Raw genomic sequence first — 72,089 nt, 5'->3', positions numbered from 1 at the left:
TCCAAGTTTGTTACGAACTACCGGGTTGATAAAAGTAAAGTTGGCAGCCCAGGAGTTGCAGCATTCTTGCTGCAATACTGGCGCTCACCACTTTTTGGTGTCGTTGCCAGGGAAGCATCAAAGTATTCTGTGATTACTGCTTTCTTCTATTTCCTATTGCAACATTCTGCTAATAGTTTATTTCGGCAAAAGTAGACTAGTCATTTCTTTTCTTTCAAGTTCTGCATTTCTTTGCTTTCCTTTCCAATTCTACAAATTCCATTTCGGAAAAACTAGACTAGTCATTTCCTTTCTTTCAGTTCTTCATTTCCTTGCTTTCCTTTTCAATGCTGCAAATTTCCATTCAGCATTTCAGCTAGTTGCAATTTGTTTTGTTCAATCACAATCTCAGTTTATGTAGGTACTATCAGTGTGGGGAAAAAGAAACACAAAACCAACCAAAAATATTTCCTTTCATGCCTCGTAGGAATAGATATAACTCAGGAAAATTTCTTCCCAACACCCCCCCACTGCTTCACACAGCCAACCTTCTCTCTTCTTCGGTGGCTGCACTCAAGAAGAACCCTTAAGTAAAAAACCAGAAATATTTGAAGAACCTATAGGGGAAAAAGAAGAAGAAGAAAACATTCCTCCTGAGCCAATGGCTGAAAACAGAAATGCTAGGGGAAATGGAGAAAGAATAGAGGGTACCTTTCCAATTTGGGAGACCAATGCGGACACCAAAATGAAGAATATAAGCCCTTCAGCCCTACCTCATTTCCATGGTCTGACTACAGAAGATCCTGACACCTTCCTATTCGAGTTTACTATCATCTATCGAACTTATGACTATGCAAAATACGAGCAAAAGTTGAAACTGTTCCCTTCTACTCTCAAGGATGCAGCACTGCACTGGTTCATGGGATTACCTGGCAATAGCATCACAACTTGGGCTCAGATGCAACAAGCCTTTAACAACAAGTATCGAGACTATTGTAGGTCAAAAGATACTAAAGAAGAAATCTTCTGAATGACCATGGGAAGTGATGAGTCCCTAGAAGACTATGAAGAGAGGTTCCAGGTTAATTACAAAAGGGTCAGGTGTACACTTGACCCTGAATCTCTGAAGTTGGTCCTGCTCAAGGGAATTCGGGAAGACCTTTTAAACACCCTCCATCTACTAGCAGAGGGAGACATCTACCAACTATCTTATGATGACATAAAGACTGTTTTTAGAAACTATTCTAGAGAAGCCCAAAAGAAAGGTAGGGGGATTCAACCCATAGCCAGTGCCTCTTCTTCCAATTCATCCATTAAAGGTGAAATTGGAAACATGATGCAAGACTTCAAGAGTGAGATGTTGCAGACTCTTGCCACGCAAATGGATACCTTACATATCAAAAGAAAACAAGAGGAAGCAGAGAGGGCTTTGGCCCTTTTTTGCCCTAGATGCACCAAGAGGCATCCTAGGAATGAATGCCCATTGAACTCTATAGAGGTTTGTTCAGTCTATGAAGAAAATCATTCTATAGACAAGTGTCCTTCCTTGCCCGGACTTAAAGCTATATACCAAGGGGCTGAAGGAGTCACTAAATAGATCTATTACATAAACCAAAGGAGGCCGTATGGACCTAGCCCATACCAGCAGGGGATGCAAGGGACATCTCAGGCATACTACAACCCCAACCAAGTCACCTCCATACCTTCTTGGGGCCCCCCTACTCATCCTTCTTGGTCCACACCTCCTCCTTGGTCCTTCACATCTCAATATCATGCCCAACCAGCCACCCATTCATTTCAATCCTATGCTTAGCCGCAACCTCAGTGGAATGCACCTCATCAGGGGTGGAGGCCCCAGTACAACTCTCCTCGTGCTCTCCTGCCTCCACCACCTACCCAACCACAACCGTTACCTTTTGCTCCACCAAAGCAACCCCAAATTCCTACCCAGCCAAATCCGAACCCGAACAACAGATAGGCTTAGCAAGTGTATAGTGGGGAACCATCATACCCAACTTATGCTGTGGAGATTCAAGAAATTAACTTGCGATCTGGGAAAGTTCTCCCAGATAGCCAACCTCCACCCAGGGAGGTTGAGGAAGATAAAGAGGAAAGAAAACCTAAAGCAAATCCACCCTTTCCTGAGAGACTATCCATGACAATCCAGCCTACCCCAGAAGAGACTGAACTCCTGGGAGAATTGAAACATTTATGTGTGAAGATACCACTTCTCTAAGCCATAAAAGATGTGCCTATCTACAATAGGTTGATCAAATAAAAGTGCTTTAGGCATCCAGGAAGGTGCAAGAGAGATACCCCAACCATCAATGTCATAGGACAACTGTCCGACCTGATGTTGGGGCAGATAATCTGTCCAAAATATCTGGACCCTAGAAGCCCAGTAGTCGATGTCCACATCAATGCAACAATGGTCCCACATACCTTGATTGATCTGGGAGCTGCCATTAATGTGATGAAAAATGACACAATGCTCAAACTTAATCTCCAGGGCTCCTTGAGGAAGACCACGACAGTGCTACAGTTAGCAGACTGCTCCACTGTGACCCCTGATGGAATTGTGAAAGATGTGATGGTCTCCATTGATTCGTGGGAGTACCATGCTGATTTCTTAGCTCTCCAGCCAAAGGAAAAGCTCATTGGGTATCCTCTCATCCTGGGAAGACCCTGGTTTGCTACAACCGATGCCTACATCAGCGGCCGAGCTGGGAACATGACCATAAAGAATGGGCACATGTCCAATAAATTAAACCTATATCCTCCTACTCAACCCTTTCTAGAACATGATCTACCTCTATGGTTGGAGGAGGGGGATGAGGATGAAGTTTATTCTGCACCGCTTTGTGCATTGGAAATTGTCATGGGAGAAAAACCGCAAGATGAGGATGATATGATTGAAAATTTAATTCAAAATCTGTCTCTCAGTGTATCACCATTAGAAGACATAGTAAGAGAAACCCAAAACAACCCCTCAACTGATCTATGTGTGGCTGACCCTACTTCTCTTCGTGTCAAAATATAGAGTTTGGCCCAGAAAGAACATTGAAAATCAATCCATCCCTATCTACTTCCCAGGAGAAGGAGCTATGCAGCCTACTAAGAAAACATTTAGATGCCTTCGCCTGGAGTTATAAGGAGATGAAGGGAGTGCACCCTTTAGTATGTACTCATCATCTATACATCAAGGAATATTGCAAGCCAGTCAGGCAGCCTCAAAGGAGGATGAATCCAACACTTAAAGATATTGTTAAGGAAGAACTACAGAAATTGTTGGATGCAGGATTCATCTATCCCATCTCTGACAGTGAATGGGTCTCTCCTTTGGTGCTAGTGCCAAAGAAAAATGGTAAGTGGAGAATCTGTGTCGACTATAGAGAATTGAACAAAGCCACTAAAAAGGACCACTTTCCTTTACCTTTCATAGATCAAGTATTAAACGGTCTTGGCAGGGAAAAAAAAATTCTCCTTCCTAGATGGGTTTAGCGGGTACAATCAGATTCAAATCAGCCCGGAAGACCAATATAAGACCACTTTAACTTGTCCTTGGGGTACCTTTGCATACCAGGTCCTTCCTTTTGGTTTGTGCAACGCTCCAGCCACTTTCCAAAGAGCGGTATTGAGTATATTTTTTGAACTGGTTCATGATGCAGTAGAGATATACATGGATGATTTTACTCCTTGTGGCTATGACTTTCAGGAAGCTTTATCTAACCTAGGAAAAGTTTTGGATAAGTGTATTGAGATGAACCTGTCCCTCAGTCTGGAAAAATGTGAGTTCTTGATGACTGAAGGGACCGTGATAGGTCATGCAATATCTCAACAAGGACTGCAGGTGGACCCCAACAAAATTGCCATCATCTAAAGGGTCCCACCTCCTCAAAAGGTGAGAGATGTCAGAAGTTTCCTAAGCTTAGCCGGATATTACAGGAGATTCATTTAAGACTTCAGCAAGATAGCCTCTCCTTTGTTTGGCCTCTTAAGCAAATATGTTGAGTTCATATGGTTAGAAAACTATCAAGAAGCCCTAGATACCTTGAAGAGCAAGCTAGTGACTGCCCCAATTCTCAGAGGCCCAAATTGGGCCCTACCCTTTCACATTCACACAGATGCCTCGAACAAAGCAATAGGAGCATCCTTAGGACAAATTTATGAAAATTTACCTTATGCCATATACTTTATAAGCAAAAACTTGTCAAAGGCAGAGTTAAACTATACAGTGACCGAGAAGGAACTCCTAGCTGTCGTGCATTCCTTAAACAAATTCAGACATTATATCATAGGCTATCAAACCTTTGTGCACACTGATCATGCTGAAATTAGATATGTAATGAACAAACCATATGTAAATGCTCGCATTATTAGATGGTTTCTTTTACTGCAGCAGTTTGATTTGACCATTATTCATAATCCTGGTAAAGAGAATGTTGTTGCTGACTTTTTGTCTAGAGTAAATTTGCCTGCGGGTGAAGAAGGAATGGTGGATGACCAAATGCCAGATGAAAACCTATTTTCTATATCAGTACTCTCTCCATGGTTTTCTGATATAGCAAACTACTTGGTTTCAGCACAGTTCCTGCCACATCTATCCTCAAAAGAGAAGTCCAAGATAGTAAGGAAAAGCGGCCCTTTCACTTAGATTGGAGGCAATCTCTTCAAACCTGCCCCAAATCAGATCTTGAGAAGATGTGTCAAGGAGGAGGAAGTCTTTGACATCCTCCTGACCTGTCATGACGGGCCTTGTGGGGGTCATTTTGCAGCAAAAAGAACTGCCTTCAAGATATTGCAAGCAAACTACTACTGACCCACTCTTCATCAGGATGTGAGGAAATACACGAGCCAGTGTGATTGGTGTCAGAGGATGGGGAAACCCACTCCAAAGGATGAAATGCCCATGCAACCTCAAGTGACCTTTGAGCCATTTGAGAAGTGGGGCATGGACTTTGTGGGGACTATCAACCCCCCTTCAACGCAAAAGCAGTACATCATTGTGTGCACCGATTACCTGACAAAGTGGGCAAAGACAAAAGCAATCAAAGCAGCAACAGAAGAAAAAGTAGCTGATTTTTTTAGAGAAAACATATTCTACAAGTTCGGGTATCCGAGAGAGTTGGTCACAGACCAAGGCAGTCAGTTCACTTCCAGCTTGATTGAAGACCTGTTCACACATCATAAGATCAAGAACAGGACTTCCACTCCTTACCATCCACAAGCCAATGGGAAAGTGGAGGTCACCAATAGAGCATTGGAATGGATCCTAACCAAGGTAGTGAGCAGCAGCAGAAAAGACTGGGCGGACAAATTAGTTGAGGCCACTTGGGTCTACAACACAACATGGAAGACCACCACCGGGTTCACACCCTATGAATTGGTCTATGGGAAGAAGGATTTGCTAGCAATAGAATTTTAATTCAATACCCTAAGGATGGCAGCTCAGTTGGACCTAGACCTCAGCCATGCATAGGAAGAGAGATTACTTCAGCTCAATGGATTGGATGAATATAGATTGCAATCCCTTCTCCATACAGAGGTAGTTCAGCTTCAGAGAAAGATATGGCATGACAGAAATATCAGGGAGAAGCAATTCCAAGAGGGGGATTGGGCACTACTCTATGATTCAAGATACAAGGATTTCAAATGCAAGCTGAGGACAAGATGGTTGGGACCCTACACTATGGAGAAATGTAATGACAATGATTTAGTTCTGATCAAAACCATTGATGATGAAGCCATCCCCATGCTTTTCAATGGACATCGGTTGAAAGTCTACAAGAAACCCCTCTCCAAGCGAGAATTTATTGAAGATTTGAATAAAACAGTGATGGTAGTGGAGCATGTCTTAGCTTCCACTTCACCCACTCATTGAAGAAAAGAAAAAAAAGTAAAAAATAATAAGAATTCAAGTGAAAACCTCCATGAGGCACTTGAGTCTCATCATTGGGTTGAAAACCTCTTCTGGGGCAGCCCAGTGATGTCAAAAAAAAGAGGAAAGGGAATAAGATCAATGGGTTAAAACCTCCCTTAGAGGCGCCCAGGGCAAGAAATTAAGGTGAAAACCTCTCTGAGGCACCCTAGTTGTTTTGAAAAAAAAAAGTGAAAAAAAAAATGAATTTTTTTATTTTATTCCAGGTTTGCTGGAGGACTACAGGGAGCAGAAGAAGGTGCCAAGGGAACCCTAAAATTCATACCAACACCCATCTCGTCTTCTCCACACCTTCCTCCATAATTTTTTACATCTCTTTCACCCCACTACACCTTTTTCTTCCAAAACTGTGTTTTCTACAGGAGGCTCTGTGTTTTCTACAGGAGGCTCCTGTAGGAATTACAGAGAGCCAAAAGTGTCTACAAAAGGCAGTTTGAGGGACCAGGAGAGCTTCATGAGGAACTTATCATCCCTCTTACCACCTTGAAGCCTCCTTGCCATCATTTCCAAGCCTGCATGACACCCCACATCATTATTTATTTTCCCTGTCCAAGAAAAAACACAGAAAAACAGTTTCTAGGTTTTGAAAAAAAACAAAAATAAAAAGAGGAAAAGGCACCAATAACCTTACCTAAAGCTTACCTATTATCCCTCCATCATTCATGACACCTCTGGAATTACTCTCGAGCTCCAAGCATAGGGAAAAGCTGAAGTTTCCAGGGGAGAAGCAGCTACAGGAGCTCCTGTAGGAATTCCTGTAGCAGCTGATCCCATAGAAGTCTAGCACCAACAGCAAGAGAGTGCACACATGAAGGTTGGAAAGGCACATGCAGCTCAGCTCTAGCAAAGAAGAACTTTCACAAGCACACAACCACACATCAGCAAGCAAAGACAGCATGCATAAAGGGAAAAGGAGGCATGCAGCAGACAAAGCCACGACACCTCATAGCAAATACACTCGGATCACAGGTAAGTAACTAAGTCACTCCTCTATTTGCATTTGTGTAATTAGAGATCATACGAAGGCAACGAAATGGTTGAGATTGAACGAAGGAAAGGTGGCCAGTTAACTTGGCCACTTTCATTTAGTTGACTCCACTCATCCGAGATGTCACCCACACGTGTGCACAGTCAACTCAAGCATAAGATGCCAAGGACAGGTGGTGGGAGGAAGTGTGAACTCCAATGCAATAATGAGGGATGATTACGAGGAAGGGCCATGATGACAAGGCAGGTGGGGACCAACAGTCTGAATATGGCCAACGTACACCTTGCCAACTCAGCACTCATAACCGAAAATAGCCATAAAAAGCAATGAGAACTCATTCCTGCACATTCTCACCACCTTTTCTCCATTTTCTCCTCGTAACTCAGCCACAACAGTCTTCTTGTACCCCCATAGCCTCGTAACCACCATCCTCCATCGATTTCCTCCCTATCTTCGCTCTCGGTGTTTTCTACAGGAAATCTACAAGAGGGACAGTGGGCTTCTACAGGAGGGGCAATGAGCCATTTTGAAGGGAGAAAACACGATTTTTAGCACGAATTTCAATCTAAAGAGGTAGGGTTCATGCATGCCCCCTGTTGAATATCAATATATGAAAGAAGTGATCTCAATGTGAGGATGAAATAAGTCTTTAGGAGGGCAGAAAATACATAAAAAAAAATCTATTTATTTAAAAAAAAACACAGTCTCCTCAGTTTTTTTATTTTTCTCAAAACTCTCTATCTCCACCTCCATAATTGGTTTTAAAAAAGCACAGGCAGTATGACAGGAGGGTTTATGAGAAAGGAGCCCACTAACTCCACTAGGCTCCATGCACATCCTCAAGTAGTGGACATATTCACAAGGGAAAATTGGATGAATTTCTTTGAGAAATTCCGAGGGTTTGATGAGGAGATTGCCCAAGAATTTTCTCTCTCTCTGGTCCCTCACACAAGAACACATGCCACTGTAACCATTAGAGGCCTCTCCATCGAAATAACCCCTAAATTCATCAGTAGGGTCACTACCCTTCCTCTTGGGTTGCCTTGGAGTAAAGATGAGAAACCAATTGGCCAAGCTGCCAAGAAGAAATTTTTCCAAAATAATGAAACCCCTATTGAAGATAAAAATGGAATTAGAAGGGCTAGTATACCATATCCCTGGGATGAGGTTAGCTACCAAATAATCAAATACATTTCCTGTGAGGGGAGGCACAACATTGTCTATGGATATCATTTCAGAATCCTCCATGACTTGAGGTATGGCATGGATACTCCAGCACCTCAAAATCTCAGTATCCCTTACTTTCTCCTTCAGTCCCTCATTGACTCCAGCACCAAGGTACAAGCAGGAAATTCAGGGCAGTTAGCTCACCATGGCTTAATCAAAATCCTAGTAGAGGAAGCCCTCCATACCTTTACACTCCCTATAGCATGGGAAGTTTTCTGAAATATGACAACTGAGGATGACATAAAAGCATTAACCTATGATGTCAGTCCTACTGGCAGTGAGGAGGAAGAATAGCAAGGAGGAGAAGATGAAGCCAGTGGTGACATAGCAGAGCAAGAAAGGAAGGAGGAAGGAAAAGAAACAGAGGAGGGAAAAGTTGAAGAGACAGAAAAAGAGACAGAAGAAGGAGAAAAAGAGGCAGAGAAGGCAGAGCAAGGAGAAGAGTCCCCTAAGACTCTAGAAAGAGAAGCAAAAGCTGCCCTCACTACCCTCAATACACCAATCAAGCCAAAGCAGAAGAGGAAAAGACAAACCTCCATGTGTTTCAGGGCAAGGAAGAGCACAAGAATTAAAACAGGAAAACCTCAACCCACTTCAAAAGTCCCCATTACCATTGAAGATTCACCATCTACCACGGTGAAAGAATCTCCTTCCAAGACACCTATAACATATGAAAGGGGGACTCCAAGATCTTCTACATGGAAGGGAAAGGCAATACTACAGGACCCAAAACTAGACCTACAGGAGGCTCAAACAATTCTACAGGAGACACTGTCCCAACTACAGGAGACCCAAAAGCTTGAGAAAAAGGTAGGAGGATAGCCAAAGATGAAAGAGGAAGCACATGAGCTACAAGAACCTGACCCCCAGCCTAGTCTTTCCTCCTATTACAATCTACTTGAGGGAGGTAGGATAATCCCCTAGAAATTTGCAATTCCACTATTTTTCAAATTGGAGAAAGAAAGAGTGAGAACACATAGGTGGATGCAGATAGCCAAATCCAAAGGAGTTGAGGATGTTGGCCATATGGAAAACAAACTCAGGGAAATGGGCAGAGAATTGAGTGCTCTCAGAGACAGAGAAGCCATCACAAGAAGCCACCTTGAAAATGAGAATGAAATCCTAAGGAGGCAGCTGCAAGAGAAAGAGACTCAGTTGGCATACATGGCCAGCTTATCCATGGAAGCATTACAATGCAGAACACCAGCCAAATCTTATGGCCTCTATCTGAAGGACCAATGGCTTCAATTCCAAATAAAGACTTTGGCACAAAGAGGCACAATGCCTTTCCAAGACTACAGGCAGTTCATGGACCTGTGTGACCAAAGCACCTCAGAGGATAAAGCAAAGATGGCAGAGTTCTACCTACATAATATGGCCCTCACAGACATGAATGTGTGGGACCCCAATGCCAAGCTAGGGGACCTGCAATTAATGGCCATGGCCTCATGGATGAACCATGAAGAATTAAGGGTAGTAGAAATGAAAAGATTGATGATAAAAGAGCATAATGAGCCATTAATGATAAGAGTTGAGCCATTAGATCCTATGGCACTCATCAGCACACAAAACCTACTTGCCAATGACCCTCATATTTCCCCTAGATATCTAGCCAATCAGGCACAAGAAATTGCACACTTTGAATATATGCAAAGGCTACTTGGGGATGATTGTTTACATGCCTGCATGAGAAGATGGAACACCCTACCCCACAACTTGTAGATCAGAGAATACCATTCCCCAATGAGGCTGAGGGAGGCATTGAAAAGAGTGCCAATGTACAAGCACTCCATGCAAAGGCTGAAGGTCAACTGGATTGGCCTCAAACTGAGTCCCCCACTCCTATTAGGCATGTTGGAAGGCAGGAGAGAAGAAGAGGAGGAGCAATGGAAGGACACAGATAGAACAGCAGGGTTTTATGACCAACATGAGCAGACCACATAAGAAGCCTGGGATGCTAGGGAGGCCACCAGGTCCATAAACGATGAGGAGATTGACTAAGTTGCTCAGAGGAGAGGAATTATAGGAGGGAACCCCCCTCATTTATTACTCCTCACTTCGAATTCCCCTTCATTCAGCTCAGAGTACAAGCAGCCGAGCAAGTGGAGGATGACTGATAGTTATCTTGAGTTTTGGGAGCCAAGCCTCCCTGATTTTAAGGAAGCTATTGGTAGCTTCAGATGTATAAGTAGAGAGGCCTAGGGCCTCACTAGGGTCAGAATTTTGCTTATGTAAACTCTGCTCAAATTTCGAGCTTACTATTTTGTGACAGTTTTATGTAATCTTGCTATTTTTTGATAATGAAGATGGAATCCTTTTGGAGCTAGCACTGAGTTACCTCAAAGGGCTGAAGCTTTTGGGTTAGGGCCCAATCCAAGCAGTCAAGTTTCTCTTTACTTGTATTTGTATGCTTTACTTCAGTTTGTATATTAATTTGTTGTTAGATGTATCTCTTTTATGGTTAAGAATAGGTTTCTTTTGATGATTTAGTAGTTTTCTTCCATTTGTGCTTTCTGTAGCAAGTTAAGTAGTGATCAGAAAAGATTCAAAAGGCTAGCAATAGTGCCTTGGCCTCTCTTCCTCCCTGTGGGGCCATAATTTGAGGCAAAGACTCTCTTGAGGCAAGGACTTCTAGTGTTTACAACTCTTTAGTAGGTTGACAGTCTAGTTTTGTTTTTCTGTAGGTCTTCTTCATCAATTTCATTTCATGATTTACAATAGTCCTCTTACATGCTTTTATTTCTTGCAGCATTTCCCAGCATTTCCTCCCATGCATCATAGTTTAGGCCATTTTAATGCAAAACTCTGCTTTTCCTAGAATGCATTCATTTAGATAGTTGCTTGATTTTCTTGGTTTCTATGCAGCAGATCTCTTCCAGCGGTAGGCCAGTTTGTCAACAATCACATCCCTCATCTGATCCATTCCCTACAAGTCTCCCAAACCTCACCTCCATTCTGCGTTAGTTTCCTTCTTTTTTCATAGAACTTCTTCCTCTCTCCTTGAGCAAACCCGATCATCTTTCTCTCTCCTGGTGCTTTATGGTAGATCTTAGGCACCCTAACACCTCACCCCAACCTTCAGCCACCTTTCCACCCACTCTCACACCCTCAAAATAGTGGAAATTTCTCTCGGCCTCCTCCTATAGGCCTCCTGTAGTTTCCCTGTTTTCCTCGTGTAGTTCTCTTGTGTCCTCCTGTAGTTTTTCCTGTAGGCTTTCTTTTGAAGGCTGAGTGTAGGAAAAGCCTCTAGAAGGCCACCCAAGACCTCCTAGGACCATCCACACCATCCTACATCATCCCAAGCTCTAAAACCACCCTCTAATACCACCTGTTCGCCACACACAACAAATTAGATGCATGTTAAATTCACATAAAAATCCAAAAATATGTTTTTTTGCTTATTTACTTCCAAAAATAGCATGGTTAGATGTTTTTTACTTCCTTGAGTAGGTAATGGCATTTCTTTCATGGTTTTCATAGCGTTTTTGGCAAAAGTAGCATTAGCTTGTTAATTAGGGTTTACTAGGTTTTGCTTTGCATTCCAGTCCTTTTCCTTTATGGAAGTAGAATAGCTTCTATAGAGTAATCTTTCTTTCTTTCATCACACATATATGGGAACCAGTGTTTTATTTCCATATATGGATGATCATGTGGGGTGGTGTGCTGGCTATCTAAGTACGAGCACCTCCTTTTGGACCGTTGGTCCCACTATCAGTCCATCATTCCACCTTACCTCGTAATCATCTCCCACTCCTTTCCTCCGTAACTTAACCATTTTTGGATTTATTCCCTTTTTCTCTTGATTTGACTTTTGCCACGTGTGGAGTGGTCTAACTGTTTTCTTCTTGTCAACTGGCTGAAGGTGGCCAAGTTAACTGGCCACCTTTACTTATAAAACCAACTCTCACATAATCCTACAGTTTTGATCATATTGTACTAACAAGAGAGCATGAGTAAGATGACATACATGTGGGTAAGATGCTTTGATGATGATGCATGCTAGAGAGTGATGCCTCTTTGTTGTGTTTTTGCTGCATATTCTTCTGTGTATTTGCTTCTTTTGATGCTTGTTTCTTTTGATGTGCAGGTGCTAGAGAGTGATGTTGGTGATCTTGTTGCTATTGCTAAGCTCTGGAGGAGCTTCTTCATCCTTGGAATCCTTGTGCTGAAGAAACTGTGAGGTTTCCTTTGTGGGATAGGTTGCTACAGTGTTTGCTACAGGAAACCTACAGGATGTCCTGTAGCTGCCTCTCCCCTAAATTTTCATACTTTTTCTCAACTCTGGATCATAAGGGATGTTGAAATCAATGGAGAAGGGTGATAGGGAATGGTAGGTGAGAGTTGTGGTCTCTAGGTATTGTTCCTCTTTCCTTCTTCTCTCTCTCTTCTATTTGTTTTTTTTCTTTTGTAAACTGTGTTTTTTTTTTTTGAATTGATTTCTTTGATGGATGCAGGGGTGACATGGTGATGAAAGGCATGGCTATGATGTGGTGGAGTGAATGGTTTTTTTATCCAGAAACAGGCTTGTCATCCCCTTGCTCTCGGACTACCTTTCTTGGGATTTTCAAGGCCACTATAATTCCTATAGGAAACTCCTGTAGGTTTATAGGGAATCCTGTAGAGAACACAGACCCTGTATAAGTTGAGCTGGACGGGTTCATAAATGGAAGAATAGGTGAATAATGAAAGATATGAGATGGGTGGATTGAAACATGGCTCTTGTAGGTCCTTCTATCCCTCTCATGTTGTGCTTATCCTCCTCTTGCTAACCTGCAAAACAAAATTTCCAATTTTTTTGTATCTTTTTCTCTCTTTTTTTTATTATTTTTCTTTTGTAAAACAACTAGTCTACCTCCAAGGAGGTTTTCATCCTAGTTGCCTGCCCTGGGTGCCTCAAAAGAGGTTTTCACCCAGAGATCTTTTTATTTTCTTCTCTCTCTTTTTTTAAAACACCCTTGGGCCACCTCAAGAGGTTTTCAACCCAATAGTGGGACTTAGGTGCCTCATGGAGGTTTTCAGCTGAGTCTCTTTATTTTTTTTTCTTTTCTTTGTTATATATTTTTCAGGGACTTGGTGAGGTGGAAGCTGAGACTTGCTCCACCACCATCACTGTCTTGTTGATGCTATTGATGAATTCTTTCTTTGACAAGGGCCTTTTGTAGTTCTTTAATCTATACCCATTGACAAGTAAAGGGATAACCTCTGCATCAAAGGTTCTTATCTGTACAACACCATTATCATGACAATTTTCTATGACATAAGACCCTAACCATCTAGTCCTTAACTTACCTTTAAAATCCTTGTATCGGGAATCACGCAACAAATCCCAATCACCTTCTTGAAACTGTTTGTCCTTTATATTCTTGTCATGCCAAATTTTTCTTTAAACTTGAGTTATCTCTGTGTGCAGGAGGGCCTGCATCCTAAATTCATCTAACCCATTCAACTGGAGAAATCTTTCTTGTTGTGCCCTGGTGAGATCTAGATCCAGTTGTGCTGCCATTGTTAAGGTGTTGTATTCAAATTCAATCGACAACATGGCTTTCTTCCCATAGACTAGATCATAGGGAGTGAACCCAGTGGTGGTCCTCCAGGTGGTATTGTAGGCCCAAGTGGCCTCAACTAATCTATCTGCCCAATCCTTTCTGTTGATGCTAATCACAATGGTCAGAATTCCTTCCAGTGCTTTGTTGGTTACCTCCACTTTCCCATTAGTCTGTGGGTGGTAAGGGGTGGATGTTCTGTGCTTGATCTTGTGTTGGCTTAACAAATTCTCAATCATGTGAGATGTAAATTGATTGCCTTGATTAGTGACCAATTCTCTAGGGTACCCAAACTTATAAAACACATTTTCCCGTAAGAATTAAACCAATTTTTAATCTGTTGCTACTTTGATGGCCTTGGATTTAGCCCACTTGGTTAAATACTCAGTGCACACAATGATGTATTGATTTTGTCTATATGGAGGGTCAATGGGTCTAATGAAATCCATGCCTCACTTGTCAAATGGCTCGAAAGTCACTTGAGGTTACAGAGGAATTTCATCCCTTGGGGTAGGTTTCCCCATCCTTTGGCACCGATCACACTGATTGGTATACCTCCACACATATTTTTCAAGAGTGGTCCAGTAATAACCAGTTTGCAATACCTTGAATGTTGTTCTTTTGGATGCAAAGTGAACTCCACAAGGCCCATCATGACAAGGCGGAAGGATGTCAAAGACTTCCTCCTCCCTGACACATCTTCTGAGAATTTGATCTGGGCCTAGTTTGAAGTGGTTTCCCCAATCCAAGTGAATGGGGTTCTCTTCCTTACGATATTTCTCTTTTCCTTAGAGGACAAATTTGGTGGAAATTGTGCAAACACCAAGTAATTTTCTATGTTAGCAAACCATGGAGAGAGAACTAAAATGGTGAATAAGTGTTCATCTGGTAACTGATCATCAACCATTCCTTCCTCCTCTGCAGGAAAAGTCAATCTGGATAAAAATTCTGCAACAACATTCTCCTTGTCAGGCTTATCAATAATAGTTAAATCAAATTGTTGCAATAAAAGTAACCATCTAATAATCTGGGCATTTACATCAAGTTTATTCATCAAGTATTTAATTGCAACATGGTCAGTATGTACAAATGTTTGGTAACCAATAATGTAATGCCTAAATTTATTCAATGAATTCACAATAGCTAGGAGCTCTTTTTTAGTCACTATGTAGTTCAGCTCGGCTTTTGACAGATTCTTACTGATGAAGTAAATGGCATAAGGTAGCTTGTCATATATCTGGCCTAAATCTACTCCTATGGCTTTGTGAGAGGCATCAGCATGAATATGGAAAGGAAGAGCCAAATTTGGGCCTTGGAGAATAGGTGCAGTAGTCAACTTGTCCTTTAGGGTGTCTAAGGCTTCTTGACAGCTTTCTGACCATAAAAATTTGAAGTATTTGGCCAATAACCCAAATAAAGGAGAAGCTAACTTGCTGAAATCTTTTATAAATCTCCTATAGTATCCATCTAAACCTAAGAAACTTCTGACATCCCTTTGTTTTTGCGAAGCTGGGATCCTTTAGATGATGGCTATGCTATTTGGGTCTACCTGCAGTCCTTTCTGGGATATTTCATGACCTAGAACAGTCCCTACAATCATCAAGAACTCATATTTTTTGGGACTAAGGGATAAGTTAATTTCAATACATTTGTTCATCACCTTACCCAGGTTGGAGAGAGCATCATGGAAATCACACCTATAGGGTGTAAAGTCATCCATATAAATTTCTACTGCATCATGGACTATCTCGGCAAAGATACTCAGGACTATCCTCTGAAAAGTGGCAAGGGCATTGCATAGACCAAAAGGAAGGACCCTATAAGCGAAAGTACCCCAAGGACAAGTGAAGGTGGTTTTATCTTGGTCATCTGTGCTAATCTGGATTTGGTTGTACCTGCTGAACCCATCTAAGAAATAGAAAAGCTTTTTCCCTGCCAGGCCATCTAACACTTGGTCAATGAAAGGTAGAGGGAAATGGTACTTCTTTGTTGCTTTGTTTAACTCTTTGTAATCAACACAAATCCTCCACTTCCCATTTTTCTTTGGAACCAACACCAAAGGAGACACCCACTCATTGTCCGAGATAGGGTAAATGAATCTTGCATCCAACATCTTTTGCAGTTCTTCTTTGACTATATCCTTGAGAGCTGGATTCATTCTCCTTTGGGGTTGTCAGACTGGTTTGCAACCTTCTTTGATATAAACGTGGTAATTACACACCGAGGGGTGCACTCCCTTCATTTCTTTGTAACTCCAATTAGCAAAGGCATCCAAATGCTTCCTTAGCATGTTACATAACTCTTCTTCTTGGTGTACAGAAAGAGGGGTTGATTTTCAAAGTTCTTTCAAGGCCAAATTCGATGGTCTTGACATGAGTAGGGTTTGAATCAGCTAAGCATAGATCAATCCGATGGTTTCTCTTGGTTTCCTTCACTACTTCTTCTAAGGACAAGGTGTTGGGAGTTGGATTTTGGAGGATGTGTTCAATCAAATCATCTTCATCAGGCTGTCCTCCTCCCATGGAAGTTTCTAGGGTATAGAGTTGGGCAGAGTAGACTTCATATTATTCCTCCTCTTCTAGCCATAAAGGTAAACCATGTTCTAAAGATGGCTGAGAAGGAGGGTACAAGACCAACTACTTAGATAGATGCCCATTTTTTATAGTCATGTTTCCAGCCCTGCAACTGATGTAGGCATCAACAGTGGCTAACCAAGGCCTCCCAATTATGAGAGGATAACCATTAAACTTGGCCTTAGGTTGGAGAACTGGGAAATATGCAGGGTACTTCTAGGAGTCAATGGAGACCATCACATCCTCAATAATCCCCTCAGGGCCACTGTGGATCGGTCTACAAGCTGCAAGACTGTTGTGGTCTTTCTTAATGAACCCTGGAGATTCAACTTGAGCATGGTGTCCTTAGTCATTACATTAATGGCAGCCCCAAGATCTATCAAGGTACGTGGGACAATGGTCTCATTGATGTGAAAATCTACCACAGGGCTTCCAGGGTCCAAATATTTTGGGCAAATTACCTGCCCCAACATTAAGTTGAACAACTGTCCAATGACATTAATGGTAGGGGTGTCTTTTTTTCACCTCCCTGGATGTTTGAAACACTTCTCTTTAATCAGCTTGTTGTAAATAGGTACATCCTTAATGGCTTGGAGAAGTGGAATTTTGACACAAAAATTTTTCAATTCACCCAGAAGTTCATTCTCTTCTGGGGTAGGCTAGACTAGATGAGTTAATCCTTCAAGAAAGGGTGGTGGATTCACTCTATGCATACTTTACTCTCTTTCCTCCTCACTATCCCTAGGTTGAGATGGAGGTTGGTTGTACGAGAGTACTCTCCTAGACCTCAGGTTGATTTCCTGAATTTCCACAGCATAAGTAAGGTAGGATGTCTCTCCACTGTAGACCTATTGTGCATGTCTGTTGTTCAGGTTCGAATTTGGTTGGGCATGCATCTAAGGTTGTTTAGGTGAAAGCAATAAAGATGGAGCATTGTTGTATGGGGGCCTCCACCCCTAGGGTGGTGCATTCCATTGAGGCTGTGGAGGAGTATATGGCTGAAATGGTTGGTTGGTTGGCTGGGAATGGTACTAAGGTGCAAAAGACCAAGGAGAAGGTGTAGATCAGGAGGGATGAGCAGGGGGGCCCCAAGAGGGAATGGATGTGTTTTGGTTAGGGTTGTAATATGCATAGGATGACCCTTGCATGCCCTACTGGTATGGTCGAGGCCCATGAGGCCTCCTTTGATTTATGTAGCAGAGTTGTTCAGTCACCCCTTCAATTCCTTGATACACAACTTTTAGTCCAGGTAGAGAAGGGCACTTGTCTGTGGAGTGGTTTTCTTCACAGACCGAGCATATTTCTATAAGGTTTAATGGACATTCATTCCTAGGGTGCCTCCTTGTGCATCTGGGGCAGAAGATGGCTAATGCTCTCTCTTCTTCCTCCTACTTTCTCTTGATGTGCATAATGTCCATCTGTAGGGAAAGGGTTTGTAGCATTTCACTCTTGAAATCTTCCAACATATTTCCAATTTCACCTTTTATAGATGTGTTGGAAGAGGATGAGTTGGCCACTATTTGACTACCCCTACCCTTTTTCCTAGCTACCCTAGAATGGTTCTTAAAGATGGTCTTGATATCTTCATAGGGTAGCTGGTAGATGTCCCCTCCTGATAGTAGGTTTAGGGTATCCAGAAGATCTTCCCTGACCCCCTTGAGTAAGACTAACTTTAGTGACTCAAGATCAAGTGTGCACCTGGCCCTTTTGTAGCTAAGCTGGAATCTTTCCTCATAATCCTCTAAGGACTCATCATGCCCCAAGGTCATTCTAAAAATTTTCTCTTTAGTGTCTTTAGACCTGCAGTAGTCCCTATACTTGTTGTTGAAAGCTTGTTGCATCTGAGCCCAAGTGGTGATGCTATCCCCAAGTAAACCCATGAACTAGCACAGAGCTGCATCCTTGAGAGTGGATGGAATAATTTCAACTTCTGATCATCAGTGGTGTAATCATAATTTCTGCATATGACAGTAAAATCAAACAAGAAAGTATCTGGATCTTCTGAGGTCAGGCCATGGAATTGAGGAAGAGAAGAGGGGATTATGTTTTTCATCTTGGCATCCCCATTAGTTTCTCTGATGGGAAAAGAACCCTCAATTATTTCTCTATCTCCTCTATCATTTCTATTTTCAGCCATTAGTTCAGTTGGAATGGGTTCTCCTTCTTCTTCTCCCCCTGTAGGCTCTTCAAAAATCTCTGGTTGTTCGCCTAAGGGGTCCTCCAATTCACAGCCACCAAAGAAGAGGGAAGGTTGGCTGTTTGAAGTGGTGGGGGTATTTGGTAGAAATTTTCCTAAGTTATCCCTATTCCTACGAGGCATGAAAAAAGTGTTTTTGTTTTGTTTTATTTTTCAATCTTTAAGACTAATTTCAGAATTGAAATGACAAACTGAATTAAAACTAACTGTTGAATGAACTTATTTGCATAATGGAAAGGAAATAAAACCAACTTACAACTAATTTTGCAAAAATGAAGCTAATAACATAATGGAAGAGATAAGAAATGGAAGAAAGAAAGCAGAAATCACATCTACTCAGACACATCCCTGGCAACAATGCCAAAAAGTGATGAGCACCAGTATTGCAGCAATAATGCTGCAACTCCTAGGGCTACCAACTTTAATTTATCAACCTGGGGTTTATACAAACTTGGAAGTGATAGTGTTGTATACACAAGTAGATGAAATGGATCCACTCTTTTTCACTGCTAAGCTAGTGATAGACCGCTAGGGTTTCTCAAACCAACCTTCTATTGATTTAGAAGAAGTTTGATTACCAATGGAGAAAGGGGAATTTTACCCTAATTGAGAGAATTGAAATATCATCTACTGTAGTAATGAAATACTGGAATAAATTCCTTAAACACACCACCCATATAGCTATTTGTTAAGAGATCTTTCTTCAGAATAATTCTAAGCTAACACATGTGTAACCCTAACTATCTTAAGCATGCATTCTAAGATAATCAAATACTTTATTGCTGCGCATATGAATGAACACAATAACCTTTTTCTCTTTGTCCTTTTTGTGAAAACATGAATGCTAATTCTTCTTGATTGTATGGCAGGTGGGTTAGGTGTGGAGGGAGATGGTTGTGAAGGGTCATATGGATTGAGAGGAAAGTAGGGGTCTTCTCCTATCTTTCTTGATGCATTTTTCACAAATCTGCCTCAAAACAGGCCACTACAGGTCGTCCCACAGGATGTCCTAATGCACCTACAAGATCCCCTGTATTCCTACAAGATTAGGCCGAAAGCATGAGGAGTGATTTAGATAGTGATATAGGGCTTAGGGAAGGTGAACGATGGAAGGAATAAGGCAAGGGAGTGGCTAGGACTTCCTCAAAACTCAAACAAAAGTTTGTAGGATGGTTGGATTCACTCAACAAGCATGGCAAGTTGTTCTTATGAAATGATGACTCGGTTTACGGACTTAGTGGCTTTTGGTGATCATGGATGAATGAGGTTGGGTTGGGGATGCTGACATGAGGTATTCGTGCACTATCGGAATTATTGCAATACACATCATTGGCATCTACCCATATGTCATGTCAAAACAAGAAATATCTTCAAGAACATAAGAAAACATAATTTCATCATTCATTTGCCTAGTTCATGCATGGAAATACTTGAAACCTATTGTTAAATACCATGAAATATAATACAAAGCTAGAGATATCATAAATAACAACTGAAACCTATCCTTGAAAACTGAAAAGATGCTAGCCTAATTAGCAAAAAACCCTAAATTCCATAAGAAATCAAAATTCTGTCTTTTTGGGCTGAATGGGAGTTTTTCCTTCAAACCATGGTCCCTGAAGGGAGGAGTGAGGCAAGATCCACCTGTTATCATCCTTTTTGGTATTCCTTTATCTCTATAAATCTATTGCTAAAGCTATGCACAAATGGAACAAAACTAATCAAATTCACCAATGCTTGCAATGAAACAATGCCAAAATCAATTCAACAAGTAATATATGAAATAACCTAAGCATACAAGTACAATAAGAGGAACCTCTGCTACTAGGGTTGGGCCCTAACCCAAGAAATTTAACCCTCTGAATCAACTCAATGCTGGATCAAGGAAATTCTCATTCTCATTGTCTTTGTTGACACCTAATCCGAAACGAATGAGGTGAAGCTGGACAGTCATCTAGAAGATGAACTGATCCGTTGTGTATATGTATAAATAATGTGTTAGCTAATGAATAAAATCAATCAGTGTTTTCTCTCGTTCAATGAGGAGTTACCCTGGCCTGACATGGTATCAGAGCACAGGTCCCAAATTGGTTGTAACTCCTGGTCTGTTCTGTCCTGAACGCCTCTGGCCTGACACTGCCCTCTCATGAGACTGCGCCCTCTGCTGAGGGATTCCTGACACTGCTGATATTGCGCCCTCTGCTGAGGAATTCCTGACACTGCTGAGACTGCTGAGACATGGAGACTGCGCCCTCTGTCCGTGGTATACGTTGATGCGTTTTCGATGCTGGTGAAAAAAACCTATCTCCTTCCATTCAAACGAAACTGATGGTGACTGCGTTTTTCCTATGACTGAGTTGTTGTATTGAGGCTGTCATAACCATGACTGTATTTTAATAAATACTGCGTTTGTATAGAAAAAGAAAAAAATGCGACTGTGTTCCTTGTAATGGTGGCTGAGTTCTTATGTAGACTGCGTTTTTTAAATGCTGGCTGCGTGCATCCTTGTTTTAATGACCATTGCGTTATGGTGCCTTCATGACTACCTTAATGGTGTGTTTTGTGACTTCTGCACATCTGGAAAGCTGCGTTTAATGTATTGAAGCCTGGCTGTTTGAAGCAACGCAAGAAGACTGCGTTTTATTATAAAAATGCTACTGCATTTTTTACTGTAGACTGCGTTTTTTTTATGGTATTCAAGATTGCGTTGTATTGAATGCTGCCTGAGAGCTCAGAAGTGATTCTCCTTTGTGCCGACGAATTGTAAATGCCTTCATCGACTTTCTTGTAAAAATGACTGCGTTTTTTTTTTAAAAAAGACTTGAGATGGTGACTGTGTTTTTATTGAAGCCTGTAAACTGTGGTAAGAACAGTGGTATCGTTTTTTGGTATAAAGAACTGCGTTCATTCCAGCAATCTAGCGTTCATTGCCAGACACTTGTGGCAACGAAGAGGTGGTGTGGTACCTGAAATATATCATTTTTGTAATCTGTGCATCATTTTTGAGATTGCGGGATTTGAAAACTGATATAGTCAAGTCATCTGAGCGCCCTCTTTTTTCAAAACAGTGATATATTGATATATGTAAAGCAGTGAGCGCCCTCGGTTTTTGTTGAGATGTTGATATATGTAAAGCAGTGAGCGCCCTCGTTTTTTGTTGAACAGTGATATATTGATATATGTAAAGCAGTGAGTGCCCTCGTTTGTGATATATTGATATATGTAAAGCAGTGAGCGCCCTCGGTTTTTGTTGAGATATTGATATATGTAAGCAGTGAGCGCCCTAGTTTTGTTGAACTGTGATATATATGTGAGCAGTGATATATATATGCTATGGAATGTTAGAAGAAAAATAAAATGCATAAGGCTATCATATAAGGATTTTTTTTTTCTCTCTCAACAGAAGTGTTTTTGGCAGAGATATTTTTTTTACAGAATGCATTCAATCATTTCTATGGTCGGAATAGTTCTCACTGGCAAGGAGAACTATTCTGAATGGTCCCGGATGGTAAAACACACCCTTATCTACAATGAGCTGTGGAAAGGAGTGTGTGTCGGAGAAGAAGATAAAGACCCTGTGCAGCCCACATCTGACAAAGAACTCGCCATTTGGGAAAACAAGAACAGCAAAGCCTTTGCATTGATCGCAGCATCTGTAAATGAGGAAGTAAGTCGTCATACTTCATCCTATTCCACTGCCTTTGAAGCTTTACAAAAGCTGAAAGAACTCTATGATACACATTCTGCACTTGAAGTTGTTCAACTCATGATTAAACTCTTCACTCTTGAACTGAAAAATAATGATCCTCTTACTCTTGCATCTGAAATAAAGTCTATAGTGCATGATATTAAATCCACGAAGGTTGAGCTGGATATCTCTCTTATTGCCTTTCTCAAAGCACTCTATCTTACCTACTCTAACTATCTTGAGTCTTTACAAGCAAATGGAAATCTTAAAGATATAACCTTTGACACTCTTGTGAAAAAGTTTGCTGAAATAGAGAAAGCCTTTGGAAAGAAAACAGTCCCTGAATATTCTGAAGAGACTGTTTGCCTTGCTCATAAAGAAAAGCAGCCTGCTCAAGATTCTACAAGAGGAAGAGGTGGACGAAGAGGAAGAGGAAGATACTTCAGAGGCAGGGGGGGTAGACATCCTCAAGCAGAAAAGGCAGATCTGCATTGCATTCGCTGCAAACGAAATGGATCACATGATGCTTCTACATGCAAGCTACCATGGGACAAAGTTGAGCAGAGAAGAAATCAGAAGAAAGGTAAAACTGATGACTCAGACAAAGGTAAAGCACCTGAATCCGCTCACTATATTGAGGCACAATGTAACATTGGAGTAAATGAAGATTTGTTTAATGCTTCACTTGCTTCTTCGAAAAATGACTGGTTGCTTGATTCAGGAGCAACCTGTCATATGACTTATAGGAGAGATTTCTTTGAAGATTTCACTGACAATGTTGATGGAGCAGTATACTTTGCAGATCAGTCAAAAATCAAGCCATCAGGGTTTGGCACAATCAGGCTTAAACTGCCTGGTCTTCCAGACTTTCTTCTGGATCATGTTCTATATCTCCCACAGCTGAAGAGAAACTTGTTGTCCCTGGTCCACATCCGCCAGCAAGGTCACTCCATTCACATGTTTGATGGCAAGCTTGAGGTAAGAAAGGCATCTGACCACTCACTTGTCATGAGGGGTATAGAAGAAGAAAGACTCCTTAAACTGCAAGGAACCTCTGCTCATGCACAGCATTTATCATATATTTCTCATCATGAAGAAGGTGCACTTCCATCAAGTTTATTATGGCATGCTAGATTTGGACATTTAAACTATGATAGTCTCCGCTTGTTGAAGAAAAATGGTGTTGCTGGTTTGCCTACAATTCCTAGAAAACATAAACAATGTGATGCTTGCATTCTAGGAAAGCATAGCAAACTGTCTTTTCATGATTCACATTCAAGAGCACATAGGAAGCTTGAACTTATTCATTCAGATTTATGTGGTCCAATGCCTGTTTCTTCTGCAAATGGAAATAAATATATCATGACATTTATTGATGATTACACCAGAATGTGTTGGGTTTACTTATTGAAGAACAAATCTGATGCTTTTCAAACATTCAAGAATTTTCATAAGTGGATTGAAAATGATGCACAATCTCATATTGGGTCTATTCGCACTGATAATGGAAAAGAATATACATCAAATGAATTTGAACACTATCTTCGCCAACATGGGATTAAACATCAAACAACTGTGCCTTATAATCCTCAACAGAATGGTGTAGCTGAAAGAATGAACAGAACAATTTTGAATATGGTACGATCCATGCTTTTCTTCAAAAATGTAAAGACAATGTTTTGGGCTGATGTTGTTCTATGTGTTGCATATATAAAGAATAGATGTCCATCTAGTGCTATAAGAAACAAGACTCCTTATGAATTGTGGTATGGACATGTTCCTTCGGTAAAACATCTCAGGATATTTGGTTCCACCTGTTATGCTTTAATACCAAAGGTACATAGAAACAAACTTGGTGCTAGAAGTCGTAAGTGTATCTTCCTGGGGTATTCAAACACATCTAAAGCATACCGCCTTTATGATGAAGTAAATAAAAAGTTTGTTTTATCTAGAGATGTCATTTTTCTTGAATCATCCAAATCAGACAGTGTTGTTGAGCGGCAACTTGATCGGTTGGATAGATTCACAAAACCGAAATCATTCCAAGAGTTTGATAATCCGATTCCACATCTTGAAGGGGGGATTCCTATACTAGATCAACATGTGGAATCTTCTTCTGAAGAACAATCTCCCCTGCTTGACACTCCAACAAAGGATGATGCTTTAAGTGATGTAATTGATAGAATTGGGAGACTTAATCTTGATTCAGTCCCAACTCAATCAACATAACAGCCTGGACCATCTCAGAAAGGTCCCCCAAAGTGGCTAACAAAGACACTTGAAAGTGTTCATCCTGATGAAATTGGAAAAACAGGAACCAGAAATTCAAACCGACAAGATGGAGGTGATGTAGATAACTCTAATTCACCTGTTGATATGGATGTTACTTATGATTGTGAATTGAACTTGTCTACAGATTTTGAACCAACTTCCTTCAAAGAAGCTGCTTCTCATGATGAATGGAAAGAAGCGATGCAAAAGGAGTATGATGCCCTCATAAAGAATGGCACTTGGAAGCTGGTTGATCCTCCATTTGGAACCAAACCAATTGGCTGCAAGTGGGTCTACAAGAACAAGTACAAAGCTGATGGCTCACTTGACAAGCACAAAGCTAGGCTTGTGGCAAAAGGTTTTACACAAAAGGAAGGGGTCGATTATGAGGAAACTTTTGCTCCCACAGCAAAATGGGCCACCATCCGGACACTCTTTGCACTAGCTGCTCAGAACGGTTGGAAAGTCCATCAAATGGATGTAAAAACTGCATTCTTGAATGGAGATCTAAAAGAGAATGTTTTTATGTCCCAACCTGAAGGATTTGCTATGAAAGGACATGAACACAAAGTATGCAAACTTGTGAAGTCTTTGTATGGCCTCAAACAAGCACCACGAGCCTGGTATGAAAAACTAACTGAGCATCTTCTGAAACTCAACTTCAAACATTTTGATCTTGATGATGCAACTTTATTTGTCAAGAAAGTTGGCAAAACAGTTGTATATATTGTGGTATATGTAGATGATCTTTTAATGACAGGGAACAATGAAAGTTATATTGCATCCATAAAGAAAGAATTAGGAAATTTTTTTGAAATGACTGATTTGGGCTATGTTCATTACTATCTTGGCATTGAAGTAACCCAACATCCAAAGTCCATATTTCTTTCTCAAGAGAAATACATTGGAGATTTGTTAAACAGATTTGGCATGACAGAGTGCAATCCCCTTTCTACTCCAATGGAACAAAACTTGAAGCTCACATCTATTGAAGGAAAAGAATTTGAGGATGCAACAAAGTATAGACAGCTTGTAGGAAGTCTCATCTACCTCACTACTACCAGACCAGACATTTCATTTGTTGTTGGAATCCTCTCAAGGTTTATGCAAAAGCCTTGTGAAGGACATTGGTCTGCAGCAAAAAGAGTTCTAAGGTACTTGAAGGGAACTCAAGACCTTGGAATCAAGTATACACAGGTGGACGACTTCAACTTGATTGGATACTCTGATTCAGACTTCGATGGAGACAAAGAAACTGGGGTATCTACTTCAGGATATGCTATGAGTCTTGGATCAAGAGCTGTCTCCTGGAGATCACGCAAACAATCAGTACCAACAGATTCCACAACAGAAGCAGAATATGTGGCAGCAGCTGAAGCAACGAAAGAAATTGTGTGGCTCAGGAAAATTCTTGAAGATTTGCAGGCAAAACAAATACAATCAACTCCACTCATGATTGATAACACATCTGCAATAAAGTTGGCCAAGAACCCAAAGTTCCATGATCGTACTAATCACATCAATACTAAATTTCATATGATCCGACATCATGTTGAGGCCAAAACAATCCATCTCCGTCATTGTTCCACAAACGAGCAAATTGCAGAAATCTTCACCAAAGCGCTTGGAAGAGAAAAGCTTGAAAGATTCAGAATGATGCTTGGACTCACCAACATCCCTTCAGATTAAGGGGGGGAATGTTGACACCTAATCCGAAACGGATGAGGTGAAGCTGGACAGTCATCTAGAAGATGAACTGATCTGTTGTGTATATGTATAAATAATGTGTTAGCTAATGAATAAAATCAATCAGTGTTTTCTCTCGTTCAATGAGGAGTTACCCTGGCCTGACAGTCTTATAAAAAAAATACATAACAGTGTTTTGCCACAATCCTTCAACTCAAAAATGCTTAGTTCTCTTGCATAAAAAATCTGAATCCTAATGAGGCTCTAGGCCTCCTTATTTATACAACTGAAGTATCCAAGAAATTCCTTAAATCTAGGTAGACTTGGCTCCCAAACTCAATATGAACTGGTTCTTAACTATCACTGGCTCAGCTGTCAATGATCTTCATGACTCGGCTGCCTGCAACTCCGAGCTAGTGTGATTTTGATTGAGGGATATTCGAATGAGTGAGTATTTAATGAGGAAGATACATCTCCTATAATCTCTCATTCTTGTCTCATTTGAGTTCTTGCACCTTAATCAGCCAAAATTTCCATGATTTTCTCCCAAAAACTTGCAATCAATGCACATTAGACCACTAGATATAACATCTTACTTTTACTCATCTCATTAAGAAAAATATAATTAAAACATGTAAGGAATTACGGGAAGAGTTATTTTAGTAAGCTTGGAGGTGTATTAAGGTCCATATAGTTGCCTAATGATGGGCCTCATCAATGTAGTCATATAATCAACCTGGACCATATAATGAACCAGGAAGAGGTCAGGGAATGATGGGAAAAGGACTTACAGGACTAGGCCAAGGAAGAGGAGGATTTGGAATGGATAGAGGGCTATTTGATTTAATTTAATTATGGAAAACTAGGAAATATTGAAAAAGATTTCCCCAATCCTTGCTCAAATTGTACTTATTGTAGAGAACTTTACCATGCAATACAAGATTATCCCTACTTATTACGAAATGAAAAGAGAATAAAGGACATAATATCTAGATGATCATTGCTAAAGTATGCAAAGACCAATCACGTGTGGGTGTAGTTATGGGGGGAGGCACAAAGGCTAGGATGAATACTGCAAAGAAAACAAATACAAATCAATAGTGGCTAAGGAAGGTTGTAGGTCCTCCAGTAAAATTTGATCCACTTATTGAAAAGAAAACATATAAGGGCGCATGCAAAGAGCTTGTTGCATCAAAATGGAATATTTTGAAAGAGGTTCTAGTGTAGGATATGCCTCCAATTTATGATGTAACAACTACCACAGAACCTAAAGTTGGAGAAAGTGTTATAAAAACCTTCTTGAAAATTTGTTTAGACCTATTGAAGGATAAAAATGCACTAGAAAAGTTTCGCAGATTACCAGAAGTACTTACAATGCATACCCCATGATGCGCATTTAATCAGTTCACGTGAAAAAAGAAGACAAGTTGGGAGTTCATATTTAGCGTGCAAGTAGGTGATTATGATATGGACAACATTATTCTAGATTTGGGGTCAAATATAAACATTATGCCAAAGAAGACATGGGAAATGATGGGAAAACATAAACTGACTTGGTCTTCTATTCAATTGAGTTTGGAAAAAAAATACCAAATATTCCCCATTGGCAAGTTGTCTAATGTGGAAGTGGATATTGATGGACTTAAGAGTTTTGTAGACTTTGAAGTCATAGAAATAGTGGATGACATAGATCCATATCTCGCACTATTATGCATTGATTGGGAATTTGATAATAAATTCATCATAAATTTCAAAAAGAGGTATATGGAATTTGAGTCTAGGGATGTTAGAGTAATTGCGCCATTGGATCTCGAGGAAGGGGATAGATACATGGAACCTGTTTGTGATGAGATATATGCAAAATATTTAGATAACATTTACAACATAACTATAGGATAGGAGGATTATGTCAATCCTACCGTAGATGGTGTGTTGAGATGGCACAATATTGTTTCTTTCTTGTAATATTATGAATTTTCTTTCGAGAACTAGAATTTCATGAGGTATCAACTAGGAGGTGCACACACATTACTCATGTAGTACACTGGATTGGAATTGATATGCAAGATCCTCTAAGGTATGATTCGTTATCTAATGTTTTATCTTTTATACAAGAATTTAAAATATATATACTTGATCATTTATGCATATTAGCTGTAAATGTTTCTTTGAGAGCAACTTTGGCACACTAGTGGGTTTTCCTTAAGAATAATATTAAGACTTGGAAACAATGTAAGAATTTACTATGTATTCACTTTGGCTCAATATTAGATATTAAGGGAGTGAAATATGTCAGGTTAGATTATCCAACAACCCATCTGAAGAGTTGGCTTTCTTCTTGGAATAGAAGAAAGATATTGTAGGAGGAGTGGGTCCATAGGTTTATTCATACTTTAGATGTTATTCCTAAGAATTGGTATGGTGAGATCGAAGTGAGTAGAGGACTAGTAGAATGAGAAGATATGGAACAAAGTTTCAAATCCACATTTAGTTTTGTATTTGATTATATTGCACTTAATAAATACTTGAAGGTATTGAAAGAAAATATCTTTGTGCCCAAATGTTGTATTGTGTACAGGTTAGTACCTCTAGTCAAGCGCATTAACATTCACAAAAACAGAAAGAACTTATGGAGTGCTACAATATTGTAGATGGATCAGTTGATGATGATGATGACCCAAGAAATTTGCAAATTCTAGAAAAATAAGGATACCACACAGTATCAGGACCCAAGTAGGAGATAAAATACTATTCCAAGCCCATTACGACCAAGAAAGTGAATATTGGAACTATGCATAATCTGAAATTGGACATTATTGGGGATTATTGGGATAATGAGACAGTGGAAAAAGAAGTTAATTTGATGAGATAAGGCTAGGATCTACTCCCAAAAATTTTTGCAAAAATGAGGGGGATAGTAGGAGAATTGGGAGAAATGAAAATCCCCTTGAAACTAGGTGCTAAACCTGTTAAGAAGAGACCTTACCGGTTGAAACCAATTTACAATAAGAAGGTGAAATAAGAGTTATAAAAAATGCTAGAGGCAAAGAATAATTAAGCCAGTAGAGGAATCTGAGTGGATTAGTCTTATGGTGGTTCATAATAAAAATATAGGATAAATTGGAAATTATGTAGACTTGAGGAAGCTTAATTATGCATATGTGCATGATATTTCCCCACCTGGTTTATAGATGAGGTCTATGTATTAAATAAATAATCGATTTTTTTGTGTCGCGGAATAGATAGTTTTAAAGTTTTGTTGCAAAAGTAGTAGTTGTATGTTTTTTTGTGGAAAATAAAGCCACTACGTGAAGGGAAATATTGCACATAGAGGGATGTATCACACAAGTATATTTTGGTTGTGTGCAGTGCCTGATGTTGGGGGAAATTGCGGCTAAGTGGAAGAGACCTATCAAGCATAAAGTAAAAAAAGGGCAGAATGCACTAGTAACAAAGGTGATCGTTGGTCACATTGGTAGGGTACTTGGCTGAATATGATTTCAAAGGACCCTTAATTAACTTCTATATTAGATTAGATTTCCAAAATCATAAATGATTACCAATGAGACATTTGCACACTACTAAAATCTGAACTAAAATCCAATGGTTTTCCATTGATTTTTCGATGAACTTACATAGGTACTTCGATGTAATGTGGATTCCAGTTTCTTTGGTGTAATTTTGTTGGATAATTTGATGAAAATGTTTTCCTTGGATACACTGATATTCTAATGAACGTGGCTCCTAGTTTCGTTGGTGTAGTTTTATTAAATAATATGACAAACATGTTCTCGATGGTTATCCAACACTCCTTCGTCGGATATCCTTGTCGGAATTAGTCATTATTTTACGCATAATCGTCGAATATCCAACCAATGTTTTTAAGAGGGCTTTGGATATATGACAAATAATTCCATTGATTTTTTAATAAAAAAAGGTTAGATAATCCAACAGAGGTTCATCAGATATCTAACAGATATGTGTTCATCAAATATTTGATGAACCTGTAGCTATTAAAAAAATTAATAATCTCAATTTTCTCTCTTGAAAGTGAAGTTTTACTAAGCCAATTTAGTTTCTTAGAAAGTTCTCTCGAGCCAACTCAAATTGTATAGAGGCTCCGCAAAGTCAAATGGGAATTATGATATACTCCAAAATACCTAATGCTTTTACATCACTTATATAAAATCCTAACTAGTATCACTCTGAATCAAATGGGTCTTCAACACAATAGAAGTAGATGAAAGTTATAATGCAATTACAAAACAATTATTTTGTATGGAACCTAACATGAAAAAATAGGCTAGAAAGGTTTAAAGCTCCTTGAGGGGATATATTCAAAGGTTTCTTGAAATGAAAAGGATATTAATTCTAACGAGTATATCCTTTAACAAGATATCCATTTGGTGGACTCCAATTTTACACAAGGAACATAGACAAAAGTAAGGATACTATCCAAAGCAATCTAAGTTATCCTGATCTCAATCCACCACAATCCATGTTGGCAAGATAATTTCCAACTATAGATATGAGTAGATATATTATCCAATAAACCTTAAAAAAGGAAATGATTGTAATACTACACAATATAATCAGAACTTAATGATGTATCTGAAACATATCAGTGAAATAAAATGCAATTGTGGATATCGCTATAACCTATCAAAAGAATATGCAAGAAAGAAAAATCCATTATGCTTAACATGAGAGCCAAAAGGTTCTACAAAGTGGTAGAATAGTTCATTGGTTGCCCCATCCAACTTTACAAGTTAGCTTGTGAAACATTGAGCAACAACTAGCTTCATTGATAATCACTCCAACTCTTAACATTTTAAACAAATTGGCCCTTTGTATTTATTATCATATAATTGTATGGAACACCTTTAGATTTTACCATTTTTTTAATTACAAAAGAATAATGAACTTGTTATACATTTTGTGAACTAATCGAAATCATAGGCCAAATGTGTAAGCAACTCTTTTGTTATTCTGATGTGGAGAGAAATTAAATTTAAAGGTTGTTCTCAATTAACAATATTTCTAGGATTTCATTAGCATGTATGTACAGGTCTGGTCTATCATAAATATCTTATACTTGCTCTACTGTCAAAGGTTGCAAGTAATTTTTTAAGACTAAGACTCAAATTTGGCCTCATATTTAGATAAGGATTTGCTCAAACTCAACTTAGACTTGGCTTTGAATCGGGAGTAGATTGAATTTTATGACTCAATTTATTAAAAAATCATAAAATTATTAGGATTCTAATGAAAAATAAATAAAACTAAGACTTGGATTTGGCCTCAATTGAGGATCTGCTCAAACTCGACTTGAACTTGCTTTTGAAATGGACAAGTTTGAATTTTATGATTCAATTTACTAAAGAATACATAAATTATTAGAATTCAAATGAAAATATTATATTTTCAATATCCCAAACCATTATAGACAATACATGTAAGTATGAAAATATGAAAATCACACCAAGTGAAATATTCATCTAAAACAAAATACTTAATGAATGAGGTTTTAAATGGCCTCTAAATTACAAAACACAATATAATACAAGTTATTTGCCTACTACATATCCCTAATCAACATCATAAATCATCAAAGTCACCACCACCATGACTGGAAATCTATCACAAACAATCTCCAAGCTCACTCTAAATCACAAATCTTCAATTCCTCTCCAAAAACTCTAAATGTTCAAAAATACCCATTGAGAGATATGCAAGACAACCAGAAGGGGAAGGTATTTTCATGAATTTTTACTATACACGCATCACTAACATGCTCTTAAACTCTGAATAAAATATCATGAAGGAAAGAAAACAAGAAAAAATGGGCCTTTAGCAAAACTGGAATAAATGCTAAAATAGGGGAACAAAAATGTAAACAATCACAACAAAATGACAATTACCAATTTATATGTATTCATTCACAAAGTTATTCGATCATTTTAGGTGCAAATCCACGCAATACATATTCACATTAGACCTCGATATCATATTGTTAAGATCCTCTTGAAATCCCTTTCTTATAATGGACCTTAAAAGATGGTTAATGTATTGAATTAATTGTCTACATAAACACAAATTCACAACATACAACCAAGTTGAAAATGATTCAATCAAAAGCTGCAAACGATTTTTAAAAATTCAGCTTAGAACAAATCCACAAGACCATAGTGTAAGTATTAGATTCAGTCTAGGAAAATACTTAATTGAAGAAATCATTCAAAATGAGGGGTTTTCTTTTCCTTACCGACATTTCTACTTGATGCTGGAAATTTTTTCCACCCATTACTAGAGAGTTTGAGTCATTTTCCAAGAGAAAAACTTGGGACAAGGTTAACTTGGAAATAGATCTAAGTTATGTTTGAAATAAAATACTTGGAAGACCTTGTATTTTTTACATTATGGATTTGAAGAAGCAAAGTGAAAAACCCAATGTAACCAAAAACAATAACCAAAGGATTAAATTGCAAATTTTAATATATAATTTTTGGGTAGCGGATGCCCCGCGCAATGGTCATGAGGCACGAAGCCCGAAATTTTGGATAAAAATGGGGTAAAGACTCCGCGGGATGCGCGGGGCATGATTTGTAATAAGTCAAAGTCAAAAGGGTAGTCCGCCCAAAAATAATGTAAAGAAATGTAAGTTGATTCGGCCCGCCCATGGATCGCGGTCCATGGAAAGGTATAAATAGAGCGAGGCTCTATGGGTAGAGTAGCTAAGTTTTGATTGTATGGTTTTGGATCTGAGATGTAATGGGTTTTTTAGGAAAGCAGTATGAAAGCATTTGTAAGTCTGATTCGAGGGTTTGGGTAGTGGATAGAGGCTCTGCAGTTGTGTGCGCAGAGGCCTGGAAGAGTCCGCAACTGTGTGCACGAACCCTTGCAGCTGAGTGCACAGGGCGGATCTGGATGTATTGGTGATAAAGTGAAAATAAAGATAAGTTTCTTCCGAATCCTGTGTTCAATCTGAATTATCGCGAATCTACTCTTTTGTATGGTTAATAAGACTATTTTAATCTGTGCGCATATGCTTGTTGAATTCTGGTGAAATTTGGGTTTAATCTTACTACGCGAATTGAATAAATATGATAAATGTTGCTTAAAGACCCGTCTAAGTAGATCTGATTCGCAATACTTCATCCCATAGATTAGATTTGTAGACTGCGTGCTAGTAGACAGTAATAGGTATTCTATATCTGCGCGAATACAGAGTAGCACGAAGTTGCAGACGGTGCGTGATACCTCCGCACCACACCTAGACATCCCAAGGGTGCGGAAACCTAGTTCCAGCACCCTCCCCTACTACCTTGGGTGAGACCTCAGTCCATGCTTCGCGGGCTGTTGCCGAAAGGCCCGGTAGCTGTGGGATTTGTTTGGCTAAATACTTCTTCCGAACCTGGGTCAGGCCCATATAAGCCAACAAATGGTTTCACTGCCAGGACCAGGATCTGCCTAAGGGGTGTCTGATGTGGGAACACTGGAACCCTACAAAGAAAGAGATTAAAGAGTGGTGGGATCTGAAACTCCACGAGTTCACAGTTCAGGAAAACAGAAACCCACAAGTATCATAGGAAAATTGGCTGGACAATTATATATTCACAGATATTCATGAAATCTTCTTCACGTCGTTCCTAGTAGAGTTGTACAAGTGGATCACAAGGCAAGCTGACAGCGTGGGAAGCTGCAGATTGGACCAGCCTATTGTGTGGACCCCGAAACTAGTGAGCAGGCTACAAGCCACCAAGGATAAAATCGTGCATGTGGTAGATTATTGGCTGGATCGGTAATGGGGGGATTCATCGCGGAATTCGCGATAGATACAACTGTAAGCTACAGCGAAGCAGAAAGGTGGTTTCTTCAAGGACCTCGGGGTAGGCATATCAAGTCATTAAATACCTACATTAAAATGTTGTTGTGTGAAAAATAGATTATGCGCATGTATTGATGTCTAGAGTAACGCGGAGCAGAAGAGGTTACCGCGGAACGGGAGGGGTAGAGAATAGTCCTTTGGCTTCTATTTCCCGGGAAAGCGAGGAGGAGCTCGCGAGGTTCTCACCCGGGAGTGCGGTCCGGTTGATCAGGGAGCGCTTCCCGTTGATACCACCTCCGTCCACACCACCACCTGTGTCACCTACATCAAACCCATCCACCCCAATATCGACCCCACCTTCAACCCTGCCACCACCAAAAGTCGGGATGACGAGCGCAGTCCAGCTACCAACGTTTAAGGGGATGGGAAATGAGGAACTGGGCCGGTTCTGGTTTGTGATAAAATCTGTATGGGACGCTCAGGGCATCACAGACGATAACATCAAGAAGGCTACCCTAGTTAGTGCACTACAGGACCGCGCATTGACCTGGTACATCAAATATTCAAGTGACCATCCCAATGAAGGATTGGTAGCAATCCAAGAGGCACTAAATAAGGAATTTGGGTGACCCAAGTCGGAAGCACAATCAGTTATTGGGTTCAAGGAAATTGTAATGATGCCTGGTGAAACCCCATGGGATTTAGATCAGAGGTTGAAAAGTACCATCCGTGAGGCCAACATGACACTGACAGATGAGCAGCACCACACTTGGTTTATCGCATCATTAATGCCATATCTGAGATCGGCTCTGTCGCAGCAAAAGATCTCAACCCAAGCTGAAGCACTGGAGGCAGCGATGTGGCTGCACGAAACCCCAATACAGGACCTAGGGTTGGGAGTATAGCAAATCCAAGTGTAAATACAAAACTTATTTCTGGAGATGCGAAGCTTAAAACATGGACAGGCACCTAGGACCGAGGTACGGGAAGAAGTATGGTGTATCAAATATAAGGGACCAGGCCACGACAAAGACCACTTTCCAATATTTGCGAACCATGTGACAGGACGGGGGCCTATAACGTTGCAACCAGAGGTACAGGCTGGACCAAGCATGGCGCCCGCACTCTGGTGTGAAATTTGTGAAGTGGAAGGAAAGCATGCGACAGACAATTGTCACCTATTGCCAAGCTTACGACAACCCCCTCCTCAACACTTATTTTGTAACTTCTGCAGAATGGTGGGCCACGAGGAAAGAAATTATCGTAGTTACCAAATATTGATGGGTCGAACACCTGCATATAGGATGAAAATGGAGGCACGTGGGCAAGATCCCACTGCACCATTCGTGCGGGGAGGGTACCAGGGGTGCAGACAGGGCCGCGGAGGCATGGGACCTGGACGGGGACGAGGGCAATTAATTTGCTACAATTGTGGAGGGTCGAGGCATTACGCGCGGGATTGCACGAACCTGACCAAAGCCTATTGTCCTTACTGCTACCAATTTGACCACGAAGCAGTCGATTGCCCCACGCTGATCACTCAGATGCGAGAAAAGGGGGTGCTTCCAGCCAACCCCACTCAGAACATCCAGATGATGAAGGCTAAACCCTGTGCAAAGGATCCGAACGTAAATATGATGCTCCGGAGTGGTGAAACCACTAGAGAAGATAAGGGGAAACAGCTAGAGACGGATGCATGGGTCCATAAGGCCCCCCAAAAACAACCAGACTTTGATTTGGAGCATGCGAAGGAAACCTTTATGGAAGCCAAGAAGAGCTTAGCAGAAGCTTCTACGTCGGGGAGTAAGGATCAATTAGGATCAAAGAAGGATACATCTGTGCTAAATACCTTCTTGGAAACCTGCATGAACTTACTGAGGGATGCCAAAGCGGTAAAGGGGCTCGGATGAACCATGAATGATCCGAAAATTAGGAAAACGTGCTTTGCGCACTAGGTAGGAAATGCGACTAACAGTCAGATCGGAGACTATGAGATGGATCAGGTCGTTTTAGATTTGGGGTCCTGTTGTGCTCTACAACAACCCCCCATTTCATAAAATTTTTATTTCCAAAACTATAATATGAAATGGGTCCCTTTTAGATTAAATTGGTATCAACTTAGCATTATTCAAAAGGTCCGAAAATAAATAAAACATTATAAACCTTTTGATAAATCACATAAGCGGTCTTATAATAAAAAAATGAATAATCCTTTATTATTGCGATAAAGCGATCGCAAGATCGCATATCGCAATAACAAAGGATACATAACAAAAGACCCATTAGGTTTTCCCCGATGCGACAATACACGAATGGCTATCGGATATCGGCAATGGCAAGCGATCATAACAAAAGGCCCCTTTTCGCTCCAATGCGATGCGATATCGCTATCGGCGATCGGAGATGTACCATGCATGCATTTGAAAGCCCTCATTTAAATCTCCCGATGCAAATTGGCGATATCGCTATCGGCGATCGGGGATTCCGAAAGGACACCAATATAACAACTCAAGTATTCCCCCGATCGCCGATTGCGATAAAGCTAGGCGTGGATTTCAAAAAAGGATTGATAAGGCCGGGATATTACGGTTAATTAGTATTAAAGGCCTTTATCTTCCCAATAGTGATTCACTTACGCTCAACCGCCAAAACATCAAAAGCCACGCTTAAATGAATTATTCGGCCAATAAACGATATGATGAGCATTTAAAGGGTTGACAGGTTTTAACGGCCATTTAATGGAACATTAAGGCTAAAATCTCTTCGGAGATTGTATCCGCAGCCACCTTAAGTTAATCCTCCATTATTCATTGATTAATATATCTCGCTCATATTTGGTTTGTGCCACCAATTCTCTGTATTACGTTCATTGTATCTCCTATGCAGAGCTCCTTCGAAGCAGCAAATTCAAGCCAAATGGGGAAGAAATCTAAGAGAACTGGAACAGCTTCAGCTTCCGCGGTAACAGGGCAACACATTGCCGACCCGGGGCCAAACAAAAAGGGACTAATCTCGGACACTACATGCTCAGGACTCGGTAAAACTACTTGGATGATTATCTATAATCTGATTGAGGCCGAAGAGCCTCAGGTAACAACAGTGCAAGCCACAGCAGACACGGCCCGAAAGTCTGATGCTACTCTAAAGGATTTGGCCGACTCCTATCTTCATCACATATCAGCCCGAGAACAAATTCTCCCATATACAGATGTGGTGAGATGGGCAATTGAAGAAATGCCAATCACCAACAGAACATTTTGCACCATGGATGGGAGAGCCTTCGGCTCATTTCAACCTGATGATTTGAGGCAAATGTATCATTTGCCTGCACCGGAGAAGAATTACAACAAAGCATTTCTAGAGAAGTTCAGAAATGAAAATGACATTGAATCAGAACCAATACGGGATTGGAGGCAAAACCCAGCAAAACACAAGCACGAGTCTTCGGGTAAGTACTCTGCCGATTCTTTGAGTTCTCCTTATTGTTATGCCGGAGTAATGATGTGTAGGTTATGGGGGTTACATGATTATGCAAACTTCACTATAGAGATGGTCCCCCTAATGGAAGCAGCTTGCGATAGTGAAATAATGGATTGGGGAAATATACTGCCTGATAAGTTAGCAACAGCGATTCTTGATTTCAGAAACAAGTCCCGCGTTACTGAAAGGTTTATTCCCCCATTTTACTATAGTGCCTACATCTTGGACACCCTGTGTTTTAATTCAAAATTTCCTGTGCTCGGGTGGAGATGGACTCCACAAGACCCTATGCCCATTCATATATACCACCAGAAGTTATGGAAAGCCCACTATAAACACCATTTATATCAAGTTTGCAATGGTTTTATGCTACCCATTCACTATGCCATTTTCGACAAACCTGCTCCTAAGATTTCCTCTCAAGCAGAGATTGACTTGACAGCCATAGGGAAATGGTTCGAAGAAGAAAAATTCACCTATGTAAGAGTTTTCGGCAGCCATGCCAAGCCTCATGTCCTCCCTTTGTATATACCCGACAAACTATTAGCTCGAGAGGTAGCATATCAGATTACATCCGAAGGAGTTACACAGACTCTAAGGAATAAAAAGAAGCAGGTTTGGCCTCCCTTTCCTCTAAGATGTGGTGTTTACGCTCTGCATGACTATAAACATGCAGAGAAAGAAGCAGATAAGATTAAGGCACTAAATCTCGCTACTCTTCCTAATAGGCGATTCGACCCAAATAAAGTCGCCTACAATGCACTGGAATAGGCAAAACTCACTAAATTTGACCATAAAGATGATGAGTTTGATGACCTGTTCTCCTTAGACGAGTCGCTATTCCAGGTTCAAGTACTAGCCAGACTGAAGTATCATGACAACAGGTTAGTTGAATTTAACAGGCTTAGAGAACAGAGGTTGCAAACTCTGCCTCTAGATCTGTTAGCAACGGCTCCGATGACACAGTCAAGCGAGCCTGAATAGCGACCTCCTGCTACATCAGAAATTGCTAGAGAAACCCAAACAAAAGAGTAGGAGGCAGTGCAAAGGAAAGAGCAGGAGGCAGTGCAAAGGAAAGAGCAGGAGGCAGTATAGAGGAAAGAGCAAGAGGCAGTGCAAAGGAAAGAGCAGGAGCAGAGTAGCATAGATGTAAATGTAGATGTCCACATTGACCTAAAATTGCTCCAGGAATGGCAGCAATTCGACTCAATCATAAGCAATCTTGAGGGCTCAAAGGAAGCTGGTACATCTAAAGCGGCTGACACACAGGATACAGCATCAAAAGAGGTTCCAAGTGGAACCAGCGGCCTACCCCTTTCTACAGGAATAGAGATAATCCCCAAGTATCCTTTGGATCAAATCATTTTACAAGTGGAGGAGATACCTCCATTGGACGTTGTTTACAGTCCAAAGCACAGGGTTGTAGTAAAACGACAGCGAAAAAGGAGAAGGATTGATCAACCTTCCCTATTCCCTAAACAAATAGTGACTGGCAACGTGGTTTGGAAGGAGGAGTTTGATCCTTCTGATGACCTAACAAAACTGTCCCAATATGCTGGAGCCTATTCGGTAGCCACCATAGACAAGGCATCAGAAGTAAGTAATATATTAAAACGAAAGGACCAGGAAATCACTTTGCTACAAGCGCAACTATCGGAGGCACAACGAAAGGCAGAACAAGTAGAACAGCAATTGTTTACACAGCAACAAATAAATAATCATTTGAATAAACAATTGCAGGAAGAGAAACAAAGGGTTGATTCAAGTGAAATTCAAAATCAGAAGGAGCTGTCGGAAGCATTGACAAAATTGAAAGCAGTGCATGAACAGTTGGGGAAATCTAAAGATGAGCAAATTGCTCAATTATCAGCCCAAATAGAAAAGACCAAGAATCTTCCACAGCCTGTTGAGTTCAGAGCCGAAGCATTACAGATTAACAAAGCATTGGTAACACAAGTAAGGCTGTTATGTCAAAAAATCACTCAAGCAGAACCCTTATGTGACATAACAGCATCAATAATTGATAAATCGGTTGATGCTAGAACAGACTTGGAGCAGGCTGATGAAACATTGACCAATTATCTTGAGTGGCAAGACACTGATGAGGGACAGGCAGCCAATTTGCCGAAAATCTTAGAATCCCATAAAGAGATCCTATTTATGGAGTGGCAGTCCCAGTTAATGAAGGCAGAGAGGGCAGTTTCCAGATGCAAGTTAACCACAAGTAATTTGGTTGAATTGATTAATGATACTCTCTACTTATCTAACATGATCTCTCAATGTACCCTAGGTAAATTACTATCGGCTAAAACACTGGAGCAGTCATGTTATCAAGAGCTGGAGAAGAATGGGAAATTGATCGCAGGTATTAACAGTTTGACTTGGGACACGTATTGGATGTTCCTAGTAAAACCATACAGCCAGAGAGCCGCCCTCAAATGCCTAATAGATGCAATCGGGTGTATCATTCCCGATATACAAGATGCCACCTATGCTGCCCAACTCAATTCTCGTCTCAACCGACCTCCAGAAGTGGAACCAATGCTAGAAATATGCCAACTCAGGTCGAAAGGCAAACAACCTAAGTGATGAATCATGCTGCCGACTGCCAGATTGCTATGAGGAAGATACTCCCAATCAAGTTGTACCAATTAAGTAGGATTTTAATTTGATAGTTAGTTAGTTTTAATCAAGTATTTATAGACCCTTTTAATGCATTAGAAAGGGTCGTAAGTTTTTGTATATGAATTAAACCTGAAGTTGCACTACTGTACCTCAGGCATATTTTTTATAAATACTGGGCCAATTATTCCAAATTTTGATACCGAAGCTTTTATGTGGATGTGCACTACTGCCTTTATTTGAAAGTTTTTCTGAGTCGGAAGGAGGAATTCAAATAGCGATTGATGTTGGGAATGATTTGCAGCTCGTATGGTACTACTATCTACGTCTGAGTTCATTCTTTTTATGTGAATTGTTGTTTGATCGCTCTTGCTATTATCAGATATATGCATGTGTTTTTAACAGCATTCTGTATACTTTCCACTACTGGACGTTTACAGCATGCTATTTCCTTTAATCATATATGTATCGGTAATATAAAAGATAAGTGTAACAATGTTCTGTTAATCACTTTGTTCAACTATTTGAACAAATCAATCATTAAGTGAATATCTATGTTTATTGTGTAGAGTCATCTATATGCCTATCAATGAACAGAGATCATCAAGAGTTACACTTAAAAGAATAGAAGCTTCCCGGGATAGAATAGTCATTTATATTTTTGCTGTTAGATTAAGTCATCTATTCATTATCATTTATTAGAAATCAATCACTCATCCATCCCCTTTTATTCATTATTGGGAAACTGGTCCCATTATATCCAGTCGGAGCCACCATCCCAAATGGAAAAGGAGTTGTATTAAGGTCCGGACCAGGTGGTTATCCCCCAATGTTGATACAACGATTTTCGGGGCATCAACAGGTCCGACGCAAATGTCTTACCAAAGCAGACTTGGGAACGCATGGGCAAACCTCCATTGCAATGGTCGCTGATTCAACTAAGGATGGCTAACCAGCAGAAGATTATGCCTATGGGATGCCTGCACGGAGTTATAGTAGACATCAATGGCGCCAGCACCCAAACCGACTTTGAGGTTATCGAAATTGTGGATGATAGTAACCTATATCCTGCATTGTTAGGGATAGATTGGGAAACAGATATGAATGGAGTCAGCAATCTCAAGAAAAGCAAAATAATCTTCGAAACGAAAAGAAATCTCTCCGCGTGGTGGTCTCGTTGGACCTAGCAGAAGGGGCACGATATACCGAGCCCATGTGTGACGCAGACAGTGATGGCAAGTTGGATTGTATCTACCAGATTACTGTGCAGGATTAGGACAGCGTCAATCCCACAGCGGATGGTTGACTCCCATGGGACCACGATAGTTCTTGCACATCGGACTCAGATGAAGAGGTTGAACGATGGCAGAACTGACTACATGAAGTAACCATGCTCAATTGTAATCAGATGGTGACAGTGGGAGTAGAGGAACCGCTGAAGATATTCGCGAAAACATTCCGCGCAGCTGTTGTTTCCGGACAGGGGGTCACTCCGAAGATGCGAATGAAAGGGCGTAGATGTCGAAGGAAGGCGCGGGCACGGTCAGAAGTACGAAACAAAGTAAGCATTCCTCACCAGTCGAGGCTACAGTTGTCTGAGGTGTGGACATCTACCCAGCTTGGAAGTAGTAGCTCGAAGCTCCCTCAACAAACTAGTGCCAAGGTTAGTAGAGGCTTAGGGAAGTTGCGGATACCACGGGTTCATTGGGCTTGCAATAGATGACAGAAGGAAGCTTGGAAAAGACAAAGTGGCCGTGGACCCTCCAACACCAATAAACGGGGGTTACGACCAAAGAAGCAAAGTGTGCTGCGAAGCAGAGGGGCCCCGGAACACGCTACGATGCTGCAATCGTGGCTGCACCCGCACTCACGAAAGAATATAAATCCCAGACCGATTACCCAGATGCCTCAGAGGTGCTCGCAGCCCGGGATAGTAGGGACAAGCCGAACTTGCACCAAAGGTACGAACACATGACTAGCAATAGAAACTACAGTCTCAGCACCTCGAGCAGTTGAAAGAAGGTGTGGGACTATAAACCAGTCTGCAGAAAACTGGCACGGAAAAAGGAATCTTCACCAAGCTAAGCAGTTCCCAAGTTTGCAGCTGCACCTCAAGGATAGCGCTACCGCAGGGAAAATTCAAAAGATAACCGTTAGCCACATGGGCCTTGACAGGCTAGTCAGATCACGTCAGACAGGAGCAGGCAGCAGAACATTAAGGTGAAAATTCCAGACGGGATACGCAGAGATTTGCCAACTCAAATTGCAAACGGGTGGAAGATATTTTTTCAAATCTCATAGTGTGTGGACGATATTGGATTTTTGCTACTTTGAACTAGCAAAAAGCAACAAGTATGCGGCTACCAGGCACCCCATGAGTACTATGGCAAGAACCCAAGCACGAGTTGCTGAAGAAATGCAGCTAAATCATGAAGAGCCCACTCAAGTTCCTAAAGTTCCTAAATCCCCACACACCCTACGACCCAGAAAGAACAAGCAAAAGATGGATCCAGTCCGGGCCTCCCCAAGATTCAACAAATGCTCGACAGTTGACAAAGGCAAAGCAGTGACCGTCGAACCCGCTGAGGAGGAGGACGACCTGCAAGACCTGATCGATCAAATTGACACACAGGCGAAGGAAGAAGAACCTACGTTCCAGTTCCTGTCATTACCCCCGTATCTTTCTCCATGGACCGGGATGACCATGATAGCAAAAGACATAGACGCTGCAAAAACTACGCTCTAGAGCCCGCTTCTTCCGGATGATATAAGGTTCAAAGGGTTCCCAATGGGGCGCATTCCAAGCACCAAATTCGAAGATTCGGACCTTGCAAATAGTGAAAAATTCCCTGAACTAGCCAAAGACATGTTACTACCGCAGATGTGGTTATTAAGCGTGGAGAGGGCCGGACTACTGAATCTTAGGTGGATACCTCATTATCACCGCATGACCATCACCATATTTGTGACTCGATAGCTGTTCAGCCTCATCCATGATGGATATCTCTGGTTGGAAGAACCGATCCCGATCACAGCCAACCTAATCCACCGGATTACGCACCTGCCATATAAAGGGAATAACCCCGCAGACATAGCCAGAACCAGTAGTGAGGGAGGCCTCGCCAAAATAGTGAAGGAAAAGTACCATCTGGATAAGGGAAAGCGGGGGTATGTCATAGCAAGCATCAACAACCGCGCAATACGAGTCGCCACTCAGATCCTAGCTGGTAAACTTATGAGAAAGTTTCGCGCAGATGAAGTACCCACCCCGGTCATTGCATTAGCAGGGCAGTGTGCCGAGGGGGTTTAGTTCAATTGGGCACAGTTTTTATGCGACGAATTTTTGACCAATTGTCAAGAAGCACAGGACAAAGGTAATACCTTTCATTATGCATGGTTTCTCTTATCAATCCTTTTGGTTACAGGTGACTTGCCGCAGGAGAGCTAGTTTCCCAGCATTGAGGATAGTCTACCTGAAGCAGTATGGTATATTTCGCTCTGGGCTACAAAGGATGCAGCAAGGGTTTCCGCGATCCAGGCATTTTGGACCTCCATGGAAGGAAAGATACGGACATGGATTGCTTGAAGACTTTTCATGTCCCCCACAATTTACAACAATTTTCAAAGCACAACCGAGTTCAAAGCAGACATGCATCACGTGTATATCCACGCGCGAAAGCATCCAGAGCGATCTTGGGTCACACTTCCATTCCTTACAATGGATGATGCCATTTACGCAGTATTAGCAGCATGGCCTTTGGAATGGCGTGCCCCAGACAAGACCATTCTCAACCGAGTGGCCGCACAACAGCAGAAGAAGGAATGCCAACAGAGACTCACCCAACTGGTAGAAAAAACACGTCAGGAACAACAAGCTGCTTTGCAGCAGGAGGCTACCACGAGCCCGATAACAACGAGGAACCAGGCAGATCATGGAATGGATGTGGAACAGGATCCAAAATAAGAAACAGAGACATAGGATCACTTCAAGCGATCGCGCACCAAGGAATCACCGGCCACCTGGAAAAAGTCCAAAACAGCGAAGGCTCTGGAAAATGACTTCATGGACAATAGCCAGCCCGCAAGCAATGTTACCACCAGTGCATTGCCCGAACTAATCACTGCACAAACAACTGTGTTGGGGGAGATCAGAGCGCAGTTACAGGCCTTACAAGAGCGACCCCCGAGCTGGGTCACTCGCGAGCCCGCAGAAGACACAACCACCACCGCGCAGATGGTCAACATGCACACACCACACATCCTGTCATTGCCAGCCGAGGTTGTTCGAGCCACAGCCACAGGCGACGAAGGCAGTTGGGAATTAAATCTAGTCGCCCTGTCTAGAGATGTACTGTACCTACTGCAAGAGGGAGTAACTCAAGAATTTCGAGCTAGGGAAGGTCGCGCATTCCACATCTTGACAGAACAGAAGGCAAAGATAGAACAGATCACTCTCCAGCATGATGAACTGGTTGCACAACACCGGGAGGTAGAACAAGCTATGACAGAGGCGTGTGGTACGGTCCTCGAGCTAGCCATCCCCAGGGACCTCCCACTAGCTACCAAGATTCAACACATGGCAGCCGGATTTTGCATGGCCCAAGAAAAGGCCACAAGAAACCAGGAGGAATTGATGTTACAGGTTGCAGAGCTCCGTCTCAAGGCTCAGCCGCCCACACCTCCGGCCGAACGAGAACGCCGCCGGGGTGAAGTTGTAGCTGGACTAGAAACAATGAGTATTGTTGTTCGCGAATGCTCAGGACTACTTGATCAGTCACTCGGGATACTCACCGCCCTCCAGGAGGATCCAACCATATAGCGAGTAGAAACTGAGGCACTCGAGCTGCAGCAGGCCTATGACACCACCCGTGACGTTGCACAGACAGTCGCCATCACACAATGGTTGGCCAGAATGAAGGAGGCCTAGGCGCTCAAAGCTCAAGTTGACGCGGTGCGGCAACAGGAGGCAGAACTTAAAGACCGTATCCAACCTTGGCTCGACGAAGCGTTTATCGTATCCACAACCATTGAAATCAAGGTCACACAAATGTAGGCAGTATGTGCAATGGAGCAAGTAGCTGCAAATGATACAGATGCCTCACTGGCTCACTTCGAAAAGGTATAGAGGTTCGCAGCCGCATTTGTTGCAGAAACAGGCGAGATGCAGAAGTTGCTGACCGACCTCTGTGCAAAGATTCCCGCACCAGCTGAGTGACTCGGGACGAGTCGCGATGATTGTGTTGGGGGAATGTTGGGTAGCGGATGCCCCGTGCAATGGTCATGAGGCACGAAGCCCGAAATTTTGGGTAAAAACGGGGTAAAGACTCCGCAGGATGCGCGGGGCGCGATTTGTAATAAGTCAAAGTCAAAAGGGTGGTCCGCCCAAAAATAATGTAAAGAAATGTAAGTTGAGTCAGCTCGCCCATGGATCGCGGTCCATGGAAAGGTATAAATAGAGCGAGGCCCTATGGGTAGAGTAGCGAAGTTTTGGTTGTATGGTTTTGGATCTAAGATGTAATGGGTTTTTTAGGAAAGCAGTCTAAAAGCATCTATAAGTTCGAGTCGAGGGTTTGGGTAGTGGATAGAGGCTCTACAGCTGTGTGCGCAGAGGCCTGGAAGAGTCCGCAGCTGTGTGCGTGGACCCCTGCAGCTGAGTGCACAAGGTGGATCTGGATGTATTGGTGATAAAGTGAAAATAAAGATAAGTTTCTTCTGAATCTTGTGTTCAATTTGAATTATCGTGAATCTGCTCTTTTGTATGGTTAATAAGACTGTTTTAATCTGTGCACATATGCTTGCTGAATGCTGGTGAAATCTGGGTTTAATCTTAATGCGCGAACTGAATAAATCTGATAAATGTTTGCTTAAAGACCCATCTAAGTAGATTTGATTCGCAATACTTCATCCCATAGATTAGATCTGTAGATTGCACGCTAGTGGACAATAATAGGTGTTCTGGATCTGCGCGAATACGAAGCAGCGCGAAGCTACAGACGGTGCGCGATACCTCTAGACCACACCTAGACATCCCAAAGGTGCGGAAACCTGGTTCCAGCACCCTCCCTTTCTACCTCGGGTGAGACCTCAGTCCGCGCTTCGCGGGTTGTTGCCAAAAGGGCCGGTAGCCGCAGGATTTGTTTGGCTAAATACTTCTTCTGAACCTGGGTCAGACCCATATAAGCCAACAATAATCCTAATGGAAATGATACAATAATCCAAGGTTTATATAAGTGAGTTTGTTTCGTACATGCCTAACACTTTTCTCACATTTAATCCCCTAAAGTTGCTTAGCCATTGAATATTCAATTTCTCAATCAAGGTCTAGGCTAAGAAGAGATGCTCATTTCCAGTATGCTAATGTCAGAGAATTGGTAATTGAGGTGCTAGAGCCCTATTATCAAATCACTCAAAAATAGACTTAGAAAACAGAGCAAATATTTCAATGTAAATAAAAAATACAATTAAATTTTCTACTGAAATAAATTTCAAAATATAAAGAGGTCTAAGAGATTTCTCCAAACGTAAATCTTCTACTACGAAAACAAAACTCAATTCTTTCAATTTGTCCCATTCATTACATCTCATTCATAACAATTCTAGCTTGTTTCAAGCACAACTACCTCCTTGAACAATATATGAGACATAATGTTTAAGATAGTTTTACAAGATGACTGAATTTTCACAACAATGTACAAATAAATTCAATGTATAGAGACTAGATAAAATGAACATTATACACATGAAATAAAAACTTTCAATCTCATTTATTGCAATATTATTCTTATTGCAAATATTCCAAATGCATACATGAGAAACCTCATCTTATAAAAACCAATCCAAAAGAAATATTTTCTTATAATGTTTTTACAGTTTCAGTCATTGCATTTTATTTTCTACTTATAATAAAATAGTGAAAATCTACATAGATTCTCTAGCTCCAAATGCCAAATATCCAGTATTTTCTAGAAGCTTGGTTTCCCCAAAGACCTTGTTCATTTATAAAATAAAAATAAACTTGAGAACTAAAATATATAGAGATGCTTACAAAATATAATTTGATTGTTCTATGCCATATAAGTGGGCAAACAATATGCACTTTCGACTGAAACTTTCCCAAACATACACATTACAAATGAAGGATTCTACATATATTGTAATTTGGAATCAAAATTGATTTTTATTTTTTATTTTTTATTTTTTTTTTGGCTGTGGTTCACGGACACCTTCGTCAACGGGTGGTCGCTACGTCGATGGAAAAATCTGGGCTGATCGACCCCGAAGGGAATCTAGCCCCGCGGCCCACTAGCAAGGCCTAACCCCAAGGGCTTTGTGTAGAATGGACCCTGTGACCTCCCGAACGACAAGGCACTGATTTTGACCAACTAAGCTAACCTTTGGGGCTTATTGATTTTTAATTATATATACATGTATATGCAATAATAATAATAATAATAATAATCATCCAAGGATAGGTCAAAACAATTATCCTAGTGCAAAAAAAAATGTTTATAGGAAATATTGTGATATGAAAAGTATCAAGGATTTTTTCCCACTTATCAATCTAAAAAGTATGAACAATTATGAATTTTTTAGGAGGAAATTGCCCCTTTCAACAATGGGGAAAATAAATCCCACGGGGAGCAACTCAACGGGAAATCATGATGTTATGAAGTATTATGTAAACCATGAGATTCAATATTAAAATCCCCCATGGATCAACCTACAAAAAAAACAATGGGGAAAATAAATAAAATTAAGGGAAGAATCATACTAACCATACATAGGGTAATCCAAACTACATTGCTTATACATTTATTGTTCACAAGATCATATATGCCTTCTGAGTAAAATTGTAAATCCAAAAAAAGGAAAGGGATATTAAAGTAAATGAGAAAATAAGAAATAAAATTATAATTCACACAAATAGATTTCAACATAGATAGGTTTAGGAGAAAATAAAAAGAATAGATATGGAAAGAGATCACCAAATTTAGTGCAAGGCATTCACAACAAAATATTTTAAAACAAGAGCTCAGTGATAGTATATTTATGACATATCCTCTACCAAGAGCACCTTCAAGAGAGTGAATAAAAAAGAAAAAAATATACACTATGAATTGCCTTCTAAATTCGAGCACAAAGAATAAGTATGCTTGAAGGTCAACAAGCCCTTTAAAGTTGAAACAGAATGTCACTTCTCACATAAACAATTGATACAAAAATATTATGACATGTAAGTAAATGATAACTAGAAACAAAAAAATCTAAAAGATGAAAGACTTTGAAATTGCCTAATAGTCATTTACAACACCAAATTCTAAAGATTTATGAAGTGCTAACCTTTTTTGTCTTAAAATATTACAAATAGAATTGATGCTAATATGTTTCATCTGACAGGAAAAGGTAAGTGTTTAGCTTGTTCTAGGAATTTTTGGCATATTTGAAGAGCTTGAGAGATATAGCCTTTATTCTCATCAAGTGATCTTCTTATCAAGAAATCTTATATAAATCATGGCCTAGTAGCGCCCTATGAGAACAAGCTCTCTTATGAGTTCCCATGGCAATTTCAAAAATTTTGCTGAGAAATAATGGTCTATCACAAGTAAAACTAAAAAAAAAATAGTCGGTCTGATATTTCCTGGACTATAAATTTTTTATTAATAAGGTGTGCAACACTAACATGCAATTATCAACTAAATCATAAATTGTATAGAACTTGAAAATTGTTGTTACCAACATCATTAGATATTAAGTAAAGAACTTGAAAATTGTTGTTACCAACATCATTAGATATTAAGTAAATAACTAGTGTAATCATTATCTCAGTAGCTACATTTTCTAGATAATGACTTGTCTCCTTTTTAGGTGCTTCAAAGAAACACTAACCCTCATAAAGGATTTGAATAGCTCTGACATATTATCAACTTTAGATATAGCCTCGGAATATTCATCCTGCACCATTAATGATTATCTTTACATTCTTAGTGAGACATACAAGGGAAAATAAATATAAATCATGAAAATCGTATGTAGTCTATTCACATTTCAAATCCATTCTTTCAAATAATATTAATAAAATATGTCAATAACATGAGAATCTAAACAAAATTGTGAATTGGGTCTAGCAAGGGTGGTTGGGAATAATGATTGTTATACTCCCCACATAGATTAAATTGCCACAAGTGAAATGTTTGGTTGTTAACAAGTATATTGTTGAAATGGCCTTGAGCCTTATGTTGATGAAGCCTCAAGTTTCAGCATAATCCAATTTACGATGTGTACCATCCTTCGAATAAGGGAATGTGCCTAGCGGGTTTCCCCATGATATATCTTTCAAAGAAAGAAAACAAAGAGTATACAAAAAAAATAAAAGGATCCATCACCACATTTACACTCACACAATCTATGATTAAAATAAAGAAACCTACATCCAAAACATTGTCTCGAAGTGGGTTTAAGAATCACTTCATCTCTGTCACAAACTAAGGAAAACCCATATTTGTCATCGTCAAGAATCCACAATTTCCATGTATCATCTTTGTCTTCTACACCTCCAAGCTCTACCTTTTGTGTAGCATCCTTCCAAAAAAAGCATATTGTGATGCATCAAAACTATTAATAAATATGAAAGTATGCAAAACAAATTAGATAAAACTAATATACAATATGAAAAATCCACCAAACATAAGAAAGAAAATCAAATTAGTAAGTTAATCTCTTCCAATTTTCTTTAAGAAAATTCTTAGGCCAAAGCACATTCACTATTAAAAAATATCCCTAGAGTGTGCTAGCAAGGGCATTCTCACAAATCATTTCAATAGGTTAAATATTAATTCAATCCTTAATCCTTTAGTGTAACATCACTAATTTATTTTAGAAAATGAAATTCAACCCTGAAAATCCATAAAAATTGACTCCAAGGTGATTTTGTACGGACACTATGAATTCTTGATTGCAACACATTTTGTAATAAACCTTATAATACACATGATGAACATATGAAACCAAAAATCGGTAGACCATTAGTCTTAGCAACCAGACCCTTTTGAGCATAGTGGCTCAAAACTAAACTTTTGGATAATATTATTTTATATAATTTAGAAACAAAAATCAGTCAACTAGGATATCAAATTCTATGAATTATTTCTTACAGAGGTCAGAAATATAAAGTTTGAAAATTATTTATGTATAAATAAACAAATAACTGATAAATCTATTCAAATATCAAGGTCATGAAAGCATTTTTTCCATCATTTTTCAACGATCAAAAAATTAAATACTTACGGACATTCTCTTCCGTTAAAGTCTTCAAATCCTTTGTGTATTCCTTTGGTATCTTCAAAGTCATTCATCTTGATTTTTTTTCATCTTATAATAGCACTATTTAACCTAAATAACCCAATAAATTCTACTTAACGTCACTAAATTTATCATTAAGCATTTAAATCGTTACAATCCCAATCTAAAAACTTCTTACCCAATAAATCTCAAAGTCGTGGATCCTGCAAGATACAAAAAAATTATACAAGAAGAAGAATGTATCTTCTGGAAATATGATACAAAATTATACAACAAACTATAAGATGAAAACACAAAATTCCTGCAAAATACCACAAAGGAGCTTTGGAGAAGCATAACACTAAAACGTAAAATATTCAGAATCTTCGTGTATGCAGAGCTCTTGACCTCAATCCAACGCCTAAATCTCCCTCCAATTTGAATCTTGGACCTAAGGCTTCAAAGAACAGTTGGCCAGAACTAAAGAAACATCACAACTACGAATGCGAAGAATTACAGCAAAAGATGGCAAAACCTTCCCAAAAAACAAAAATATTTATACTGAAAACCTTTCTAGATTCGATATTGAGACCTAGCCATGGGACAAAGAATAAGAACCTTATATAGACTCCAACCTTGGAAACTCGAAATGGGTCCATGAATCCAATGAATTTAAGGCAATTTGGATTTTCAAATACAATAAATTGAAATGGGTCCATGAATCCAATGAATTTAAGGCAATTTGGATTTTCAAATACAATAAATTGAAATGGGTCCTTGAATCCAATGAATTTAAGGCAATTTGAATTTTCAAATACAATAAATTGAAATGGGTCCATGAATCCAATGAATTTAAGGCAATTTGGATTTAAGAATTCTTCCCTAGCAACATTAAAAGTAAGACATTGAATGAAGGTTAGCACAAAAATTAGTTGCATTGGGGATTGAACTTGGGTCTCTCCAAATGAATCTCAATATATTTAGCACTTAGCCACAACCCGCGTGACAATACTTAAAGTATTTCTAATATGCTCGTGAAGAACATAAAAATATCCACCTCTCCATCCACTATTATTTTGGATGTTTGTGGCGCGTAGCATTGACATCACCTAACCTTTCAACATTGTCAATGTTATTGATGGTCCAAGAACTTAAAATTGTATTTAAAATAACCTAAGGGTTAGAACAAAATTAATTTCCAATAAAAGAAGCTAGGTCTCTTTGGTATTTTAGAGTTTGGGTCCTCCTTAAGGTTAGGGCTTTAGGGTTTAGAGTTATATCAAATTCATTTTATGGATTTTGCATTGTTGGTCAAGATTTGATCATTGTATTCTTTTTCATTAATCTCAATGCATTCAGAGTGGGAAAAGTGGAGGAATAGACTCATAGGACCATTTTTATTGGCGGGACCCAGATTGGAAAAACAGGGTCTGAAACTTTCCAAGAGAATTTTGAGGCATCAAACAACGTTTTTTGGGTGTAAAACTTTGTCGCTTAAGTGAAAAACATTTTCATGTTATTCTAAACACAAAGATCTTTCCAACAACACAAGAAGTGCGTCAATTGGAGTTTGTATGCGAAAGTTATTCCACTCAAAAGTTGACCTTCATGTTTTCACCACCATGGTTCAAGAGGATGTCACATCGGCCCCCATTATTCATGGAAAATGGGCTAGCCACTTGATTTCATTGTAAAAGACTCTAGAAGAGTCTATATTGTAACTCTAGTAAAGAGTTGAGGTAGTCAAACTCAACCACTAGTACTATCGGGTTTTGTTATAATCGGACGACTAGGAGAAAGAGGCATTCCATTCTTTTGAGTGAATTTGTTCCATAGTTGAGAAAAAATAACCAAAAGGGATAGGATATATAACACACACAGAGGATTTATGTACTATAGCAACCCATGGGTCAGAGGGCATACTTATTTGTGCATGAAAGGATATTTCTAAACATAAAAAGGGAGCAGAGCAGCCTCACCTTCTAGCCAGGTTTTCTCTCGAAAAGGTTTCAAAGCATATCTTGTGTCTTATGTGCGTGTGTGAGCTTTTATTTTGATGTTTGCTATTTTTTGTGTAATTTTCATTCGCATGCAAGCAATAGTTGTAGTAAAATATATAGATCTAAAAATTTAATAAAACTATAACAGTGTAGAATTTTAGATTTTTAATATAATAGTATTAGATTTGTTGTGACGAATTGTCGAGTGTAATATCCACAGCGATTTACGAATCAATTAATATTGAAACGAAAGGCATATAATTCAGACAAATGGATTAAATAAAGAATCAAACTAGCAAAGGCATTGTGATATGCTTCTCCATTACCAATATGATTCCCCACTTCTTTTTCAACCCCATTGTAGTGGAATCAGGCTGCAAATAAAATAAAAGAATATATAAGTTAACTGATTGAAAATAAAAACAATGGATGGGCATTCAATGAATAGAGAAATATATTGAACCTTGATTGCTTCCATGTCATATTCGACTTGGAAGAGTCACCCTCTGGAGAAAAGGTGTTGAATCTTCTTCCATACTCACTCCTAAAACCCAAAAGTAATCAAAACTTGAAAAGAAAAGAAAAAATCTTCGAACTACGAAATGTATGCAAGTGAGGGCTAAGGACAAAGATCAAGAGGAACCAACATAGTGAGAAACAGGATGTTGTATCTATTGTAGATAAATTTGTAGTTGCAAGGCCTTTTGATGTTGCACTAAGCTAATAAGTCAAGCTTTCATATGTTTCCAGATCTTCATATGTTCAAGCAACGATATAATGATACTTCTTGAATAATTCAATGAAGGTTTTCCATTCTCCATGAGAGCAATAAGTATCGAAATTGATAAACTTGGGGTCATCCTCTGTTATGAGATTGATCTATTCATGTAAAGATGTGGAACTTTGAGTCTTTGTGTTTGGGGGTCCCTGAAACTGATTTTGTAAGTCGAACAACTTTTTAAGAGAAACGACACCTTTGGGTATGGGGTTCCCCTTCTGCTTGTCAACTTCTTATAGCAAAACCTTAGCACATTCATCTTCATCTATTGTCACATCCTTAAACACATCCGCATTGGCGATAAAGTCTAGTATCTATTGATTTTCATTGAAAACACAAAAAATAGTTATGTTATCCGAAACAACTAGTTTATAAACAATTTCAATAGAAAATTAATCCCTAAGCAGTGTAAACCTAGTAGTAGCATTAGGTAATGTATCAATAGTGGCATTGTTAATTCTTGGAACTAATTTAATACCAAAAGTGTTAAATTCAGAAATCAACTTCCATACCTCCCGTTGGTAATTCTTTAGATGTGGTGAAAGAGAGTAAATAGTATTGCGTACCTGTCTTGTAATGATTTCAGAATCACCAATTACCTTTAGAAAATCCACCTTGAGGTCAATGGATTTCTTCAACCGAGGAATCAATGCCTCATACTCTACATTGTTGTTAGTGCATTGAAACTCTAATCAACAAAAAATTAAAAATTTATTTTTCTAGGGGTCCATCAGGATACAGTCGACGCTAGATCCATCCTGAGTCTCAAATGCTTCATAGGTGACAAAGTCCACATATTACTACAATGAGAATCTAAGATAAACCTATTTACATCTAAAGTACAAATTTCATTACAATCAGCTAGAGGGTAGGTAAGGAGTTCCAACTACATAACTGATAAAGCTAGCGATTGTATGGTTTCGTAACAACCAATGTGGGATTCTAAGAAACATGTCCTCAATTCTTCCTGAGAAATGTTGATTGGCCCATTAGGTGCTTCCAACTCTGTCTCCATATAGAGTCATGTATGGCTTACTATTGACTCTGATCTAATTGTTCATTCCCTTATGAGGGAGCCAAAAACAGGACCAGTTTGTATTGAAATACCCTCGTAGCTTACTAGACCAGTGTTTGCTTAACAATAACCCATATCCTTCAAGGATATCAATAACCATAATATCTATGAACTAGTGAACTCTTGAGTTAGAAAACAATCTAATTAATACATTTTTTCAACTTGTTGGTTTCTAAATTTTCCTACTTTATATATGCCTTTTTATCCCTTTCCTTCACCTATTTCAAGTCTTTGTGAGGTTAGTTTGTATCTCGAACAATGAAGGTATATATATATTTGTCATGTCTTTGTGAAATATTAATCGATGAAGTGTAGTCCTAGGGGAGCATTGCTTATGCGACTTGCTAACTTAGGTTTCTTTGCAGATTCGAAAGGATGATGATCAGTAGGCTACAATTCAGCGTATAGTTATGGATGCATTGACAACACTAATCTCAGGATGCTGGTTGTAACGATGTTCAACCAATGAGAGCCTGTTGGACCAATGCATTTGCTATCTTTGTATTTTGTTTTTTCCTCAAATGATCGTTGTGTATTTGTAGGCAGACAACTATCGTAATCTCTGGGAAATCGTTGATACTATTCTTGTCATATTGAAATGTATAAGTAAGGTTACAGAGGCAGAAAAGCTAGCTAGGGAGCTAGAGGGAGAGAGACACAAGAGTTCTAAATGTAACAACATACTTCTATATTTTCTTTTTGATTAATGCAATCTTGATCTTATGAAGTATTAACTAGTCTTCGATCTTTTGCCACAACCCTGATCGGAGAGTTGGTCCCACTCCCTTGATCAAGTGTTGTTGGATTAGTGGTGTGTGTAGATTTATTCATGTTATGATTATTTCTTTATCGCTGTAATGGTTCATTAATTTTGTGTTGTTGTGAATCTTAATTTACTGTTACTCTGATTGTTGTCACTGTTATTGCTTGTTGTTACACATTGTTATATTGTTGATTGAATGCTCAATGTTGGGTAGGGAAACTGTGGCCTGCATAGACTTTGCACGGTAGCCTTGAAACAATCAGACGAGCCCCGGGTTGAAAATTAATGTGGAAAAGGGTTAATTCTATAATTCATATCTGAACACCAATATTTTGGCACCATTGTCGAGGAGGTTGTCAAGGCGTGAAAGTATGACCAATATTGACCATAGGACCACTCTCTTGCCCTGGGAAGGGAAGTTATTTTTACCCTGTTCCAAGTCCTGAGCATTAGATTGCTTTGGTTGTTTCAATTTCTTGTTTTTTGGTTGATTATAGGAACTGCTCTCTCATCCTGGGAAGGGAAGTGTTTACCCTATTTCAAGTCCTCAGCTTAGATTTTGTGGTTGATTTTTTTCTCTTTCTTTTGTCTTCTTGATTTTAAGGGCCATTCTCTCGTCCTGGGAAGGGAAATATCCACACTATTCCAGGTCCTAATCTTTAGATTTGTTTGAATGTTTTTCTTTTTCTTCCTGATTGCATGAATAGAGATCCAAATAAAAGGGGCACAGGAAGACCCCCAAGGAGAGGGAAGAAAGATTTAGGCAGAGTTACCTATATCCAAGAAATCATTTCAAGAGCTGAGTCAGTGGCATCATCACGAGATGTTGTTAGGGTCAGATCTCATACGATATCTCACACGAGATCTGGAGGGCAATCAGTTTCACAAATAGAACCTTTCCCAATAACAAAAGAAAAATTCAAGGAAGAAGAAGTAGGAAGCAGAGGATTAGAGGAATTGGGCATTGCAAGTTCAAAAGAAGAAGAGGAAACCTTGAGGGAATTCACTCCACTATTTGATCGAGGAAGTGATGTTAGAAAAGCTCAACCCCGCATCGTAGAAAAACTAGAACCTGTTGATATTCCAAGTGAATATTGGAAGATATCATGGCTCATCCAACTTCCACGATCAAATTCCCAATTGGAGATATTAGAGGTGATGCGCCTATGAATCTTATTAATTTGAAAACATTACCTAATTTCCATGGTCTCTCTTCTAAGGATCCGGACACATTTCTCTTTGAATTCGACATTGCCTGTTGTGGATATGATTATATTTATGATGCTCATAAATTGAAGATATTCCCTGCTACTCTGAAAGGAACAACCCTAAGATGGTTTATGGGTTTAGGGGGGAAATGTATTACAACATGGGATGACACGAAGACAATTTTCCTTGAAAAATATGACGACTACTGCAAATCTCGAGATATTAAAGAGGAAATATTTAAGATTGTGCAGAAAGAGGATGAGAACATGGAGGAGTTTGTAGAATGCTTTAAAGACAGTCTGCAAAGATCAGGCCATAGTGATCTACATAAGGGTATCTTAAAGATAATATTTCTCTAGGCACCAAGGGAGGAATCTTTGGAACTCCTGAATGTCGTAGGTAAAGGATATATCTCAAAGGAAGAATTCAACATCATATGTGAGTTGTGCATCAAATTCTCATGCGGAGCTGCGAGGCATAAGAAAGGAGTACGAACTCTCAAGACATCGAGCAGTGGGGTTACAAAAGCAGAAATTGGAAACTTGTTGGATAATTTGAGGACTGATGTTCTAAGCACACTGTCCTCATAGCTGGATGTTCTGTAGGGAAAACAGAAATAGAATGTGCTGGTAGACCTAGGAGCTGCAATTAATGTTATAAATTTTTCATCTGTACTCACCTTGGGCCTGCTTAATCTTAAACCAACTCCTACAGTCCTAGAACTAGCAAATCGATCCACTATAAGACCAATAGGGAAGTTGGAAGATGTGACTATTTCTATAGACTCATGGAAATACCCTGTTGATCCTCTGGTGTTGCATACTCAATCTCCAGCCAGGGGGTATCCTTTGATTCTGGGTAGGCCTTGGCTTGCTACCGCAGATGCTTACATTGGGTGTCGATCAAGAAATATCCAATGGGGAAAATACAAAGAACCTTGTTCTTTACCCACTGGCAGAACCAAGCCCATCAATAAAACCAGGGTATACTTTAGCACAAAAAATTCCACACTCGGATGAGCCTGAACTTGGAAATGAAGATATTAGACCAATTCTTACTATTGGTGAAGCTCTCTATTTTAAGGATGATATGGAAGGTGATGCTATTAGAAAATTTATCAGTAGTCCCAACTTCATTTCTGATCCAACCCACCAGATATTAGAATATGTTATGAGTTGAACCACCCAGGAAACCATTGAACCAAAAACCGAAGTTGAAAACGTTCCTGTTATCGTACCCCATAACATTATTCCTGCAGAAATTGATCCAGGGAAAATGTTGAATGTTAATCCTAATCTCTCACCTTCCCAGGTTGAACAATTGTTTAAAGTCCTTCAGGATCAAAAGGAAGCCTTCGCTTGGGAATATATAGATATGAAAGGGATCCTTGCTAATCTATGTACCCATCATATATACATAAAAGATGAATTCCAACCTGTTAGACAACCACAAAGAAGGACGAATCCTACCTTGAAGAACATTGTCAAAGAAGAACTACAAAACCTACTAGATGTTGGGTTTATTTATCCAATCTCGGACAGTCAAAGGGTATCCCCACTAGTCATTGTTCCAAAGAAAAATGGGAAGGGGCGAATCTACGTTGATTACAGGGAATTGAATAAATCAACTCAAAAATGTCACTTTCCCTTACCTTTTATTGACAAGGCCCTCAACACATTAGCTGGGAAGAAGTTCTTCTCCTTCTTGGACGGATTTAGTGGATATAACCAAATCTAGATAGCTCCTAAGGATCAGGATAAAACTACTTTTTCTTGTCCTTGGGGAACTTTTGCATACCGAGTCCTTCCATTTGGCCTCTGTAATGCACCAACTATCTTTCAATGGGCAATATTGGGAATTTTTTCTGATCTAGTTAATAACAGTGTTGAAATATACATGGATGACTTTACCCCATATGGGGATTCTTTTGAAGAAGGTCTAGAGAACTTAGAGAAAGTACTTAAAAGATGCAAACAAACACGTGTTTCTCTTAGTACAATCAAATGTCATATGACGATGGAAGAATGAATAGTTTTGAGGCACCTGCTTTCAGCTGCATGAATACAGGTTGATCATGCCAAAGTTGAGGTAATCTTAAATTTTCCTACACCAAAGACACCAACAAAGGTACATAGATTTATTGGTTATGATGGCTATTATATATGTTTTATTGAGAAATTTTCTAAAATAGCATTTCCAATGTTCCAATTATTACCTAAAGATGTAGAATTTGTGTGGACAGATGCATGTGAAGCAGTTTTCTCGGAAATAAAAGAACTAGTTTGTAAAGCTCTGATATTACGTGGTCCTAACTGGAAACGCCCATTTCATATATCTACGGATACTTCTAATATAGAAGTAGAGGAAATCTTGGGACAACAGGAGGACAAGAAACCATATGCAATTTACTATGTCAGCAAGAACTTAAATTCGGCAGAACTTAATTATACGGTAATTGAAAAAGAGTTTTTGGTTTTATCCCACTTTCATGCACACTAATCATTCAACCATAAGGTATATGATGAAAAAACCCATAACTCCTGGACGAGTTACAAGATGGTTATTATTGATCCAAGAATTTGATATTACCATTGTAGATAAACCAAGAAAAGATAATGTGGTAGCAGATTTCCTGTCTAGGTTGAATACTAATGATGAAGGTACACCTATAAAGGATAGTTTTCTGGATGAACATCTTTTTGCAATTTCTACTCACCCCCCGTGGTATGTAGATCTTGCTAACTATTTGTTACAAGAAAAGTACCTCATCATTTGTCATAGATGGAACAACAAAAAATCATCCATCATAGTGCTCATTACTCATGGATAGAGGGATACCTATTCTATACAGGACCTTATCAGCAAATCTGGGGTTGTGTAGGTGAGGATGACATCTATGACATTCTAAAATCTTCCCACGATGTTCCTTGCAGAGGGAATTTCGCGGACAAGAGGATAGGTCATAAAGTGTTGCATATGGGATACTATTGGCCCTCTATTTTTTGTGATGCTAGGAAATATGCTCGAGGGTGCGATAGCTGTTAATGAATGGGTCATCCTGGTCGGTCAGATGAGATGTCACTACAACCTCAATTAGTTCTTGAGCCCTTTGAGAAATGGGATATCGATTTCGTTGGGCCGTTCAAGCCTCCTTCACATTAGAAAGTTCATATTCTTGTCTGCACAGACTACATGACAAAATGGGTAGAAGCAAAAGTTGTTGTGAAGGATACTGAATAGGTTGTATTAGATTTTTTATTTGAATAAATCCTTGTATGGTAGGGAGCTCCTAGAGAGATAGTTTCAGACAGAGGGGCACAAATCACATCACATCTGATAGGAGCACTCATGAAAAAGTATGGAATCAAGCATAGGGTGACTTCTCCATATCATCCCCATGGGAATGGTTAAGTCAATAAAACAAATAAGGTACTAGAGAATATCCTCATAAAGACTGTAGCAAAACATCACCAAAATTGGGTTGAAAAACTTCCTGAAGCAATTTGGGTGTATAGAACGACATGGCGGAATATAACATCATTTTCACCATATGAGCTTGTGTATGGGAAATCTCCTTTGTTTCCGATGGAATTCAAAATTAAGACGTTCAGGACAACTCTTGAAGTAGGTTTGGATCTTTCTGTAGCCCCGAAACACTGACTGGAACAACTAAATGAGTTAGATGAAATTCATTTGACAGTTGTACAAAATACTGTTGCAATTCAGCAGCAACGAACTAAGTGGCATGACAAATTCATCAAGAAAAAGGTGTTTCAAAAAGGAGATTGGGTGTTACTCTATGACTATCGGCTTAAGGACTTTAAAAGAAAGCTCTGCTCTAGATGGATGGGACTGTATGAAGTTGACACAGTGTTCGATAATGGAACTGTTAAACTTGTCACAATCGATGAGGCACATACTCCTTTGTTTGTAAACAAACATCACCTCAGATTTTATCACTGTCCAACTTCTAGGGACTCCTTTATTAAGAATTTCTCTGATAATTATGGTTTTGAAATTTTTTGTGCAGAGAAATATTCCTATACACCTCTTACTTAATAATAATAATAACTATATATATATATATATATATATATATATATATATATATATATATATATATATATATATATATATATATATATATATATATATATATATATATCTCTATATATATATATATAATAAAATTTTGTTCCTACTCTATCAATACTCCTTTTCTTGCGAGTGTTGTTACTACATTGGTGCTAATACTTCGTCAATGTTGTTACTTCACTAGTGTTGTTACTCCACCGGTGCTGTTAATCCGCCGGTTTTCTTACTCCGTCGATGTTGTTACTTCACCGGTGTTGTTACTCCACCAATGTTGTTACTTCACTGGTGTTGATGCTCCACTAATGCTATTACTCTGCCGATGATATTACTATGTCGATGTTGTTACTCCGCCGATGTTGTTACTCCACTGATGTTGTTACTCCACTAGTGTTGTTACTCCGTCAATGTTGTTACTCTGCCAATGTTACTCCCTGGTGTTGTTACTCCGCCGATGTTACTCCACTGGTGTTGTTACTCCACCCATGTTGATACTTCGCCAAGTTAAGTTGCCAGGTATGTCCCTGACTGACTCTGTCGATTTGATTGGTATTTCACTTATGACATGACCAACCATGACCAAGGATGGTCATACCTTAGTTGGGGGGAGGTATCGCATTTAATAGCAAAGGTATTGTATTTAATAGCAATGTTGTCGAGTCATCATTGTTATTAAACCTCGTGTCAACTCGTACATCCCATGATTATTACCACTGTAATCATTATCAATCCATAACCCCCACCAAACCCTACACACTTATGCACGCACATTGAAACTTGAATCATGTACAACGACATTAATTTGCGGTCTTTTCCAATGTGTCGGATTTAATTACCATAATTATCATGAATTTACCATCAGTTTTCCCATAATCCTTGTCCAGATTTCCTTGTTACCGCATTGCTTGTTATCCCTATCACTGCAAACTTTACCGGCTAACAAACCCCCCTCAACGGTTTGTTGCTACTCTGAGTGATTCTACAGAGTAACTGACAAAATGGGTGGTCAAGCTATTAGGCATGAGCTGGAAGATACAGTATAGGTTCGGCGTCACCCAAATGTATGGCATATTTTTCAGGATGTCAGATGGTACATCTACTTTGAGAGGTTGCATGGGTTCAATGAAGGCATAATAGTCGAGTTTTCATTGAATTTGGAAGGGAATTATTCCAAAGTCCACAAGCTGGACATTCTTGTAACAAAAGAGATTATCTCAATTGTTAGTGGATTACCGCAAGGAGGGCATAAATGGTTTGCCCGGAAAACGCCCTTGCCAAAATATCTAGAATTATTCTTGCAGGCAAGAAAAACCATGGTTCAGAAGGGGAGAGGATATGACCGAAAATCATTGACGCATCCTTGGGCTGAGGTTGCATACTTTTTCATGCGATACATTACCTTTGAAGGTTGTCTTTCTACTCTATTTAAATATCATTTTAAGCTTCTAGCATGTCTTCCATTCCATTAATTTCATTCTCTAGATATTCCATTTTTACAGTGGAGCAATATTCAATTAATGGCACGGTCTGCGTGTCGGTCGTGCCAAGTATTGGCAGTCCTCACAAACCATGGACTTGTCAAGTTGTTGGTGGTGCATGCCCTGTTACAAACCCCTATAGTCTACCACAATTTGTTGAACTAGCAGAAGAGGAGATCACGACCATGATGCCAACAAGGGTTGAGGAAGAATTGTTGGAAGAGGAAGGAGCCGCAGTTGATGCTGCTTCACAAGAACTAAGGTCAATGGCCAAACAATTGGGGTAAATAGGGGAACAGGTGAGGAAAGAAGCAAAGGAAGGAAGGGAGGAAGAAATGAAAGAACAACTAGCCAATACAAGGGATAGAGATGGAATTGGAGAAACTAAGACAAAAGACGTTGAAATAATTGAAATTGAGGAGGTTACTCCTTGTTCTCCACTCCCCGCTTCCCTGCCAAAATGGGCAAGGAAATTCCGCTCTCCTACCTACACAGTAAGAGAAAGAAACTCTCCTCCGGTATTAAAGTTTGTAGGAGAACTTGAAGGAGAAAGCACCACTATTGACACTGATCCACAAGAACTAGTGTCAACTGTTGAGCCAATGGGAGAGGAAGATACCATTGACACTGTTACATAAGAACCAGTATCGACTGGTAAGAAAACTGCAGAAATTATTGTCAACATTGTTACACAAAAACCAGTGTCGACTGATGAGCATATTGAAGAAATTATTGTCGACACTATTACACAAGAAACAATGTCAACTAGTGAGCGAATTTAAGAAAGGGGTATTGTTGACACTGCTCCGCGAGAACTAGTGTCAACCCCCGTGTAGTTGGAAAGAGACATGGATGTTGGCACTGACCCACAAGGGTCAGAATCGATTCTTGAGCATGTGGAAGGAGAAAACGGGGCAACATAATAGCCACAAGAAGAAAATGTTGATGATACTACCCTTCAGGAACCTGCAGTGGCTCCTGAGCCATTTGGAGGAAATGTGGAGGTATCGTGAACTGTAGAAGAAGGCACTAAATCCACTCCTCAAGTTGTTGAATAAGTGGAAGAAATAAGGGTGAAATAGGAACTGACTGATGAGTTCATTGATGTCAATATGCCAAACCCAACACCGAACGTGAGACAGATGGAGGAGGTCGTTATTAAATAGGAATTCTTTGAAAAATGTGCAAAAAGGAAGGCCCCTATCCAGGACAAGTATTATGCTTGCAGAGATGGGTGAGAAGGAAAAAGAGGAACATCGGTCAAGCTACCACGACTCCTGGAGCTGAAATAACTTTGGTAGTAGTACATACTTAAGAAAGGTCGACGATCTCGGTAGCTGCACAGACTGAGTCATTTTTGCATTTGATTGAGTCTCGGGAGTTTCTGCTGACTGCAGAAATTCAAAAATGGAGAACCACTTGTTCTCATCTTCAACAGGGATCTATCTCTTTGGAAGATCACCAGAAAGAAGTGAAAGGAATTCTGGAACAAGCAGCAAAAGTGGTGGCTGATCATGTCACCCAGATAGAAAAATCTAAGAAGAAACAAGAAAAACAAAATAAAAAGATTGAAGAATTAAGGGGCAAGTTCAGCTACTTAAGGATGACAAGGATGAATTTTTCGCCCTAACGCAGCAGGTAATGGAGTGCCGACCTCTTGATAATTGTTATGCTTTGTTTCTTCACGGGAATATTTGTTTCTATGTCTAGAAAGTACCCACTAGGAAATTAGCCACAATGTACAAGGCCTTATGCAGTTCCTGTGGATCCTGAGAGCTCACAATCTCCTAAACTAACACTTGATGTGCGAACTTTATATGCATAATTACATCCTAGAGAATGATCAGTTGTTCAATATAGTACCGTATGTGGGAGACATTCACTGAGAGAATTTACTTCCTTCATGATTAATCAGGTTAAATGGAAGAAAGCCTTCGAGACATTCGAAGAGAATCAAGCAAATCGGCCACTTGTGATCAAAATGGAACATTGTCAATCAATGGATATTTATAACATAAATCAAACATTTCTGCAGCTGGAAGGATGAAAGGACCAGATGTTGACAACACAGAAATGGTGTGTTGACATGTGTATGAGGTAGATCCTTACTTGTCAGGAGGAAGCCTAGGACACCTGTCAGAAACGATGGATGTTCATCATCAACAATGCGGGTGCGTGAACCTTTTGGGGCCCCTAATTTTGCTCGGGATTTGGAGTGAATCCCTTGATATATCACGTGCATCTGACACTATGGGACCCGATGTATATTCCCATTATTTGGTTTCCTTCTGAGCAGTACACACCATCGTATGTGACAACAAAAGACTGGTGGAAGGACGTCATTTGTACCGGTGGATTCAAAATTCCTAGGATGGACATGGATGCAAGATACGACCTTGCACAGCTTCATGCCAACCACAATGGTTCCAACCCAGACCTACGCAGGAAGCAAGCTGCATGAGAACATGTATAAAAGCCAATTGGGGGGAGATGTTGGTTACTAAATTTGCCTACTTTTTATCTGCCTTTTTATACCTCTCCTTCACCTATTTCATGTCTTTGCGTGGTTAATTTGTATCTCGAGCAACGAAGGTATATCTATTTCTCATGTCTTTGTGAAATATTAATCGATGAATTGTAGTCCTAGGGGAGCATTGCTTATGCAAATTTCTAACTCAGGTTACTTTGCAAATTTGAAAGGATGATGATCAGCAAGATACAATTCAACGTATGGTTATTGATGAGTTGGCAACGCTAATCTTAGGATGCTATCTGTAACGATGCTCAACCGATGAGAGCCTGTTGGACCAATGCATTTTATATCTTTGTATTTTGTTTCTGCCTCAAACGATTTTTGTGTATTTGTAGGCAGACAACTGCCGTAATCTATGGGAAATCGTTGATACTATTCTTGTCATATTGAAATGTATAAGTAAGGTTACAGAGGCAGAAAATATAGCTAGGGAGCTAGAGGGAGAGAGACACGAGAGTTCTGAATGTAACAACAGAGTTATGTATTTTCCTTTTGATTAATGTAATCTTGATCTTTTGAACTAATAACTAGTCTTCGATCTTTTGCCACAACCCCGATCAAAGAGTTGGGCCCACTCTCCTGATCAGGTGTTGTTGGATTAGTGGTCTGCGTAGATTTATTTCTATTTTTATTATTTCTTTATCGCTGTAATGGGTCATTAAGTTTGTATTGTTGTGAATCTTAATTTACTGTTACTCTGATTGATGTCATTGTTATTGCTTGTTGTTACACATTGTTATATTGTTGATTGAATGCTCAATGCTAGGTAGGGAAACTGTGGCCTGCATACTTTGCATGGTAGCCTTGAAACAATCAGACGAGCCCCAGGTTGACAATTAATGTGGAAAAGGGTGAATTCTATAGTTCATATATGAACACCAACACAACTCTCCAACAAATTTAACTTGGCATTTGTCAAGTTGAATGATTTTCGTGTTTGTCTTTTCCAATTCAACATTAAGCTTGTTGCAAACCGATAAAGGCATGACGTTGGTGGAAGCATCATAATCAACAATATAGTTATGCACATTATAATTAAAGATCTCAAAAGTTAATAGGAAATGAGGAGTTGAAGACCAAGAATTAGCATTTGTAGCATTGACAATGGATTCAAGATTTATCGATGATCTAGACTAACCAACAGATGTATCCATGGAATAAATAATATCTTTACTAGTGGAAGTCATGGAAGAAAAGGTATTGATGATCAATTCCCTCTTCCTAGGAAACTTGGCTAATTCATAGAGTGATATATTTTCCCGAGTCTTCTTGATATCTTCAATAATGTTGTATCGAATATTAGAAGATACAGTATCCTCCTTATATGGTTGAATAGAATTAGTTGGTTGAGAAGGCTTGATAACAACTTCAAGACAACAACTTTGAGAGTGTTATAATTACTTCTAGTGTTTTCTGACATATTCTTCCAGGAATACCTGATTGAAGATTTAGAAATTAAAGGTTGTGCAAAGTTATTCAGGGGGAAAATCCTTCTTAACAATGTCTTTTTCTTGTCTTCTAAGTTGGGTTCAACTATCAGTCCTTTACTGCTCAAATTATAAGTCTTTGGAGGTTTAGGAGGAGTTTCCCCAACTAGGGCTTCTTGAATAGACTGGACCTCACCATCTCTAACAACTTCAAATGTTATCACAAATGAATTAGAATTGTCTTGAGAAGAAGAGGCTTCTTCTTCTTCATATTTCGATTGCTTGTGTTCACCTCCAGTTATCTGATCATCAAGCACTTTATTCACCATAAAGTTCATATTATGTACCCATTATAGGCACATCTTCTCTGGATGAGAATCTTGGTGGAAAGTGCAATAGTTGTCCCGTACATATAGCTATGATGGTTTATTTATGGAAGATAAGGAGACCTTTCACCTTCCATGACATTTCATCTACCTTTAATGACTTTTCACTTTCCATATGACTCTTCCTATTACAGGGCTAATGTGTTCTCAACAAAATACAATTTACATAATTAAGAAAATAAAACATTTCCAATCAAGCAATCTTGTAATAGAGAGATATGGAATATTAATTTGTAACTCTTAGACCAAGTATGCTTTCCATAGCTTGTACTCCACCGCAAGAGTTAGGACCTTGTGTTGCAACTCATCCACATGCCTTTGTATGCACTCTAGTTGTTGGCTTAGGGGGTCCTGACCCAGGTTCAGAGTTAGTTGTGCCAACCAAAAAAGCCCTACACTACACATGTTTAGGTTTTCTAGGATATCTTCCTTGATCCCTCTAAGAAGGACTAAATTGAGTGATTCAGGATCAAGGGTATAGCTAGCCCTTTTGTAACCTTCCTCATAATCTTTCAAGGATTAATCAAGGATAATTTTAGGGGCGAATGTTCGCCCTTTGGCGAAATTAAGGGGTTTTAAATTTTTAGTGGGCGAATATTTTGTATCATAGTACATTTTTACAAATCACCTCAAATAGCCCACCTTATTTTAAGGGAGAGGGTAAAAAAGGTAAATTTAGCCCTTGAAATTAGGACTTACAACCTTCCATTCGCCCATTTTTAAGAATAGGTTTTATTTAAGTGAATCCATTCGCCCATTTTCAAGAATAGGTTTTATTTAAGTGAATCCTATGGGCCAAATACCATATTTATAAAAGAGGTATGGTAAATTAATAAAAATATAAATAAATGAGAGGTATGGTAAATAAATAAAAACATTTTTTATATTTACTCCATAAGTCACCTTATATACATGTAAGAGTGTAAACAAATAAAAATATAAGTAAAGTGGAGGTATGGTAAATAAATAAAACGTCTTTTTATACTTACTCAAAAGGTATGGTAAATAAATAAAAATATAAATAAACTAGACGTATCGTAAATAAATAAAACCTCTTTTTATATTTAGTCCATAACCCTCGTAAATAAATAAAACCTCTTTTTATATTTAGTCCATAACCCTCGTTCTATTTATGAAGGCTCAAGAAAGAGGTTTTATTTAAGTGAATCCTATGGGCCAAATACCATATTTGTAAAAGAGGTATGGTAAATTAATAAAAATATAAATAAACGAGAGGTATGGTAAACAAATAAAACATTTTTTTATATTTTCTCCATAAGTCACCTTATATTTATGAACACTCAAAAAATGGGTTATATTTAGGTGAAACCTATGGCCAAAATACTATGGGACAAATACCATGGACTAGATTGTTATTAATACCATGCAAAAAACCATTATTAACCCTAATATTAGAATTAATAAAAATAAAAATGGCACATGGTATTGACCCATGGTATTCACCAAAATGGCACATGGTATTGACCCATGGTATTCACCTGGAATGTAGCCTATTTAAATGGGGGAATTAAAACAGCATGTAGCCTATGCTAAGATTCACTAGGACTTTATAAAGTTTTATTATTTAGTGAAAGACTCGCCAAGATCTTACAAGATTTTATAATTGAGTAAAATATTCGCCATGCCTCGCCAAAAAATTATATATACATATTATATTATTAATAAAATCGCCTTTCATTTTTCCTATATACCATGGAGATTCACCCATTTATTATATTTATAAATTTAGGGGGGTTCTTAAAATTTTCCCTGGGATTAATCATGTCCCAAGGTCATTCCAAATATTTCCTCTTTGGTGTCCTTGGACCTACAGTAGTCCCTATACTTTTCATTGAAGGATTGATGAATTTGAGCCCAGGTAGTGATGTTGTCCCCAGGTAAACCCATGAATCAGCGCAAGGTTGCATCCTTAAGGGTGGCTGGGAACAACTTCAAATTCTAGTCATTAGAGGTATAATCATAAGTTTTGCAGATCACAACAAACTCAAACAAAAAGGTATCAGGGTATTCTAAGGTTAATCCATGGAAGTGAGGAAGGGAAGAGGGGCTTATGTTTTTCATCCTAACATCTCCATTAGTCTCTCTAATGGGACAAGCATGCTCATTTATGTTTTCAGTCCTATTTTTGTTTTCAGCCATGTTGTAAGTGTGTGGAATGGTTTCTTTTTCTTCTTCCCCAATAGGCACTTCAAAGATCTATGGTTGTTCACCTAATGGGTCCTATAGTTCCCCTGTAGTCAGTGAAGGAAGTTGACATCGCCGAAGAAGAGGGAAGGTTGACTGCTTGATGGTGTGGGGGTATTTAGCAAGAATTTCCCTAAATTGTCTCTACTCCTACGAGACACGAAAGTAATTTTTTTCCTTTTATGTGTGTTTTTGGAATTAATTGCAAAACATAAAGGAAAGCAGAATAACATCTACCTACTGAATGAAAATTAGAAAGAAAAGCATAAATTACATCTACCTAGACACCTCCCTGACAACGGCGCCAAAAAGTGATGGGCATCACTATTGCAGCAAGGATGTTGTAACTCCTAGGGCTACCAACTTTACTTTATCAACCTGGGGTTTTGTACAAACTTGGAGGTGACAGTGCTATATACACATCAGATGCAACATTCTACTCATGTCACTTCTCAACTAGGGTGTTAGACCACTAGGGTTCCAAACCGGTCTTCTATTGACTAGAAGGAGTCTGACTACTAACAGTGAATGTAAATCTAGTTCTAATGCAAGAAATTAAATGCTTACCTATTTAGGAAATGAAATTTACTGAATGGTAAATGCTATGAAATTCCATAAATCATCTAGCTAGGAAATGACACAAATTACTTACAGAAAAGAACTATGCTAACCTTGCAATTTATCCTCTAGCTATTAGGACTATTTGGAAATGGAAAGTTGTTCTATCATTCTAGGACTCATACATACATGCACTAACTATCTCATTTTACATTTGCAGAAAAAGAATCTTTTAATTGCTAAATTCAGAAATGTAAATGCTATGATATTATGTCTAATCTTGCAGAGGGAGAAGGCATGGGAGATCTGATCTTAGGTGCCACTGATGGGCATGGAATCCAATATGAGGGCCTAACCTGCTCTTATACTACCATCTTTTGTCAAAACAGGGTCAAACAGGATGCTACAGGAGATCCTATAGCTGCTACAAGAAGTTAGCTAAAGGGCTTAGGGGGGAAAGAAAAGTGAGATGAGGTGCTGCATAGATGTATGATGGTGATATAAGGTGTATGGAAGGTGCACATTACCTAAGACTAAGCCCAACACTCCAAGGAGGTTGGATTTGCGTAAGGTGGCTTGCTTATGGTGGCTGCAAAACAGAGGTTAGGACTATGGGCTGGTATGCCTTGGTAGAAGGTGGAGAGGACCTAGGTGAATCTGGTTAGATGAGTTCCTCCATGCAGATCAATAATCCCTGCAACAAAGCTTTTTTTTCTTTTCAGTTTATGCATCACTACATGTCAACATAGAAAAACAGGAATTGAAGTTGAGAAAGCTGATCTTTCTATTGTTAAGGTCTAGATCTATGAAATGGAATGCCTTTTAAGCTACATAAAATTTAAGATAACAACGACAGATGCTTCCAAGAAATCATAAACAGGGATCTAGCTAAGAATGAACCCTAAGTTATGCAATGACCAAAAGACAAACTCTGTTTTTGGGGTTGTGAGAGTGGGGCCCTTTAATCATGATCCCATGAGGGAGACGAGATAGAGGCCATTGTCACAATATTTTTTGAAGTACTTTCCTTCACTATTACACCACTGATCTAACTCTTCAAACTAATGGAAAATAGGTTAAGAAATAATTCAAATACTTGTTAAGCTAAACAAAACATAAATAAACTTCAACAACTAACTATCATTTTAATCTAAGAATACTGATTAAAAAAGAGGAAATTATGCTGCTAGGGTTGGGCCCTAACCCAAGAGCTTCAGCCCTCTGAGTCAACTCGGTGATGGATCAAGGTAGAATTTCTCATTATCATCAAAATGTCAAATACAAAATAACAATAATAGTCACAATGTTTTTGCTCAAAATAGCCTCTTGGCTACAACAAAAAATCGAATCCAAATGAGTCCCTTGACTCTCTTATTTATACAAAACTGGAGCTCCCAACAGCTCCCTAGAAAATAGAGAGACTTGGCTTCCTAACTCAAGAATGACTCTTTCTTAACTGTCACCGGCTTGGTTGCCAATGGACTTGACTTGCTTGGCTGCTAGTAACTCTGAGTTGATGAGATATGGTGGAGGAATCTTCGAATGATTTGAGGAGTTAAGGAGGGAGACCAATCTCCTAAAATCTCTCTTTCTTTCCCACTTCGAGTTCCTGCACTTACGTTAACCCAAAAATGCTCCAATTCCTGCATTTAATACATATTAGGCCACATGACATAGTAACTCACCTTCACCCTTCTCACTAAATAAAATATAACAAAATATGTAAAAGAATGTGTGAAAAGTCAATTTTAATAAGTTGGAGAGTGTCATTGTGACCCATATAGTTTACCTATTGATGAGCCTCATCACTCGTCATTAAAGTACCTCGCTATTGAGAGGTCAATTGTATTTAAATTGACTTTATAGGAATATATGCATCATCAAATCTATTTTCAGGTGCACATTAATTGAGTTGAAGCTCTTAGTTGACCTAGGACCTTAGTTGTTTTAGCCTATATGATCTTCAAAATTCTATCTTCTTGCAAATTTGAAATAAAAATGTCCAAAAAAGTAATTTCTAGCATAGATACAAGAGGTCATATTTACATTTGTTCAACTACCTACCCACCATTTTTAGAAACAAAGGAGAGGAACATGAGCAATAGGGGGAGAAAAGAGAGGGTCGATATAATTTTGATTTTTCTATTATGTTATATCTATGTTCATTATTAGTGCATTTTTGTTAGCAATTATAAGCAAGCTACAATCTAAGGTCCAACATTAGGGTGGAAGCAAAGGTGCTTCCCTCGACATTTAATTTTTTTGTGTATTTTCTTCATATATGTATTTCTTTAGAATGTCTCAATGAATACCACTTCTATAATCGTAGAAACCCTTTAGACATCTAAGTGTGGAGCCATTAAAGGCTTTGAAGATCTAGCATTTCATACAAACTAAATTTAAATTGTTTTGAACAACATACCATCTTAAAAAAATCATGCTTATATGAAGCGAGGGTAATTGGTAAACGATTTGGGTTAACTTTGGTTGTACATAAATGTCTATCAATGAATAAATCTTTCTTAGAGCATACCTGAAGTTGTCTTTCTCTATGAATATTATTATTCTTTCCCATCCACTTTTATTAGTTTACAAGCATGTTTCAGTATTCTTTTTGCATGTTCAATTATTGTACATATTCAAGACTTATTTACTAATTATGATTAATTTCCATATACTTATAGTTCATGGGGTTTATGAATATATTCACAAATTTAATTATTCATTTTAAACTTTGGTTTGCTTCTACACATAGAATCTATTTTTGCATCTTATTTTATATTCAAACTATCGTTATGTATTTTCCATCTTATTTTCTTAAAAAGAAATTAGAATTTATTTGAATTAATTGATAATTATTATGATATTTCATGCATTTCTAGTTTATTTATGCACTAAAATTTCAAGGTTAGGATAATAATTTAATTAAACAATGCAAGGCAAATAATTATTGATTTAATGTACACAATACAATTTATACACACACAAAACTATATGATTAGTACCCTTCAAGGGAAGGACTTTGTTGACCTATCTAATTAATTAATCTAATCATGTAGTTACTAAGTTTAGGGATTAAAATTTAACCTAGGTTTCCATGTTTGTTTTTACACTTGAGGGCCCTTCAAGGGTGTTTTCAATGTTGTTATTGATTCTCATTTTGAGCACTTCCCCCTGATTCAAAGATGGTATCCAATATAAAGCAAGTAATGTAGACTTGGTGCACTTGACCCTAAGGTAATCACACTAATGGCTTGCAAAACATTCTAGATTAATGAAAACATATT

Source organism: Pinus tabuliformis, chromosome 2_1, assembly GCF_031772625.1.
Source record: "Pinus tabuliformis cultivar Carrire ecotype Pingquan chromosome 2_1, CPIR1, whole genome shotgun sequence".
Classification (NCBI taxonomy): Eukaryota; Viridiplantae; Streptophyta; class Pinopsida; order Pinales; family Pinaceae; genus Pinus; species Pinus tabuliformis.
This window is presented reverse-complemented; position numbering follows the sequence as displayed.